The 60,948-nt window shown below is 40.1% G+C and overlaps 2 long non-coding RNA genes across 3 annotated transcripts; both read left to right on the top strand.

Annotated features, from left to right (window-relative positions):
• The first annotated feature begins 356 nt into the window (after positions 1-356).
• On the top strand, positions 357-23,618 carry LOC138116658 (uncharacterized). Of its 2 annotated transcripts, XR_011154281.1 has the most exons (4): positions 357-1,082; positions 2,118-2,875; positions 3,771-3,801; positions 23,212-23,618. It is a non-coding gene; the product is annotated as an uncharacterized lncRNA (long non-coding RNA). The 2 variants fall into 2 exon arrangements; XR_011154280.1 differs by having other exon boundaries at positions 357-2,875.
• A 21,243-nt stretch (positions 23,619-44,861) lies between these two features.
• On the top strand, positions 44,862-53,799 carry LOC138116667 (uncharacterized). Its single transcript, XR_011154287.1, has 3 exons — positions 44,862-44,945; positions 51,982-52,143; positions 53,266-53,799. It is a non-coding gene; the product is annotated as an uncharacterized lncRNA (long non-coding RNA).
• The last annotated feature ends 7,149 nt before the right edge of the window (positions 53,800-60,948 follow it).

Raw genomic sequence — 60,948 nt, 5'->3', positions numbered from 1 at the left:
TTAAAATTTTCACTTAAAAATGTTTTAACTTGCTTTGGCAGATATGGATTTATAGAAAGACTGTTCACCCTACACTTACAGCACTTACTGTGATTGCTGGGTGAGTTTTGTCAGAATTTATGAGCAGTGATGTTAATTAGCTGAGTTATACATTTTATTAGATACAATTTTCCAGCCATATAATTCTTGGAATCCGAAAGACAAAAATTGACCTGCTTGGAGTTTATTTCACTGTCAAGGCTAGAGATTTTTAGTCTTTCTCTGTAGGCATGTTTTTAAGTAAGGATGTGATTGTTTTTATCCATTTCCATGCCATGTTGTAATATTTTCTTAATGTTATTTTGTCTTCAGACATCTCTGAGGTGAGAATCCAGCTGATTTAGTGCTGCTTGTTTAGGGAGAAGAGGGATGCACAGCTGAGTTTTCCCCTGATGATTGGTATATAAAGACTAGATAGGAAAATCTTTCCCTTAAAGAAGGCTTGGACTTTCAGATGTTAAACATAAAACTCTCTCAAGATATTTGAACATTGCTGCAATTGATGTTAAGGAGATATTTCAGAGACAGCTGGTATTTGTGTTCAAACTTAGGTCCTGACTACTCTGCAGGATACAGGACTATTCTGCATGGACTCCTAACCTCAAAGGAACAATCTTACTGCTAATCTTTCCTTACTGAGATGGATGGAAAGCAAAACAAAAACATTGCTTCTTTCCAACCTCTGAATGGCAAGAGATGATGGGAACTGAGCTGCACTTGCACCTGATGGGGACAGGAATTGCCACACTTCACAGAAAATGTCACCATTTTTCAAAGTATCAAATCCAGATCTGACTGACAAAACTGAACATGCTAAATGGTTGTTGGGTGTGGGGGAGAGGGTGCTTCAATAAAACACAGAGGGAAGAGGAACCAAATGGCATTTGCAAGATGCAGGCTATAGCTTGGACCCACAGGTGCCTGGTGAGCCTGAAATCCCTCACATCCTGAGACCTCCAGGAGGCTCAGGAAAGGACCCAGATGCTCCAACCTCTCTCAGGCAGGCATCTCCCCAGGTGCCATCTCATGCCCATGATTACACTGTAAGTTTGTATTTGTTTATGTATCTTAGCTGTGTAATTTGAACTGAAGATAATGAGGGTTATGCCCACTTGCACAAGAAATGTATTTGGCCCAGCATCTTAGTAAGCATTAGGTCTGAAAAGTAGAGTAAAATTATCCTAATTACATTCTTTATTGCTTGCTTTATGAGGTTCTAAATCAGGAATTATGCTAAGTCTTCCCTGTTTTCCCTCAGGTCGTCTTAGTGGCTGATTTTGTTTTTCCTAGGATAAAATTGTTGTTGTTTTTATTGTTTTTTGTTAAAGCAAGAAAAACTTTTCAATATCTCACCTTTAAGACAGCTTGGAGAAATTTTCCTTTTGATCTTCATTCATTTTTTTGCCCTTATGTAAACTTGAATTTACATTCTATCTCTTACTGGCAATCTGCCACATCCTTCTGAGTTCTCATTTATTTGTCTCTCTTTCCCTGCTATCTTCTGGTTCCTTTCTCAGTAAAATTAACAAGCTCTTGCTTATAACACAACTGAATTTGGTCCACTGACGGATCCGAATACGCTGCTTGTTTCTGCATGTTCTTTGTGTCTGGAGTGAATTCTGCTTTAGCATTGCAATTACCATTACAGCTGATTGGAAAATCAAATTTTTTCATTTGCAGCATTTCACAAAAAAGAAGTTTCTAAAAATGCTTCTGCTGAATGTTGTAGAAATGTTCCTATTTTCTCTGTGAAAGACTGCAAGCAAATGTTGGGAGTTTCTTTAACATTTTGTTGAGACCGGCACAAAAAAATAAACTACATTAATTGAATTATTTTTAATTACAGAAGCCATATGAATGTAGTCTCATATACTAAAATACCTTGTTTGTATATGTATTTTTATGGTGCTGAAGGAAATTACTGCAATTTAGAAGTTAATATTATATTATATGCTATCACAGTGGAAGAGAGTAATGGGTCTTGCTTACCACAGACTGATTTTTGTTTTGCTAAAGAAATATGTCACAGAAAAACTCATGTAAATAATGTCCTGCTCCTGTATTTCTGCTTTTTACAGTGACTCCTTGGCCCTGTCAGACCTTACATTGCACACCCCAAATCAAGAGCAATCTTTGAAAATATTGCATTTAAAATCTGTTGTGAAGTTTGAAATGAGAATGCATTTTGCTTGTCTCAGTCCCTGCAGTGGTATCAATGAAATAATGGAAATCATCTGGTGATCTGGCAGAGAGAGATCCTCTCTGAAGAGGAATTTGATGTCAAACCCTGCTGGTGGTGCCAGGGCAGAGTCGGGAGGGGCAGGTGTCTCATCTTTCCTGTCCACACCACACATTGCTCCAGTGCACAGTGACAAAAATAGCAATGCTGCTATTCCTGAGTCACTGCAGCCTGTTTGCTCCCTGCAGAAGACAATGAAGTGTTATTATTTCCTCAGCTGATAAAAAGGGAGCGTTCCTGTGGCCTGTGTTTGCTGAGTGATCTGGCTGTGAGGACACCACTGCAGGCTGTGCAGAGAGATCTAAGCCAGAGCACATTGCACCTGAGCTTTATCTAAGCCTGGGGGATGAAAGCCCTGATTTGATCATGAACCCAAGCACTGGCACAGAGATACAGTCTGAAGAGAAAATCCCAAACCCAGCAAGCTTGTACACTCTTCCTTTCTGTCTGTGATTCAAGCACTGAATCAGGCACATTTATTTACATACTCTGCAAACTGTCTGTGCTGCCTCACTGGTGCTGTTACTGAAGCTGCTGTTTGCTGTTTCTGTAAAATTTAATCCACGTGGGAGTCATCGTAACACAAACCCTGGCAAGGTCAGCCTTCAGATGATGTTTTATCTCTTCCTGGTCTTTGTTGCATTCAGAAAGCTGTGCAAATATCCACTGGTTCTCACAGCACCGCTGCTGGAAACCAGAGGGAGGAATTTCTGGTCTCTTCCACAGATGGGAAAATGAGGCAGGGTGGGAAAGGACTTGATGAAGGTCATGTGCCCAGCAGTGTCAGAAACTGCATCAGAACTCATGGCTCTTAAATGCCAGCTGGGTTTTGCGGGTTGTTTCTGTTTTGTTCTGTTTTTCTCCTTCAAAATCAGAGTGGTTTTGGACGAGGTAGGTTGAAGTGGCTGAGTTATCTTCAAAATAAATAACTGGGTGATCTGCTGTGCACTACTCAATACCAATTCCTACTGGGTCATCCTGCTGCTCATACTTTTCCAGTAGCCTAATATTGTATAGTTAGCCTTCATACTGTACTAGGAAGTGGAAACTCATTGCATTGGACTCTGTCCAACATTTCAGTGAGTTTTCCATGTCCTAGAACAGTGCAGCTCCATTTGTAGTGACTGTTCCAAAAAGATCCCCTGATAATTCCTGACATTCCAGTTTGGATCTGGAAAGCACTGGGTGCTGCCCTCAGCTTTCCCCCAGAATGTCCTGTGTGACCTCAGGGAAGTAATTTATTGCCTCTTGTCTTGTTTCTCCATATCTAAAAAAGGGCAGTAATGATTCTCTCCCTTTCAGGGCCTCTGATCAAGAGATGAATAACTTGAAAAATTAATTTAGAGTTCTTCAAGGAAAATAATCCAGGAAATGAGGAATGTACTGCACAATATAATGCCAACACCTATCTGTGTCTGCTATTTTTTCCTCACTTTTATGTCACCCCACAGAGAATTTTGAAGACTTACCTCTACTTTATCTCCCCATCCAGGATGTTCTGGACCTCTGCTTGCATCCTGCTGGTATGTGACTCTCTAATGTGGAAGTTTTGAACTAAATATCATCTTTTTTGTTTGTTTGTTTTGGTTTTTTTTTCTTTTTTTTAATGCAATTCACACTGGTGAAATCTGCTTCTGTAGTTCAGCAACAAAATCAAGATCTGCCAAATTATTCAGAAATAATTAGAACAGATGGCAAAATATGGCATCTCAAACCTCCCAGAAACATTTAACATCCTGATTACAATTCACAGAATAAATGTTGACTGAGATAAGTGCAGTAAGGCACTTTTTATAAGTGTATTGACAGGTTTTGTTTCCCTCAGACAGAATTATGGTTTAGTTACATTAGTAGAGACATTGTGATGTAAATTTAAGGCAATTTCACAAACTAGGATAATACAGATGGTAGCACCTATGTTCTTTATTTTCCAATTGTTTGCAGGACCACCAAGAGAGAAGTAATCTGCCACAAGTGATTTTTTTCTTTTATGTGGGTTTTTTTTTTCACTGAGAGAATTGTTAGTTCTTCCAGCCCAAAAACCTGATGGAAATGTCTGGCCAAGTGAGTTTAACTGTAATGAGAAAACTTGCGAGGAAGTGAATCTTACTCTGCAATCTGAAGGACCTCTTTGGTCCCTTTTCAGATCTTTCCAACCTCCTGCTGTGAGGTGAAAGTCGATCAGCACCTGTGAAGAGGCTCTCCATCTCTGCATGGCCAGAAATGGCCTTCTTCATCTCACTTTGGAGGGCATTTCAGCTTACCAGGAGCTTAAAACTATAAAATAGTAGGAGGAAAGGAAGAAAAAGGCCTTTTTTTCTGTCATTTTAATGGCTTTAAAGCTCACTTCTGCAACATTTTCAGGTTTCCAGGGTGAGGTAGTGGTAGGAATTCCCAAGGTGAGTGGTAAGTGAAAATGAGAAAGAGGAAAATGAGGTTTTTACTTCATTGCTAACTTTTAAGAACTGCAATTCTAGGGAAAGTAAATGACACAAGATCCACCACAAAGAGTGTTGGTGCTGTCAGCAACAGATAGATTCCATTCGTTTCACTACACTTTCAATCAGGTAGTGCAGAATAAACCCAGTTTTATTTGTAGGATAGATGTAGGTGAAAAGATAAATTGTGCTTAGTGCTGACTCCTTTTTGTTGAGTTGAGGAAATCAGGCCATCACCAGCATTTAAACCTCAGAGACAGATTCTGGTGATGAAGTCCCAGAGGCAAAGAAGGAAAAAAAAAAAAGAGTCAGAAATCAGCAGTTCAAAAATGATTAAGAAATCTCTGGTGTTTTGAAGAGCTGGGATGTAGGAAGCTGACACCATGGATGGAGTCAACAACTACTTCTTTCTCCTGATGGGAACACTGAAAGTGGAGATTATAGAAATTTTATTTTTTTAAGGTTTCAGGATCTATAAAAGTTGTTGATAAGTTGAATTTTGTAAGCTTAGTAAATAGTTTAATTTATCTTTCTTGATGTAAATAGATAACACGAGCCAAAGGGCTCAGGTGAACATTATCAACCTATAGCTCAGAATTTTAGAGATGAAAGAGGTGGCAGTGATCAATTTTATGCAGGGGCCTTGGAGGGGAGGAGAAAAAAAATTTAACTAAGTTCTTCTCTTATTCTGGTGGCACTTTGGCTAATTTTGCCTGACTCCTGAGGTGGTGTGCTGCTCCAGAGCTACCTGTCCCTGGAGAAAGGCCATTTGGAAATGAAAAGTTGCCCAAAGGAAGGTTGTTGCAGGAATGTGTCACTTTGGGTGATATGTTCGGCCAGAAAACATAGGCCTTGAAGTGAACATGGAGTGAAATGGGAACAAGGGAGAGTTAAATTTTCTGTAGGGGAGTTTCAAGGAAACTCTGCTGCTTTGAACTCCATGGAACACCCAGGAGTTGCAGAGTGTGCACGGGGTAGATAAGTGCTAAATAGAGAGGAGCTGTTTACAGAAATGGAGCAGCGAGGCTGACTTTGGCAGGGCAGCCAGAGCCCATTTCCCAGGGATGTCAGAGACCCCTGTGCTCCCAGTTTGCTCTGAGCCCAGAACAGCTGGAAGCATAACCCAGATCTTCCACATCACATGCAGGTGCTTTATCACCAGAAACTCAAAAGCTGCTCTGTCTGTATGAGATGACCCCTCAGTCAAATGTCAAAACTTTGAAATCTTTTCTTAAGATGACATCTTTATTTTGTGATATTCTGGAAGATGTAGAGGCAGAAATGAGTTGCTTGAGGCTGATTGTTTCATTGATTGACTGTCTGTGAAGGCACCTTTGGTGTTCACCTGTACAACCACACACCTGGGAGGCAGCACAGGAGCTTTCAAAGCTCTCTGCTCCCCGGCAGCTAAAAGAGAGGTGTAAAGAGAGGTGGAGGCTTGGTATCAAGCTAGAATACGCTGAGAAACTCAAGTACTGAACTGATCTCAGAAGAAAATACTTTAGTGGAGAGGATATAATAACACCTGAGCCTAATTTCTGAACTCCATATCTAAAAAAAAGAGATTAGGAAATCTCTTCTGTTTTGAAGAACTGGATTGTAGGAAGCTGACGCCATGAGTGGAGCCAACAGCTACTTCCTTCTCATGATGGGAACACTGAAAGTGGAGATTATGGCAATATTAATTTTTTAACGTTTCAGGAGCCTTAAATGATGTTGCTAGGTTGAATTCTGTAAGCTTAATAAATAGTCAGTACAAAATCTAGGGCTGGTTCTCTGAGGGAGTGAGAGACACAAAGGTAGAAACTGCACACTCTCAGAGCTGGAGCAGGATGAACCTGACTGCACTTCATTTCTTTATTATTTAACTCTAGGTGAGTAAATTGATGCTGAAATCATACAATATCTGTGGCAGGAAAGCTGACACCACTAACTGCACTTTAGGGTTTCAGTGTAACAGCTTGGTTATGCTGAGCTTGGTCCCAGTGGTGAGTTTCAGACTCTGGAGACACCCTGTGAAATGGTTTGCTTTATACACAGAGAATGCTCTGAGGTTGGGTTATTATTGTTTCATGGTGTTTAATTATTGTTTTTATTAATTATTTATCATGAAAACTGCTCAAATTGTTTCCTAGAGTGAGTCAAGACAGCTGCCAAAGTAGTATCACCTTTACATTTCACCACATCACCATGATAAAACTGCCTCGCCCTTAATGCCTTACAAGAGTAGTGAACTGAAACGTCACTTTCAGAGAGGAGAATAAGTGCAGGTTCCAAACAGGACAGGATTTTGTGCTGCTAAGTGGATTATACCTCTGTTAGGGTACTCCAGATTTTAGAGACTCAAATCTGAATTTAACATATGGCCTCAGCCCTAGGCCAGGGTCCTATTTGAATTATTCCAGACTTGTACATAGAAAGCTGTGCTCCAAACATGAATCCAATTACCAGCTGCAGTCAGGCGATTGAATGGCTACAGAAGAAATAATCTGAGACACTGGGGGAGGGGTGGGAGGGAAGGGAAGCAGGGGGAGGAGTGGGGAGAGGACTGTGATTTGTGCAGTAATCAAGAGGAGAAGGTCAATTGTAATAGAACAGGCTGGTTTAGAAGACAAAGCTAATGCAGGATGCCTTCCACTCTGTTGAGGGATGCTATCAATACATCTGCTGCTTTCATTACCAAAAATGTCACTAACTGACAAGATGAATATAGGCAGGGGAAGAAGGGCTTTTGATGGATCAGGTGATTAAAACCTAGACTGCAGACTGGCAATTAGCAAACGCCAGGCTGAGACCTGTACAGGAACTCGAGTACATGGAGAGAGGAATGGAGAAGGTGCAGCAGTGCACACACACAGGCAGCTGGCTCTGATTGGTGACACTGAATGGCCTTATCTGCCTGTTTTCTACTACTGTGAGCCCCTGAATAGGAACCCCAAAATGCCTATTGTCCCCAGAAAGCACATGGGTTTGTTGACAGTTTGATTGCAGTTTAAGTAGCCTGCTCTCTGCTTGTCCACAGGCAGCAGGATTAGAAATGAATATCTATTGATCAGCCCTTGTATGGTGGTTGTGGCTGCTCAGAGCCTGGTTTGAAGTGTCTGCTGTGTCAGTGCACCCGTGCACCCATTAAACATTTCAGCTTCTCATTTACTGAGCAGCCTGGGCAGCTGACACCCACATTCCTCGAAAATTGCTTACTTTTTTATCCCTTCTTCATCTCACAAGATGAGGGCTTTTGAAAAATCTGAGAGTATGTTTTCTGCTAGGATTGCAAAATAGCAGTTAAGCCTTCAAGTGCATTCCCCCAGTCTACAGGTCAGCCTATAAATCAGGAAGAGAAAGGGTTTGGATACTTACATTTGTTTTACTGCTGTTTGCATAATGTTATATGCTGTTCTCCAGATATGGCAAATGAGCTAATGCTTTCATCAGTTTAAAATACTGGCACTTATCAGTTACAAGAATTGATTGTCACAAAGCTTCTAGAATACTGAATTTATGGTTGAGAGAAATGCTGTGGATTTCTTCAACTGTTTCTGAGATTTTAATCGTGTCTTTCATAATATAAGGTGCTGAGCTGCAGCTTTTAAGGAGAACTTACAAAAACCTACAGGCTTTGTTGGAAACATCTATGATTTCGTTAAAAAAAAGCCCAACCAAACCCAGATTTTGAAAAATTGGGGCATCAGAAGTTATGACGAGATGTCAGAAGCTATTTATTCCATAAAAGCGTATGGTGTTAATGTATCCATCAGTGCTGATAAATCCATCATGGCTTAATCTGTTGTGCTCAGTGTGGTAACAGGACAAGGAGCAGCCATCTGCTTACTGTATTTGATTGCTGTTTCTTTGCACAAATACAGTCCTGCTTCCAGCACTTAGGAGTGATTAGCTGTAACTTATGGAGCTCACTGTGACATTCCCACTGAGTAATTACTGGAGAAAGCAATCACAGGAGCATCTGAACACGGGGGCAAATGGTTGGCAACTACATTTGCGACAAGTTTAAGGTCTAACAAATCTCCCCCCACACGTGTGCCATAAGGGAAAGGAAAAAGGGCAGAGCACAATCTGTAAAGGACGGGGATGTCTGTTACAGATATTTTCCAAAGCCTACTCTGCAGAAGCTTGAAAAGCCTGATTTCCTATCCCTCCAAGCCCCCGAGGCAAAACAGTCCTTGATTAAAAAAGGGGGGAAAAAATTAATTGCTCTTTCTCTCACATTCCTAGCTCGGTAATTTATTTTTCCAGTAGTTGCACAGGGTCAGGGATGGGGGCTTTGTGCTGTGACTCCCCTCATCAGGAGGTGGTGCGGGCTGAGGCACAGGCATGGCAAAAGCTTCTGTCCCCCTGCCTTAATGGGTTATTTTATTTAGTGTGTTAAAAGGGGCTAGCTCTCCAAAGCCTGTCTTGAAGTTACTGGTTTGGAGAGACTGGCTCCCAAAACTGAACCTTCCTGCATCCCTACCCTGTCCTTGAACTTTCCTCACCCAAATGTTTGTTTAGAGAGGGGCAGATTAAATGTGCAATGAAAGAGAGTTGATTTAGCAGCACAGACTAAGATTCAGAACAACTCCAAGCCCCAGTTTTGTCCTATTTTAAGTTCTTAAGAGGCATTTGAGGTTTTCTTGGAACTACTTATGGTATTTTGAGCAATTTTCTTTTTGATGAGCTGCAGCTATTACCCTTCTCCTTTCGTAGCATTTATTACCTTCCCTCCCTCTGACCAAAGACCCCAACTCCCCTCTTTTCCCCACCTCCTCTCACTCTAAGGGGGAATTAAAATGAAACTTTATATTGCCTGCACTGGGCTTTCCACCAAAAAGAAAAGGCTTAACTGTGACTTTAGATTTACATTGGCCTGACACAGAAATTAATTTATCTGAAATTATGTAGCTTTTTTAAGCACTTTGGGACATGTGAGAGATTCTGCATGTCCTACAACTAACGTGAGTGTATTTTACCTGCTCTGATAATGGCCAGCTGTACCTCAGGATTGTGCTCTCAGTGGTCACTTACAGCGACTTCTCTTCCTGGGGCAGGAGTAACATCAGCCAAACTTCAGAGCTCTTAGAGCTGCAGCTGTTTTCAAGGGGCTTTTTGGCTTTTGGAGAAGTAAAATCATTCATTGTACACTTCTGCCCATGTAAAGTGAACTTGAACATGTTGGTGAAGATTTTCCCTGGTGCTCTTGGGCTGTGTGCCAGAGCACCCCTTGCCAAATCTGTGTGACTGACCGAGAAAAGAAAGATGTTTTTATGTAGCTGTGGACCAAGATTTTGAATTTTTTTTGTAAACAGGTGAAAATGCAAATCTTTCCTCTGAAAATTCCAGAGCATACCCTGCATAAGGTCCTTCTTAACAATAGAAAATAATGTCCAAAGCACCTGACCACACACTGAACCCTGAGCAGCCCTAATCCAAGCTGCCCCTGAGGCTTTGCCCTGAGCAGGACTGAGGGGTTTGGGGGCCAGGCAGCAGATCCCAGAATGGCAGGAGAAGGGTTGCACAGGCTGAGACTGGGAAAAAAAATCCATGAAGTGTTGCAGTGAGTTTTACCATGAGCAAATGGATGGAGCTTTTCAAAATAGAAGAAACACCTGTGATTTCCAGTTTGGAGGAATTTTCTCTGGTTGCTCATATGTAGCCAGATAAGATGTTGTCTGTGTGGGGATGTGTCTCTGCCTGGGGCTGGCCTGCCCTGGTGTCCTCCTCTCTTCCTTTAAAAAAGCAAGAACCAGTGCCTTTCAAAATGATGAGGTAAAACCACGCAGGAAAAAAGACAGAAAAATGAGAGAAGCTAAAGAAATCTTCCCTTCCTTACTTTGTCTTCTCCTGGAAGGGTTTGTGATCTTAGTTGTCATTCTGCCTTCTGGTCAGCTCTTCTCATTCCCAGTCGAATTGTGATGGGACAATTTTCTTTCCATGCCATAACTTGTTGCAACACTAATTACATCTTTTCTTTAAGAGATGGAGTCACCAGTAGAGAGTGATTGGGTTGTTCTTTACCTTGAATGAGAAGTGGTGACTTTTGTTTGCTGCTGCTGCCGACTGGATATGTGCCAGAGTCATACAGCAAATTAAATATTAGATGTCTCCCACATAACCCTGGCTAATTTAGATCCAAAGTAATTGCTTCTGGAGTAATTGATTTATATCTATAGCCAATATTTCTGCATGTCTTTTGTTGTTTTAATTATCTAATGATCTGACTGTGCAAGCGATGCAGGATAAAGGCCCCATGTTTATTTCATTTTGCATCGCAGAGAGTCAACAATTTGAAAAGCAGAGGTTTGCAGTCTAAATTGCTCAGGACCTTTTAACCTGGACATCTGTTTGACCTGCAAAACTCAACAACTGTGATATTTTTATGTACAATTTTTATTACATGTAAAAAAATTCCTGTATTGTGTTGCAAGTAAATTCTTAATTCCCCCATTTTGTATGTGATCATAGGGTTTGCTTTTGTCAAAGAATAAATTTTTAGCTTGTTTTATTAACCGAGATTGAGAAAAGACTGCCTGGGGTTTTTGGTTGGGTTATTTTATTTGAGTTTTTTTTTTCTATTCCCTAGGAATACTGTGATTTGATGTTGTTTGACTGTGCCCACTTTTGAAGGCTGATTACAGCATTTGAGGACATAGGATGCAATCAGTCCTTAGCTAATTACTTTAGCTAGTTCATTATTAATTTGCAATGCAACCTCTTCCAATCTAGCAAGTCACTGTCTATGCCACGTCAATGACAGTGAAAAATGAAGCAGAAAGGGCTTAGAAGCTCTGGAAGGATGGGAAATGATGTTAAAGTTTTATTCCATCATTGCTGGTTGAGGATCTGTATGGGGAAAGTTTCCTGCTTGTCATTAGAGAGGGATTGGAGGATGGGAATCCAGCTGCAGGTAACTTACCAGAAATTGTGTCAATCTGAAGATGAGAGGAAAAAAATATTGGTAATGCCTTTGTAGAAACCAATCAGAATGGAGACCAGAAATCCAGGGCATGGAGGAGTGGAAGATGTGAAAGAGGAGAGTTGGGATGAGAGAAGGGGAGTGCTGATAACAAAAAACTTCTATGAAATATATGAACAGAAAGCAAGCTGCTGTGCTACCAGAAGGTTTGAAGAGGGTATGTGCCCCAAACGCCTCATCAATAACCTTATCTGAAACAATCTAAATTCTCACTGTGTCAGGATTCATTGGAGTCAAGCATTTCTGGAAGGAGTTGGAAGGCGTTTGCTCCCACCAATATCCTAAATAATCCCTCTTCTGTTGCTGCAAGGGGAGAATCAGAATAAATGCTGAGAATTCTGCACCATTTGAGGGTGTTTGCAGGAAAAATTAAGCACGAGGCTATCATGGGACATGTGAGAGTCTCTGAATTTCATCAGATTCTTTCAGATCATGTTTTTGTTAAATCAGAGAGTTGATATTATCTCCCCACTTTGTGCCCTTCTCCCTCTCTCTCACTTGCTGCAGGATTTTGTTTACACCAATCTTGGATCTTTCAAAATGGCCCAGTGCAAGTTTCCCAGAGATGCTCCAAAACCTTGCTGCTATTTAATTTATCTGGCTTTTAAGTAGTTGCTTTAAAGTTACTTTACTACCACCAGAACTTCCTTCTTTATCCAATATGGTGCCCCTGCCTAATGATTACAACCATATTGTCATCTATTTTATTGATGTTGAATTAACCACAGTTTTTAGCGATCATTAATATTATTATTTTGGCAAACACTACGTTTTTGTGCCCTTTTCCATTGTTCTATATTGTACACATTTTCTATAACCTTTACTAACTGCTTCTGTGGCTGTAAAATCCATGAAATGTGGAGTTTGAAATAGAGTCATATAGCGGTTTAAAAAAAGGTTATTCTCATTTTATAGCCATTTGTTAGGTAATCAATTTAAAGGTCACCTATAGTGCCCTTTAAATGTGTAGGTTTAATTCCTATAAGCATTAATAGGATTTACATTTCCTGTTCACTGGAGACCATATTCTTTAATTTGCTTCTCTTTCTTTCAGTACACAGGTAAAAGGAATCTGGTGTTGAGTAAAATACTACAGCATATTTGCAAGTGTTTTCAATATTTGATTTTAAAAACTTTGTCTTCAAATTTATTCTGGTCAGAGAAGCAAAAAACACAATAGCACTGTTTTTATTGCACCTCTTTCCTGATAGTATAGCAACAATTATTTCATAACTAATACATTTAGAGGGACACAAATCTGACTCTCAGTATTGATGACCCACCCCAAGGAAAAAGACTCAGTGGATTAAAACCCTGAAGTGGGAACTCAGGGTCATCCCTGCTGGAAGTGCTGACAGAGCAACCATCCAGGTAAAATAGAAGGTGGCAAATTAAGAGGAAAGATGAGGCAGATGCCAGAGAACAGTGGGCAAGCAAAGAACTGCAAACAAAACTGAAACACCTGTGGGCATACTGGAAACAAAACTTCACAAGTTTCAAGGAGAAAAATTTGGGGAACACGTTCTTAAAAATCCTGGATTAAAGAGAATTGTTTTCTCCCTCCAGCAAGTGGGCATGTTGTACATGTCTCTGCTGTCTTGCATTTGTGCTGAAATCGGCCCTGACATCTGGAGGCTACTGCAGGATCTAGATACTAGAATTTTAAAAAAAAGGGCAAACTCATGTTTTAGTCATGTTTTTCTGCAGTGGGAAAAATCTTTTTGTGTTGCAGCTGCATAGGCAGGGGTTTCCTGAGGCAGATTGAACTTTAGAAGATATTTGGGATAGTGTGTGTGGGAGTCAACAACACAGTGAGCTTTGGTGCTGTTAAAATGGTACAGAGACCATGTTCAGACTTCAGCAACTCCATCACAAATGAAGTGCTAACAGCTGAGATTTCTACTGCCTCTATTTAGTAAAACACACTTGCAATGTTCATCAGAACCTAGAACATAAGTTCACTGAAAGCCAGAACATTTTTTTAGTATTTTCAACTGTCATTTTCAGGTCCTTTTACTTGGTATCATAAATGATTATTTAAAAGTAACTTTTCTTTTGGTGTACAGCAAAAAAAAAAAAAAAGAATGCCTTTTCTAGCCGGCTTTCCATCCTTGCCTCAGAGCTTGACTGATCATTTCTTTCATCAGAGGTCATCTGTGCTTCTAAAAATGAAACCTGTGTGGCCACTGTTTGTTCAGTTGTTGCATATTAGCTCCTCAGTGGTTAAAAAGATCTGAACAAATAAGAGGGCTTACCCTACATTATATTACCCTTTATTAGTAGGAAATTGAAGTCTCGAGATTATTATTAAGCCTCAGCCACTGAAGGCTACCCATACTCGGGTAAAGACCCCTCAAGCTGACCCTTGATCAAGCTGCATTAGGAGGGTTTTACCTTCGTTACTAATTAAATAAACAGTGCTGATGGTATTATTCTTCCTCAGAGGCATTCCATGACATCAGCTCTCTGTGGCACCCAGGGACAAAGGGAATCAGGTTCCTTTTGGAGGCTCAGTGGTGTGTTCAGGGTCTGACTTGGGCCATCCTGCCCTAGTGGGTTTAACACACAGGTGGATCGTGTGTCACAGGGCTTCTCATTGAAGCTGGGGCAGAAAAGGGACAAGGTTTCTATTAAAATAGAAACTTTGTGGATTTTTGCTTTCCAAGTGGAAGAGAGGCAATTTAATTTCTGCCTTGGTATGCCAGGAAATATAGAAGGAAACAGCTTGATGAGTCTGAGAAGCACAGATATCTAAAGAGAGGCTCTTTGGGAAACTTTGGTGCCTTTCCAATACTTAGCTCAGATTTTTACTAAGAATGTGTCTTTACAGACACATTTCTTCACTTCAAGGTAGGAATAAGGTTAAGGTAAAGAACTCTTTAATTTTTCCAGTGTTTCATATGGAAATTTCAATTGAAGGGCAAAATCTCTCTGCCAATATCACCTAAAAGTAAATAAATTCCAAGCAGAATATTTATTATTTTCTGGGAAAACATTCATCTCTACTTTAAACAGATAGAGTTCACTGGAAACAAAATAGAGATGGATCTGGGGTTTATTTTGTTTTTCTGATTTTGTCTGTGTGAAGGAAGTCCTGAGGTTTACACAGAGCTGTGGTGAGATCAAAAGGTCCAACCTGGATAACAGAAATTCTTGTCACTCAGGATGACATAAAGGATCACCTCATCACTGTACTATGGAGTGCACTGCCTTCCAGTCCTGAGTGTGGAGAACATGTGAGCAGCAGCCAGAAAAATCAAAATAAATACTCAGCTTTTCTTCCCAGCATTATTGAATTTGGGTTTTTTTTTATCTATGGTGCAGTGTGCGCTTGGGGAAAACACATGGGCCAGGGCCTGGGTTCTCCAATGAATAAAGGCCTTCAGAACTTCAGCTTTAAGACTAAATAAGGAGAAAGTAAAAGGAAAAAAATTGCGAATTTAGCTAATTAAGAAGGTGCCATTGCTTATTTTTTGTTTCATAAATCAAATATCTTATAACTTAGATGAATCTTGTTTGAATTAGAATATTTTCAAATTAAGAAATTATCTAGTTCAAATAGGAAAATTTCTAGCAATGAAAAAAAACCTGCTCTGGTTTTGGCAATTTGTTCCAGGTGCTAATTATATCACCATAAAAGAATTTGTTGTACTTTTTCTTTCCCTATCCATTATTCTTCTTTTCCCTTTCCATTACTATTTTTGCAATAGGTTTCACTAATTATTTTTCTTCTACTTTTAAACTAATTAGTTAGTGAACACCCTGATCAGCAGGGCACCAACCTGCACCGGACTCACAGGGAAATGCCACCATGTGCCTTCAGGTTGTCACTCAAGGATTTTGACCCAACACTGTCACAATTACTTGTCTTTCCTGTCTTTTCCTCTTTCCCACTTCTGTGAGACCCATCCCAACACGTTTTTTGCAATCCATGCTAAGAGAGAGGGCAGAAGCTCCCTTCCTGCTCTCCCTCTCCCAGAATCTGTATTTTATTAGCCTTTAAATTTAAAGGATCTCAAAATGTATTTTTCAAAGCAGCTGGCAGTGCTTAGAAGTTGTAACATTTCAAACTTCTCTATGAAAGATGGATTTGTTGGAAAATTGCTAACAATCTGTAAATCTTTATAAAACCAAGATCAATTCTGAAGTAACACTGTTTATTTTATTGCTCATCTGTGTCACGGTAGCTCTTGATGACACAGAAACCTGAAGCACAAGACAAATACTGTTTGTCAAACCCTATAAATTCCAAGCAGTTCTTGGAAATTTTTTATTTGAAATGCCTTCTACTAGGAAATGAAATCTTGTGAAAAGCAAAACATTTTGAAGAAAATTTAACTAAGATAGAGTCTTTTTTTTGGCAGGAGAATGGCTAAAACCAGTAAGCTTGAAGATTTTATTTTTTAAATTTCTCTAGTGCTTTTTTCCCCCCTCAATTTGTTTTCTTACTATTTTTATAATATGGAGGTTCATTAAGGCTTAACAATTTAATAAGGAAGTTTTAATTTCTTAACAGCTAAATTTTTATTTCTTTTGTTCCGTTTTGCAACAGAAATTTCTAAAACCAGCATAAAATGCTGTTTCTTGAAGCCTTTATTCATTTGTGCTGCTGACACCTACATTTCCTTGGAGGCAAAATTAATTCCTTTCAATTTTCATTTGATCATTCATCTTTTTGTTTTCTCCTTGTTCTTCTAGGGCAAAGATTTCCACAGAAGAATCAGCATTCATTCTTTGGTAATGACCAAAACCTGGTATCTGAGATACCACTGCAATGATTTTTCTGAATGCAAGTTGCCCTTTGAACAGCAACTGTCATAATTAGTGATAAAAGTGATCCAAGGCAGGAAAATACCTTCTCCAGAGGTATCCCATTCAAAGAAGGATCAGCAGTGTATATTTTTCTGAGCTTCAAACCAAGCCCATAGATTATGTCAGACGAGGACATAAATTCTTGCTGCGTGCCACAGTGTGTCACAGAATAATGTCACGCAGTTTATACTGACATCACATAAATGTCAGACTCTGGCACACTGGAGAAAACAAGTGGCCTTGTCCCAGAGCAGCCTGGATTTTTAATTTTTTCCCTCTTTGTTAAGAGAAGGAAGCCCCCTGCTCCAGCTTGACCTTGCAGCCCAAGTGGAATGTGCATGTAGGGCACATCCTGCATTCTGGTGCTGAGAAATTTGGTGCCCTCTATGTAAATCTCTTCTTGAAATACAGCTGCACCCTGAGCTGATATGACTTATGAAATGTTGGGAAGCCAGAATGAATCATAACAAGGCAGTTATAAGGGATGGGAGAGCGTAAATAAATCAAAGCAGAGGTATTAAAGTGATCTTTTAACAGTAGCATTTCAGAGAAAGTGGGAAAGGTGGGAAACACTGCTGGAACGGTATTTCTGAGTTTTCTGTGTGTCAGTTGTTAAGTTGTACTCCAGGAAATCCTGAGGTGTTAGCATGTGCTCTTTGAAAGAGCTCAGCAGTGCCATGTTCACACATTCAGTACAAAGCAACATGTGCTGTACATCTTAGGAGTGGGAGAAATCTCTTTTACTAAGATTTTTCTCATAGGAGTGGCACCTAAAGGAAAGAGGAATTAAACAGGTTTGTATAATTGCAGGGATTTTTATTTAGTGTTAATAGGTTGTTTGGGTTTGGATCTGGATCCTTAAATTTGAAGATATCTCTGATTCAGGAGAAAGTTCGCTGCAAATCTTCAGGAGTCTTTGATTTACAGTTTCGTGGTACTTCAGGTTAAGAACTTGTCCTGTTTAAGTGCTGTACTTGAGAAAGCACAGGGTGTGGAAAAATGGGTAAACACAAAACACATTTATAGCAGTTGCCTGAACACATTTTTTTACTTGATTGCATATCTCAAAAGCAACAACAATTCTCACAATATCCTGTATCCTCATGCTCTGTTAGATCAAGAAATGTCTTACATTTCCTTTTCCTTTTTAGTTGGTTTGAGAACCTATATTCAGATGTGACAGACAGACTTTAAAGTATGGGACTTTGCTATAAAATCAGGTGTTTGTTGATTTATATATAAAATACACATGCATATATTTCTCCAGGCTGCATGCAGTAGGTGGTTGGCAGGGGCATTTCAATACCTTCACTATCTTCATTTATGTTTTCTCCTTATCCTTCACATACTTCTGCTTTTATCTGTTTTGTCCTGTAATGAGATTGGCTTTTGCCATCTGTTAATTTGAGTCTGTTCCCAGCTAAATCATTTGGGGAAAGAATTTGGATTTCCTCATCTTAGATGATAGGAGAAATTCAAAGAGAGAAGTTGCATTAGTTGTAATACTGTTTATTTCTCTGCAGGGCTGTCCTTACAATTTCTTCTCGTTGGAAATTTTCAGTGATTCCATTACAACTTTTGGCTCTTTGGAGCAATGATGGAAATAAAAAAATTGTAAATACAAGTGAAAGACTTTCCAGAGAAGATGATTTAGATTTCTTTTCCAAGATCAAATGTTGACTTTAGCCCAAGGGGCTTAAAAAGGCCTGTGGATTTTATGTGGCATTTTCAGGTGGGATGATTACCAAGATACTCAAATAACAGGAGAGAGGAAAGGCCTTAATGTATGTACACTACAGAAAAACCAAGAGTGACTTTATGATCATGAGGAAACCCATATGTTTTGAGTTACTTTAGTTGCCTGTAACAGTTTGTACATTATTGGCTTCATTTATTTATTGTGTTGGCCTCGGTGCATTAATACTTCATAGACCTGTAGAGTAAGTGATGATTGACAGATGTTTTAAGGCCCTGATTCAAGAACGTTTTTTGGCTCATGTTGATGCCTATTCAGGTGAAAATCAAGTGAGTTAAAGCCCTGCCTTGGATGGAGTGAGCAATGTGCTTAAATGCCTTCATGAATCATGATCTGCACAATACTCCCTCAAGGTAAACCAAACACATTCCTTATTTTTTTTTTTTTTTTTAGTGAAAAATTTAGATCTCCAGACTTTGTCAGTCTGTTTCTGAGTGACTTCTTTGACTTGCACCAAAAAAAGCTTTCCTGCAAATTACCACCTCTGGAAAGAGGACTGAGCAGGAATCTGTGAACAAAACAAGCAGGAGAATTAAAATGAATGACTTCCTAATGAAGTTGCTATGGAAATGTCAATAAGCAGGGATGCAAATTAAATGATCTTGCTGGCACTTTTTATTTCTGTTGTTCTTTCCTCCCTGGGTGTGGGAAAGAATATATTCAGGATGTCTTAATGTTGCATCAGTGACTGTCACTTGGCTGTCTTATGAATGGCAATCAGATCAGTAGGTCTGCCACGGAAATGGCAATTTTCTCCCATTCTTAAAATGAGATCTGGAAACACAGTGGTTTCCATTCAGAAGATAAACCACAGGAGGAGCCTCTGTTCCTGCAAACACACAGTGCCCTGGAATGCTTGGTGGCACTTTCCAGGCCTGGCCACACCACGGTGGCAGCCAGCCTTTGTTTTGGTCTGCCAGGCAGGCCCAGCCTGGGGTGCTTTAATTGCTGGCGGTGGCTGCCCTTTTGTTTTTGTGTGTTCCCTCTCTCAGCGTGCCTCCCATTATGGGTTATTGGCAGCTCTGAGGAAACTGGGGGTTCCAGCAGGGGTTGCTTTCATGAGAGTCATGAGAGAGTGCACCTTTAATATCATCTGCTCTGAGGCTAGAAAGCAGGAGTTATCCTTGGCAGAGAGCCAGGGAACACAACGTGACATTTTTAATGGGCACTACTGGTGCAGCTGGAATTAAAGGGAGGCTGGGACAGCTCATGAAAGGCTGGGGTGGGAAAAGCCCAGCTCGAGTTTGTTGTTTACAGCCAAACACACCTGGTGGGATGAGGACAGAGCTGATTGCAGGTCACAGTGGGAGTGAGGAGCTGCTGCATGATAAATGCAGCTCTCCCAGGGGGGCATCAGTCAGTCCTTGCCTGTGGAGATGCACAGGCTGAGCAACAGCTTCTGAAGTGCCACCAGCAGTGGCTGGGGATTCTTTAGCCAGGAAAGACATTTCTGCTGCTTCATGTGGGGAAAACAGCAGCTCATTTCCAGATGTTAGCAAAACCACAGGAAAAATGTGCAAATGCACAGAGAGCGGAGTTGAAAGGCAGATAAAATCAATCTGGCATCACTGAAAAGGCAAAACTAAAAAACATATATATAAAAAATCCGTCTTAAAATTCTAGTTAATTGCATTTACACAACTGATAGCACTTGCTGCTGAATGCTAAAAGGAAAAAATATTTGTATAAAAAGGTTAAGGGATCACATGGACATTTTAACAATGTCTGTGTGCTGAGTTCTAGTCCCTGTAAAGTGAGTGGGGTTTTAAGTGTTGGCCTCTGTGTGACCATGAATTGGATCAAATTGAGTCTTCAGTGAAATAGGTCTGCATTCAGCAATATCTTGGCTAGCGCAGTCAGTTTTTAACACAGCTATTTTTACAGACATTCAATAAGATTTGATTTTGAGAAAGGTAATGCAATTTCAATTTTTTTTTTTTTTTGTTATGGCCCTTCTGCATTTATTTTTCAGAATTCTCCAATGATTTTTTTTTAATGCTTGCATTTACATACAATCAGAAGTCAGTGTTAAAATAGCAGGAACTACAGGCAGGATTTTCAAAAATTTCAATCCAAAGCTTCCAACACCCAGATCCAAGCTGGAACAGCAAAGGTATTTCCCAAATATGAGGAATGAAAATTAGGTGTGTTCTGGCATTTTTGAATGCTAAAGCAAATACCACCATGCTCTTCTCCAGTTTTCTGAAACCTTTTAGGAAGTTGTGAGTTAAAAATTGACCTGCCTGTGAATATTTTGGTGAGTGAAATGTACATGAAATGTATTGAGGATCTCCTGTTCACACTAAGAAAATAGTTTTAGGTGCACAGCTCTGCTGTTTCTTGGTGGAGTGGATTAAGCCAGGTACCTGATTCAGCAGTGATGTTTTTGTTGGCATAAGGTTGGCACTTCCTTTGTGGAGCTGCAGGGCCAGCAGATGTTGAGCTGTTGGGGTTCTGTGAGCTCCGAAAAAAAATTACTTAGAGAAAACCCATTCCTGTGACATCCCAGGAATCCTGCATGGTTGTATTCACCATTGTTTTATGTTTTGAATTTTAACCAATGGCAACTTCAGGAAGCCACAAACAAAAAGAGAAAATAAAGTTAAAGGCTGATGAAATACAGCTATTGCTAATAGTTGTAATGGTTTTGAGACAAGGTGAGGGAGAAATTGCAGGTATGTTCTTATTTTCAAGCAGCTTCATTCTTGTTAGTGAATTATTCAGGATCCCATTGTTTGTGCTGATTGAAAAGAGTTCAAATTTGGAAACCAGGTGGCCAACAAAAAATGAGAAACTGGGGCTTCAGGATAAATGTGGACTTGAGACTGTGATGGATTCTTATCCTGTCTCTTCCCTTTGCTTGTGAAACTCAGGGGAAGGCTGGCACTCAGGGAAGGCGCTGCTAAGAGTGATTATTTAGAGTTTTTTGACCTTATGGCTGGCTCCTTTTGGAAAGGGCAGATGCTGAGACTGGGAGTCCCTGTCTGATGTTTATCTGGGAGAGAAAATCCCTTCTTGATTTCTTTCTTCCCTGCAGAAGCACAGGAACTCAATTCAGATTGGTCCCAGAGGGGAACAGGGAACAATGCCAAATTCCAGCCTAATTTCTGAGCCAACTCCCTGCCAACAGCAAAGAAATGGCAAAGGGTTCTATCCTGGGGGTGCTGCAAAGGGGAAAGGGATCCCTGCCTTTTGGGTAGGGAAGGCTGTAAGAGAAGATTTAGGGATTCATTTGTGGGGGAAGCACAGATGGGATGGAGGACCTCATTCCCTGTTGGTGTCTGGGGCAAGATGAGTCAGCAAAGGCAAAAATTCATCCCTGGGTTGTCACCATATCTTAAGAACTATGACTAACAAAGCTTAAAAGGCATCCTTAATAAGGACAAGCTTCCTTTGCAGGGGCTGGACTAAGATTCACACAATCCAGCTCTAGGATGTGTTTGAGGCTCTGGGTTCCAGTCACAATGGAGAGCAAAGCTCCGTGGTACAAACTTTTGCCTCTGCCACACCCAAACTGTTGAATTATTTTCAAATGCAGATTGATTCCAGGGACTACTTTCTAATTACTTGACATTTTTAAGAGTGAACTGAAATATTTAGCTCTAGCTTAAGGCAAACATGATTCTTCTTGGGAATTGGGAGCTCTGTAGGGCGATGAGATACTACTAATCCACAGTATTTCAGGAAATACAGAGGCTGAAAATGTGAATGCAGATATTTTCACTGGTACAAAAATGGACTTGCACTTACTGAAAAATGACAATTTGCACTGGAAATTGCCAAAGGTAGGCACATGTACCCACTCTCTCTGCAGCAGCATAGCTATTCAAAATGAAATTTGTAATGGATTAGTTAAATTTCTTAAGGATACAGAGATTCAGAGGCAATGAAAACGCTGTGAAAAGTTGGCAGATTGAAACCTCTTAGGAGACAGATTGTTCCAATTGAGCTCTATGTAACTCACAGCACCAAAAGCACAAATGGCAAGCAGAAGACAGAAATTTGTTTTCAGACAAACCAGGTAGAAGTTGCCTTCCTTGGTAAAGAAAGCAGAGATCCTTTCTTAGCATACATAACAAATTGAAGGTTTGCATGCTTATTTACAGGCTGAAAAGCCTTCTGTTTCTATTCTGTGAAGTGCTTGATGTTGAAGCTGCAGTTAACAAATGTCTGTGAGTAGAAGGGGAGCAAGAGAATAACTACCTGGGAAAAGTAACTTGAACCACCTACTCAGAGCACTTGAATTGCATTTCCTGTATTTTCCAGATGTGTGTCTTTCCTTGTGTGTGTTCACTTCTTCCTAAATCACAAGTAATTTAATTCAGTGAGAATGTGGGGTTTTTTTGATGACCAAACCCCTATTTAAAACAAGAAGAAAAAACCACAAACCGCCCTCTCTGAAAACAAAACTTTAAGTAATTCCAACTCATAAGCGAGTGGAAATATTATCTGGATTAAATCAGGGCAGCACATTAAGCTGAACTCATGGCTTCCTAGCAACATCTAGGAGCCTCAGAAACAGAGACAATAGGAACATTCAGTCTAGGAAAAGCAGCTCATGATTCCAAAAGCTGGGAAGGACCCCAAGGCAGCCAAACCTGTTCATATTTGTAGGACAGGGAAGGTCTGAGGACTTTTTCTGTGTGCTCCATGTGCCACAGCTTCCACATTCAACCTCTGTCCATCTACAGAGCAGATCCATGTTTCAGAACAAGATTGTGAGGAGGGAGGAGGAGCAGGGATCTGCTGATTTGGGAAATGACACCACAGAGAGCTGATAGCTCCCAAGGAGACCTTTGAGCTCCTGTGGGTGTCTGATTCTCTGCAAAGAGAGTGGCAAAGTCTAAGCAGGCCTGTGGCAAGGGGTGACCTGCTAGTATAAAATGATCAGTGCAAAATTAGCTGTTATAGAACAAATGTCAGTGAAAATCACCAAACAAATTTCTTCTCATTTGAGATTCCTCGGTGTCTCGGATTCACGTGGAGTTTCTCTGGAAGGAGACCCAAGGAGAATGTCAGTCACAGCCTGATTAGCATGAACTCCTTAAACCAAGGCTTCATCTTTGACAACTGTGATATAAACTTATTCTTCCAAGAGTAACCAGAGGACAGGTACCTACAGATGTCATCCATCACCTTCAGATCTACTGACTTCCTTGCAACCTGCCTTCATAGACTCACTTTGTATTCCTTGACCTTGGCTAGAAATGTTTTTTTTAGAGCTTGAACTCTGCTGGACAAGTTCTGGCCTGAATATGAATTTTCTTCTCTTCACAGGAAGCTGTGGAGACCCTATAATTGAGATGAAAGCTTCAGCCAGATGTGTAGTTTGTGTACATTAAAAAAAGGCAATAAAAATATAGTGCTGATAATTTTTTCCATGCTTTGACTAAGGTAGCAGCTTTTCAGAGCTAAATTGAGGATATAAGAAGGAAAACGATTCTGAAAGCAAGGAGCTTTGTGAAATAGCATCTCACAATGTCACTCCCTTTCCCCTTGGAACCACTCATTTCATAAAATTTTGAAGTCAGTCACCTTCATCCACAGTCTGAGAAAATATCTGATGATAATCTTATCTTGGGACAGGATTTTGCTGTCATTTTTGCAGATGGGAAACATCCAGACAGTGTTGTAAAAGCCTGGTTTGTGGGGTTTGTTTGCCTGGTGTTCAGCCACTTGGGTTTTGTTTTGGACTGCCTTTAGTTAAGTCTTTAGTTTTAAGAGCACCAGGAACTTCTGAAGTTCTGGCAAACCTCACATGATCTAATCCATTAAAATTCAGGGCACCCCAGAACAGTGAGGTTGTGGAAATTTGAGCTTGCATGATTAATCTAAACCTCCAGATTGGGTAGAACCCAGAAACAAATTGCAGTTCTGGGATTTCACGTTTTCTCTGTTCAGGGCCTTGTTCTAACCAAAGTGATGAGTGGAAAAATTCATGCCTCTTTTGTGGAGGGCTGAGACAAGTTGTTACAATGTGTAGAACACAACACAGCTCTCAGCACCCTGCTCTCCAAAATTGCCTTCTAGCATAAGTTGTCTGGCATTAAATCCATTGTAACATTATTCATTCTTTCAGCATTTCCACAAGTTATCATGTGACACAGAGTTGTGACAGGGGGATGCTGCCAGGGCGTGGATTTTGGCTGCTTCCTGCTCCAGACCCATCCAGTATTTGGTGTGACTGGTTCTCTGTCCAGCTGTACATGCTCATCTGAATTTCACAAATTGTTTATCCCATCGACAAAATAAATGTGCAGTCAAAATTAAAATTATTTATTAACAGGGGGAGCTGAAGTGCCCTGCACTAGGATGTGGTGAAATCCAAGCTCTGTCAGCTGCTCAGGTGCCTGAATCATACAGACTCTCCCTGGGTGTGTAAATAGGACTGGGCAGTTTGATTTTCTTTTTGAACAGCAAATTGCTGCCTTTGCAAATGTTTATTCTGCATACACTCCACGTAATTCTTCCAAAGACCCCACCCTTTTTAGTTTCCTTCACCTCTCACCCCCTCTTCTACTTTAAACACTGCCAAAAGAAGGCTGGATAGGGAAGAAAAAATTAGTTGGAAAAGGAAAACAAGCATCTGTACACAATCATATTCTCCATCAGTGCAAATACAAGGCACTCGAGCCTTATACAAAGCTGTGAACATTATGTGCCAAATTTGTTGCAGATGTAGGCAGAAGCTAGAAAATATTGAAAAATAGAGAAAAGACAGTTAAAAGAGGCATACCAACTTTTATGAAGAAAATACTTATTGTGAACATGGTCCTTAGTATTAAATTCTACACAGCTCTTTTTTTTTTTCTGTCTGCTTATGAAATATTGTGCAGCCAATATTTAGGGGAAAAGTAACGCAACAAGAGGTGGATCAGGTGCCTCCAGTGGTATGGTTTTATCCAGATGTAATTTTAAAAAATGCATCTTTGCAGGTGTCAAAACTCCTGTGGGCTCATTTTTAGAGAAGTGAGTTTCTCAACATATTCCAGCTTGTTGTGAGCAGTGAGAGTGGTGAGCTTGATTTTCTTTCTGTGGTTAACATGAGCCTGTTGTGTTATTTTATCACACAACCTATGCTAGATATAATTTCTGTACATTAGAATAATTCCTTAGAGGATCTGCTGACTTTAACAAAGAGAAGATTTAATATTTGTGTCTGCAGACTTCCTAAATTACTCTTTTTTTTTTTAACCTAATTTTATTTGAAAATTACTTTTACGTGCACCTTAACCCAATGAAAACAAAACAGAAAACCAAGAGGCTTCTCTCTACTTTTTTTTTTTTTTTTTTTTTTTTTTTTTAATTAGAGATTTCTTATTTTAATGAAGACTTTATTAAGGAGAGTTGAGCAGCAGGGTTTAGCCATAAGGTCCAGCTCCTCTGGTTGACTTTTTGTAACAGATTTGGACATGTAATCTGAAGGGTGCAAACTCTGGAACAGCTTAAAATGAAACACCATCCATATGTACAAATGGCAAAAAGTGGCTTCAATTGTTTTTATCTTTAACAGAGATATTGGCTAACACTTCCTTTTTTAAAACAAACAAAACAAAACAGTTTGGGGAGAGAAGAGAGAGCTGCTTTTGCCATGGGAAAAGTGAAATATTTTGCCTAACATGGTATGGCTTATGTCCAAAAGCATGTTAATTTTTTAGTGCATGATGGGATTTTTATTTTGGTACTTCATGAATTCATCCTCCTCGCTGCATAAGGCTTCTTGTGTCTTCACCTAGCTCAGCAAGAAGGGATGTGATCTTGGTGCAGCCTGGGGAATGCTGTCTGACTCAGAATTCTAATATTTAAGGGAAAATGAAAACTCTTCAGACCCTGAATTGCACAAATTTCCATGCCAGTGTTCACGAAACCAACTTTGAGAACTGATCGGTTCTGTCAAAATGCCAACATTGGAACTTGGCATCTTAATTTTAGACATTTAGGTGGAATTTTTTGGATTATATAGCTATAAAATAGATGGAAGCAATTATGGGGTGGCAAGAATAGAGTGTCCTGGCAAATAGACTTTGCCCTTCAGTTTTGAGCTTGTAAAAATTACCAGAATGAGTTCCAGGACGATCCATAAATATATTTAGGGCTGCAACCTGTGTCACTTGAGCCAGGTGTAGTTTTTCTGTTGACAAAATTCCAGTGGGCTGCAACCTGAGTTAAATCTGTGAAAGGGATATCTACAGACTCATGGAATTCTCTGTGATCTAGAAAGTGAAAATGGGAAAGGGTGGGATTGGCTGGTCTATCCTCTATATACTTAGTGCAAAGTCCACCTAAAAATACAGAGCATGTTAGCAAAATATTTCATGTGGTTGCTGTGGCTTTGGAAGAGCAGGTATTTCGTATTTCCTCCTGTGTATCAAACTCACCAAAGTTGGAGTCACTCTAAGTTCTGGAACCTCCAAACAGTCATTCAAACCATCATGGGAAAAAATTCATTAGTGCTGGGGTTTTGGTGCTTAGAACTTTAGGTGGGCCGCACATCACGTGCTGCAAAAGCAGCTCCCACTCTGTCCAGTGGAAGTTCAGTAATTCAGAGTCTTTTCACATTAAATTTCAGAAATTCAGTACATGAAGAGGACAGAACAATCATCATTTGTGCAAGGTGAAGCAAGGATTTCAGTAGGTGCACTTGATTCCCCTCCAACACCCATTATCACCTTCCCATTTAATTCACTTAAAATTAATGGCCTTGAGTCCATTAGAAATGACAAAATTTACTAATTTACAATTTTCTTCACTGTCAGTAGGTTTGAACTTGCATCTTTAATTAATTTTTAAATTTTTTTTGCAAATCTTACTTCCAAGGTTTTCTAATACTTCTGTTCCCATGTGGGCTGCTAAGGGAGTGGTTGGGACCTTCTGTGTCACCCAGTACTAGAGGAGAGAGGCTGTGGTCTCTTTTTAGGGATTTCACTTGAGTTCCTTGACAGGAACACCACTCAGAATCAAGTTGAGACCCAGCACAAACCTCAGGATTTTGGAGCTGCAGCTGGCAGCTCCATGTGAAAATAATTCAGTGTATTTGTCTGCATATGCAGAACACATGTAGGTATATACATACAAACACTTATATATCCTCATTCATATGCATAATTTTTTTTTTTCAAGAACTCTTTCCTGTTCTGTATTTCAGTGTTTCCACACTCAAGAGTGACATAGTATGGCAAAAAAATTGTGATTCTCAAAGCTTTGCTGCGTAACAGTTTTGTAAGAACCACCTTAATAGAAACATCAGGCCTCTGTGTTCCAAATAATTTTATTGCAGTTAACAGCTCAGCCAGTTGTCAAGTGTGTTGTCACCACAGCCCTCTCTCTCCCTGCCAATAATGACACCAGTGAGTGTTGGATTTCTGTAGCATCTTAAACATTTAGGCACTGTCTTACAGCTGCACAGAAGCTTTTCTCTACCACTTTGGGAGGCGTGGTAGCTAAAAAGCCCTCTGCTATTTTGTGCAAAAGCTAAATAGGGATCCTATTTAGGGATAAGGTCTCACAGGCATCAAATTAGTTTACCTGCATCAATTTGCATGAAAAATATGCCAAAACCACTTCCTGGATATTGTCTGGATGGGGTTTTATTTTTCTAAACTAAATATGGGATTTTTGATAGTTGTGAGTTCCCTTCAAGAATCATTTGTGGCCTTGACCTCTCCAATGCCTCCTCCATTCCTTGTGTTTGCATGGGTGTCTTACCTCCTTGACGTTAATACTTCCTAAATATAAGGAGAATTTATAGGTACTTTCATTTGCCTCATGTATAATCCTTAAATTTATAAACTGTGTTCATGTGAGGTTTGTAGTGTTTCAGTTATTTCTTTTTTTCTTTTAAATGTTGATTGCAATTTATCCACTTGTAAATCTCTGCTTGAACTGTACTGCATTTTTATTGCCTTTTTTTTTTATGAATATGCCACAGAAACATTCTCTGTGTTTCAGCTGAATGTGGAAAGGGTATTATCTCAGTCAGCCTTCAGTAATATGCCTAAATTGTCCTCTACTTTTATTAAAAAACAGCACTTCAGGAAAAAGTTCTACATCTAAAAAATGTAGAACTGGTAATTGTGACTTATGAGTGATATGGAGAACTTTGTAACAAACTGATCCCCCAATTTTATCCTCCTTTTTATGATGTTAAATAATATCTTGGTTCTGTGTAAATTTACCTTTAGGAAACACAACTGGGTGTGATTCATTGTGGGAAGCAGGGAATAGAAATGTTGAGTTTTTGGAAAATTTAGTCTCACTGATAAATTTTTTTTCCTTTATTTTCCCTCTGTTTTCCAAGACATGTTCAGCATGGTAATGTATATTTTTTCAGAGAACAGATGTGATAATTAAGAACTGGAATAAATGTCAAAAATCCACGAAAAATAGATGTTGAGTTGACCATGAATTGTCTACCTAGACCCTTATTCTTTTCAACCCATGATATAATATTGCTTTTTTATAAACATGTATATATAGACACATATCGACACATTTCACCCATACAGCTCTAGTATTGCTTTCTACACTAACTGATCAAATATTATGAGCTGGAAGATTATTTTGTTGATGAATAAAGGTGCAAATCAAGTATAATAATTTTTTGTGGAGGTTTTCATTGCCTGCACATAGGTAGTGCTTTAGTTGAGGACAATTAGAGCTTGAAACTCAATTTCTTAGGTGAGGAGTGATTTATGATTGCAAACATACATTCAAAATAATAAATATTTGGTAATTTTGCACATTCCTCCCTTTGCTGTATATAATTATTTCCTGTGTGTAGCATTAGTGTCTCATGAGTAAAAAGCTTCTCATAACCTGTCCTCCTGCAGCGTTGCTAAGCTCAGCTATTGAATGCAATTTTTTGTGTGATATTAGGTAAAAAGAAAGAAAAAGTTCTTTATCTAAAAGTCTCTACAGTCTTTCTACTATGGGCAGGGGAGTTTAAAAGTTGCCATTGTTTTTCAGTGCAGTAAAAATATATTGAGAATTACCAGTGTACATACAATGCATTTAACATAGATCCACAAAAAACAGTTCCCCAGCTTGCTCTTGGTGAATTAAAAATTACTTGAATATACAGTTATGCTGCTTTTTAGCTTTTTTCAGATCTAGGAAGATGATGCTGAACCCTCAGGCACAGAGTCCTTCACAGGAGTGTCTTTGTGGTGATGATCAAGTTCTCTGTAGCTGATGTAAAGTAGTTGTAGTAACTCACAGTACAAGACAGCATTAATGATGTGCTTTGTTTCTAAATCTAAAATATATATATCTGTATATATATTTATATAGATATTTATAAAGTGACTCCACTCCTGCAGAGCTCACACCTAGCACTTTGAAAAGACACTAGAAAAGAAAAACAGATCCTGGTCTGATGCTTTGATGCTCTAAGAAGACTCCCAAAATCTTTATTCCCAATATTGGTGCCTTAATAAGAGCAAAAGACAGGGAGATGTACAGGAAAACTTGACAAGCATTAGGAATTTCAGTTTCTGGTGGTTTAACATTCACAGATTGTCATGAAAACAGTCACCAAGTAAGAGAAGAGATATCCTAAGAACATATATAAAGAATACAAATATACATATACAAGGAATAAAAGTAAATCATTGTTTTACAAGATGGCAAAGTTTGACAGGGCACCACAGTGCTCTGCTCTAAGAAATTGTTCTTTATATTAGTGTGAGGTTTGGAAAACAGGATAAAAACTGAAGTGTCCAAATTTTCAGTTATGAGAACAATTACTTTCATATATTGGGATTAAATAAAATTCTCTACTGGGAAGTGCAAAATAAAGCATCTGGGAGAAGAATCTCCTGAACTAGGTGACCCATACGTATCCAGAGAACCACTGGTCACTTTAGCATAGGAACTTTTCCCTTCTCCAAATGCTCTTAGAGGGAAAAAAGAACATGGGATGGTAGAATGGACAGGAGTTGGAAGAAAATATCATGAAAAAGTGAATGCAAACCTGAAGTTTCTGATTCAGGCTGTGGATAAAGGGTGGATTATGACTTTAAATGAGAAATCACTAAGTTCCAGTGCTGGTATTCCAGCTGTTCACCTCCTGATCCTCCAGATCAGGAGTTCCTTGGGGTTTCCCAGACTTTGCCTGTCCTCAGAAGTACCCCAAACCCACAGTGTCTCTCCATTCTGTTATGAGACTGCTTTGTACTCATGGAGTGAACCTGGTCCCCTGCTGCATCTTCCTCAGACCACCTGCAACTCCTTTAGATTCTAATTCAACACCACCTCAGTTTCTTTTGCCAGCAAAAATACTGAGTTCAGCTGCAGCTGCATCAATTAGCTCCTCAAGCCTGCAAAGAGTGACACCAGTGACACTTTTTTGGGTGAGTGAGGGACCCACTGGTGAGTGCATAAATGTAATGATCAATCCTCCCTTTTATGTTGCTGTGTTTAAACATTCTTTTACCACCAAGTGCTTTGCAGGTGACAATCCCCTGCTCTTTGCTCATAAAACACACAAAAAATATTGTGCATCTGTCACAACCGAGCTTCACAGGTGTGCAGCAGCACAGATGCTGGTTAAAAATGATCTCTATAAATATAGATATACTTTTATATATATTTATATATTCTTGTTGCTCAGAGATAATTCGATTTTTGGCCCTTCATGACAAGACAGACATTGAGGTGCTGGAATGAGTCTTATGAGGAGCAGCTGAGTGAGTTGGGGGTGTTTAAGCTGGAGAAAAAGAGGTTCAGAGGAGACCTTATCACCCTCTCCTTGGAGAGGAGGATGTGGTGAGGTGGGGATCAGTCTCTTTTTTCAGGTAAGATGAGAGGAAACATCCTCAAGCTGCACTAGTGGAGGTTAGGATGGGATATTAGGTTAAAATTCCCCCACCAAAAAGGTTTTCAGGCATTGGAACAGGCTGTCTTGTTGGGAAAACATCACTGGAGGTATTCAAAAAGCAGGAGATGCAGTGCTTGCAGACATGGCATAGTGGTGAACTTGCAATTATTAAGTTTAGGGCTGGACTTGATGATCTCGAAGGTCCATTCCAACCTAAAATATTCTCTGAGCTTACATAACTGGTGTCTTGTGGTCACTGAATTTCACTGTGTTAGTGTTTTCCTGTGCTTGTTCCAGATAATGTCTCTCATCCCATGTCAAGTATGTGAGCTCCCCTAGGGGGGCTGTCTTCATCCTCCCAGGATATGGACAGGACCTGCTTTTATTTGGAGTAGTTTGCTGAGGCACTATTACTTCATAAAATATCAAAACCTGCTCACATGGCTCTTTGGCTGTAATCAGCCTGTGTTATCCTGAAAGTGGAGGTGAATTTTTGATTTCAGGGTCTAAGACTCCTGCTAATTTGCAATTTACCCAGACCAGGCTTGTCTTTCCACAGAGATTCAAGAGTTTTAACCCTCAATGTATGTTTAGAACGATGAACCCCTCTGCCTATGTTGTTGTGGTTTTTTTCTGGTTTTGTTTTTGGGTTTTTTAACTACTAGGATATGTTTGGCAAAAGATTTTTGAATTAAGAGTGTCTTTTGAACAAACTATTGAAGCTACTTGAACTCTTCCAGCAAGAATTAGGGTTTCATTCAGATGCTCCAATGAGCAGTTGAGGACACTTAACTGTGCTGAGAGGGACTCAAGGACTGTAGGGGATTATTGGGATGATGGGGAGCACACCCATCAGTGAGATGATGAAAAATGGACCTCTGGAGCCCAGAGAAGTGGGAGTCATTTCAAGGGCTGAGCAGATGGATTAGGGCTGCAGCAGCAGCAAGCACCAGAGGTTTATTACTGACCTCATGGGCCACTCACTGGGGCAGGGCTGACAAGTGGAAAGAACCTGTTTTCAGTGGTTTCCAGGGGTTTGATATTTTTTTTTTCAGGCTGACAACAAAATGAAGCAAAATTTTTCATTGTTTTTCTCCAGCTCTGGGAGATGGAAGAGTGCACATCAGGTATCTACTTTATCTTGCTGATTTCAGGCAATAATTTGTGATGGAAGAAGTGCAGACGTTAAGTCCTGCTCAGCTTGACTCAGAAAAGAGGTTTTTAGTTCAGATCACTTTTGGGCAGAGCTGGTACTTGACATTCTCATTAAAAGTAACCACATGCAGTACTACTTGTTGCAGGAGCTGCAAACTCCTTTGCTCATTTTATTTTAGTTTCAGTGGGAGGAACATCTCTTTGGCCCTCAGAGTGCCTAAATGCAAAGGAATGCTGCCTGCCAGTGTAGCCACATGCCTCTCCTTACATTTAGAAATCATAATGGGGGATATACCTTGAAGTGGAAACACCAGAGGACTTATTTGTGACCCTGTAGTGATACAACTCTATCAGTGTCACAGAAATGGTGCTGATTTATACCACTGTGGGGTCAGAGAGCAGACACTTGGCACCCAGAACAACAGGGATGGTAAAAAGCCAACCTGAGGCTTTTCTCCTTTGCTGCTTTGCTGCTTCAGGTCTCTGCCATGGATTACTTCTACTTCTCCCTCTTCTTCCAGCAGGATGTGGATGTGGCAGCCACTGAGGCTTTGCATAACTGGAAAAGGTGAGCAGCTCTGTGGAGGGCCCGTGCTGACAGCAAACACATCCAATAAAACACAAGTCAGGATGGATCCCTTCCCATAATCTCCTTTCTCTCATGCAACTTGACAGAAAAGCACAGCAGAGGCAGCTGGGTTTGCTGCTGATCTCTTGCCTTTCACCTGGGTTTTTGTTTCCACTGTCCTAATGTCTCCTGTCAGCTTTTGCTGTGTCCATCCTTCCTTTTTGCTGAGCAGCAGCAGGCAGAAGAGAGGGGATCTAATTTAGGGGACAGCCACCAACAAACACACTGTAAATTTGGCAGCATGTCATGAGCAGATGTCAATATGCTGTGTCATTTATAAGGCAATGTGTCCATTTTTGAGGCCACCCCTGAATCTCAGTATATCAAAAAGCAGAAGAATAGACTGCTGCTGCCACTTACAATAACATGTCCAGAAATACATTGTGTGAAGGGTCTTGTATCTATCAATGAAAGTGTTTTAATTCTCCTTTTAGTGGCTATGTGTTTAGTAGAAGTTATGGCTAGGATGACTTCATTGGTAAAGCTCCACTTTATGCAGCAGGAAGGGAGAACAAAAGATTTAATAATCTCTGGTGTGTCATGTGGATTCTCATTGTGTGGCATCGACTTCAGGGGACTGAAAATTCTCCAATTAGGTTTTTTTATCTGCTCCAGAGTTCCTGGCTAAATAAGAGTTCAAAACTCAAGATTACAGCCTGATGTTTGTTGAACATGTTTGACAAAATTGAAGGGATAGAGAAATTCTGGAGGCAGCTTTAAAATGCACCCATTGCTTTCATTGCTATTTTATAGAGGAGATTCTTCACTCTGGGCAGAGCAAACCCACCCTGTGGCCCTGCTTGTGCATCCCAACCCACATCCCACAGGGATAAGCTCATCCTTTCCTCTGTGAGGGAGGTGGACAGGGATTTTTTCTCTGGCCATGGGGAGGGGAAGGAGGGTGATCTGTGCATCTCCATTCCTTTCCTGTTCTAGTCTGATGGCAAGTGCTGAAGGGCAGGGCATGACATGAATTCTACTGCTATAAAACCTTGGCTTTGTTAATTTATTTATTGTTTCTCTAATTATTTATTTGCCCAGGAAGTCCAGACTATCCAGAGGATACAGAGGATATTCTGAACTGAGGAACTACCAGGACTGAATTGGCTGATGGGCCTAATCTTGAAGCCAGGCATAATTTGGTCTGGCTATTCACCTGAGTGGAGGAAAAAACATTTTAAGACAAAGCATACCTTGTGGAGACTCACAAACCCCCTAAGAATGTGAGGTACAGACCAAAATAATTGAACTCATAAGACAGAAGATGGCTCCTCTCTCTCTGTGCCTCACTGCCTGCAGAGGAATGTCAGTGCAGAAGCCAATACCAACATGAAAAGTGCCATAGTGCAGCAGAGATTAAACACCAAATCAGTGCTGAGGGGCATCTGAGCCATCTCATTCACTGCAAAGCTGGTGGCAGAAAGAAGCCATGTCCAGAATCCAGAGGAAGGGTTTTCAGGGCAAGAGCTAAACATGCCTTGGTATCAGACCTGGGACTTGCACGCCAGGCTAGAGGACCAGTGTCAAGGTCAGCTCAAAGCTGCTGCACTGGTGGGCTAGCACTGGAGCCTTGGTACCAGTAAACTGCATTGAAACCAGAAAAATCTCCAGATATTCTGGCAGTTATTGTCTAGGAGCTTTACCCTGAACTGGTCCTGCTTACTCAGACAAGGTCAGGGAAGATTTTCCACAAGGAAGGGTTTCATGAACTCCAGGGTCCTATCAGCCTCCTCAGGACCAGCACACAGATGAAAGCCCTGATTCAAAGCTGTGAAGAAGGACCACTTGAGGTGCATTCATGCTCTTTTCCAACAGCTCTTATGGACTTCTGGGAATCCAGGGGTCTGTCTCCAGGGGGAGAACAAGTCAGGTACCAAGTCTGTGGCTATTGACTTCCTCGCTTTCAGCAGGACGCTGCTGTGTTTTCCATATGACATTGCTGCAGAGGCAGACAGTCCAGGGCCAGTGAGGGATGGAGAAGTATCTGGTGGACAATGATTCCATCGGGATTGTACTGTCTAGAAGATGGAAGAGGGCCAGGAAAGATCAAAGGCATAGCCTCTGCTAAAAAATAGTGATTGCAGCTGTGTGCATGTATGGTTGTGGGGGGCATTCTGTTTTCTGTTTTGATTTAATTATTAAGCTGTTAGGAAATATAATTTCAGTTCAATTTCAAAGCAGATTTTTTTTTTTTTATGAATTAAAAAAATGTTGCAGGTTTTTTGTTTTTGCTCAGAAGTCAATGTGTGCATGTATGTAGTTGCAGCTTCACAAGCTGTCGTTGTGGCATTGTAAAGGTAAGCTCAGTTTCTTATGCAGTAGCATTATAAAACTGTGTGTAAAACTGAAATGGTTCACTGAAAAGGAAACCATAAAACTGTATAAAGATTCATGATCCCTTACTGGTCTTATTTTAACAAGAAACTATAAAAGGAAACATTTTTTTTCCATGCTAAAAGTAAAGGTCACTCAGTAGCTTTCAGTTTTCTTTCCTTCTTTCCCCCTTCTTGGCACTCATGTCAGTTTCTGAAAATATTTCATTCTTTTTTCTTTCATTTCTCCCCTTTCAAGCTTACCATCTTTCACTCTAACAGCTTCTTTCTTCTCTGTCGTTATTTCCCAGCAAACCAATATCCTTAGGGGTTCTCCTGCCTTTTATTACAAAGACTTCATCTCATCTGGCCCTGTGAACTGCAGGGCAGATAAGGAACTATTTTCAGCACTGTAATGTTCTAGAGGTAGTCTGCAAACCACTTCAAAAAGACTCATTCTTTAGTCATTCCTAAACTTTCTTTTCCACAGAGCCTCTGTAGCATCTCAGAACAATGGTAGAGAACCAGTGGTCATATGTAAAAAATGGCAAGGAAACACTGAAAATTGTGTGCTAGACTCCAAACACAGAAGTTACTGACATTTCCCTCTTGTGAGGAGATACAGGGTCAGTCAATTCTTATTTTTAAGAAGTCAGATACTCTTGATTATTAAATATTCAGAGATTTTATGGACTAGAACTGTCATTTCTCTAATCCCTGGGTTCTCTCCTGGGTCTTAACACTCCAGAAGTATAACATGAATGTTGGCATTCCAAGAGTGGCTTCTGCCTCTCTGGCCAAATTCTGTGCAGCCAGGTCCTGGATTTACCAAATAATTTTACCTTTTCAGGTACCAAATTTCTGATGAATGTAGGTCATCCTTTAATGGAGTTTATTGCGGATGCCTGTCCAAAGCCCTGTATATTTTTAACAGGTTCTGTGCCATTCAGTAGCATAGATGTTCTCATGGGGTTTTCACCACTAAGATGTTTACTTTTCCATGGGCTTAAGAAGTCAGTGAATTACTGATTAATTAGGCATTACAAAAATCTTGAAAAGCTACCATTAGCATGAGATTTTTGTTTCCTTTCTCTCTCAAGGTATGCTTGCTTTTAGCTGGCTTTCTATTTATCTTTCTATTTGTTGTTCCTACATAACCTCTTTAAATAAAAAAGTCTTTCTAATGTTTCCCAGTCCAGTGATTATTTTTTTCCTGTTTATTTTTTTAGCAAGAAATCTTTATTTTAAGGCAACAGCATATTGACTTTTCTAATTTTCCTTCCCTGCTCTAGTAACTCTAGTTGAGTTTTAGTGGCAGCTACTTCAGAAACCAGAGTCTTGTGACAGCTTCATAGATTTTACTCAGTAATTTGTGTTGTGCTTTGTAAAGCTGCAGACCACTGGAGCTACTGCAGGTGCATGTTCTTTTCTTCTTTCTCCATTTGGAATTGAAAAGCTCTTCCTTATTTTTAGTTTATTTTTGTTAATTTTATTCAAGCTCCTTCTGGTTAATATTCTCATCATCTCTTTCTGTTTGCAAGTACCCAAGAATAAAAATAATCTTCAATTTATTCCACTATTTGCTTTTCTTTAAACACTTACTTCTATAAGAGAAATGTTTGGCTGGTAATATAGCAAAAAAGAAAGCCTTTTTTTTTCCCCTGAAAGGACTACCACAAAACTCAGGGTTATTTTAAAATCAGATATTTCAACCATCTCTAGAAAACCTTAAAATAGTGTAATTTTTTCCTTTAATTAGCCTAAATGTTATGTTTAAAAATGTGACATGAGATAGAAATGAATCTCTAGCAGAATTCTATCTAGGGCAAAGTGGCAGCTGATAAATCTGAATTTCCAGGCAGATTTTCTCCTGAGTGCTTGCAAAGCAGTTCTTGGATGTTCTTCAGTGAGAGGGGTGTCAACAGCGTAAGACTGGGACACTTTAAAATGTGTTTACCTGTGGAAGGTGATCTGAAGGGTTTGGCAGGGCACAGAGCACTCCCCTGGCACTGCCCTCTTGTCTTGCCCAGCCTGTTTACCCTCTCCCAGACACACTCCCAGAGGATGCTTTGGGAAGGAGTAACCTTGGCTGTGGCACTGCTGAGGCCCTGGCAGGGGGCTGGGGTTGCCCTTTTGAGTACAAAAGAGGAATGTCACTGCTGGTACATGCTGCTGCTGGGGGATGTCCATGGATTGGACCTGGCTCCTGTTCTGAATAGAAAATTGCATCTGCTCTCAGAGCTCATTAGGTGTTCAGGGTAACTGTGTGCATACTGAAGGAGACTCCACTAAATTATTAGTCTTGATTAATAGAATTATTATAAAAGAAAAGTTATTTCAGTGAAATTAGCCCATCATTTTTTGATAAGAAAGCCTGTTCTATGCACATAACTTTAAATATTGCAGAGCTAGATGTGAATCTTCCAGGCTAACTTTGCATGAAAGGTTGAACACCTGCATGGCAATGGATGAGACTTCTCCAGATGGGAAGTGTGGGGTGGTCCAAGAGGAGGGCCAGGTTCACATGCTCTTTTCATGCTGCACTTTATGCTTCTCCTGTGTTGGATGGGGCATTGATGGTATCTGTTACATGTAAGCCACTCCTCAAAGGGTCTAGTCTTAAGTTCAAGACTAGTTAAACATTTGAAAAAGTTTTGAAGGACTGGACTTACTATAACACAGCTTAGTGCAGAGTACAAAATATAGTGCTTTTTATAGCTCAAACCTTTATAATTCTTCCAAAGAGGCCCAGTAGAAATCTATGAGCAATAGTAACACAAGGAATATGCTCCTTAGTACTCGTATGGAGTAAATCCAGGAGAACTGCAGCTCCAAACACTTGAGGAAATTGGGTAGCTGTGCTGAAGCAGAAAGCAACAACAATTTTGGCAACTCCTAAAATGCCACTGAGTTCAGCAGAAGAGAGCAGAGCTGTTTTCTTTTCAGCCAGCATGTCTTCTGTCTCTCTTTCTTTCTCACAGCTGCCTTTGTCTACTGTCTATGCAAATACCTACACTACAAGCCTTGTGAGTTTTTTGGCCTTCTGTGTTTTTCCCAGATACGTCATTATTCCAGGGAGGTTGTGGAAGTGTTTGTGCCTGTTTGTGTGCACAGTGAACAATGCCATGGACTGTTCACTGGAGTGATAAATTGTGCTCACTCCGATGTCAGGTACCTCTCATTGACTTCAGTTTCTTCCCTATTGGATGTGTTTTAGATTAAGCAGGCATTAGGCATTAATCAAGGAGGTATCTACAAATAAATTTTTCATCATAATGAGCTGTGCAGCTGAATTAATAGTATTTGCACTCTCATTATTTGTCATGATGTATGGGTGGGGTAGCAGTGCAGTGCACCCAGCTTGGCTGTTGGTGTTGCTGTGATCTCAACATTTAACTCAGCAACAAATAAAATGCTCATGTAATGATAGGTCAGGACATCTTTTTCTGCCTGCAGAATGTATTTCTAATGCTTTAGACACTGCATTAGAGTTTTCTCATAGCAGATACATATTTTTAGCTATTTTCATGTCTGGTATTGATAACAAAGTGGTAGGTCAAGGTACCAATGGGACAAAACCAGGATTTTGGAGCTGGTTATGATATAGATTTTGCAAAATATCTCAGCAATAAGTGCAGGTGTTGTATTACACACATGCAGATTTAAAATTTCACTGTACTCTGACTCTGCAAACTCTATTTGTAACAAGGAATTAAAAAAAACCTTTTTGTAGGAGCTAAGTTTTTAAAACTTAGAGTGGCTTTCACTTTGAACCAGTAACTGGTTCAAGGCATTTTCATTTGTATTTTTTCTGACTAAGAACAGGTAAGAGAACTGATGTTCTTCCTGAGATGACAACTAGTGTCTTTTGAAAGAGAATGTAATTTCCCTAATGACTGATGGAATTCTGGAAAAGAAGGATGCGTGTAAAGAACTGGTGAATACAGACCATAAAATAATTTTTTTTTGTGGATAGAAGTATTTTTTGCATGTTTAATATTAATTTTAATAATGTATACCCTTCCAATCAAAACAAAATTACTGTGAGAATTAATTCAAACATTTAAATCTGTTTGGTCTCAGAGTGCCCTCATAGATGTACAAGAAATTTTTATTATTTTTTCACACTACTTTCATTATAGATGGTAAAAAGTAACCTCTGAAAAGGGATGTTTGTTGAATCCTGGAATGGTTTGGATTGGAAGGGACCTTTAAAAGTAATCTAGTTTCAAACCCTCTGCAATGAGCAGGGACACCTTCCACTAGACCAGGTTGCTCAAATAAATCCTGGGGTGGAATATGTCTGGCAAAGTTTATTCTTCCAGCAGGAAGAGTGGAGACATTTGGAAAAGTGAATCCTGATTTCAGAGGTGCAGAGCATAAACTGCTCTGCTCCTATGGAGTTGTGTGGCCTCATGACCCATTTCAGAGTTTAAACATTTGCAGCAGCCAGACAACAGTGACCATCTTCATCCTCCTCAAAAACGACATTTATCCCAGCACAGTCAGCACAGCTGTCTTTGTGGATATATAAAAGAACGATGTGATTGAGGAGAGCTTGTCCCAGGGCACATTTATGGCAGGATTTCAGTCCTATTGTGGCAGTGAAAGATCACTGGGCTGTTGCGGATGAGTCAGGAATTCCTAGCATGAGGCATGACTGTTTGAGGTGTTCTTTGAAAAATAACCAGGCTCTGGATGCATTCAGCAGAAACTGATGCTGACCTGGGGCACAGGATGAGATTAGTTTGCATGTCTGATGCATATCCTGAAGCAGCTGGGCTTCCCAGAGCAATGTATGGACTTTACAGGATATCACCAACTTTTCTTTGAAAGGCAAGTTCTCTCTATGGGTGTATAAAGATTTAATGCACAGAAAAGTGCTGAGTGATCAAGTTAGCTCAGCAAACACAGCTAGATGCTTTGGGATGGAAATTAATCTCAACTTTCAGAGAGAGTAATATGGCCCCTTAAAATTCAGTGAACTAATTATCTGACAAATCTTTAACTAAACACACAGAATGTACTATGCAGATCAGAGATCCCTCCTTCTCCTTGATTACAGCCCAAAGTGGGAATGCCCTGTATGTGATGTCTGTGATCTTCTGCAGTCATTCTCTGAGTCCCACAGCTGGTAATTTTTTTGCAGCACTTGGCAATTGATGGCTCTGGTGGTGTTGAAGCCTTACTGCTCATGGTCTGTTTTCATTCTGTATGTGCTTGGGCTCTTTTCCTTGTGCACTGCAGCTCCTGTGCTCTCCTGCAGCAGAAGTCCCAAATTTGCTGTGCTAGATCTGCTTGGTGTGGAACGTGGAGCTCTGGAACAGCAGGTATGTTCCTGGAATTCTGCTTACAGGAGTAAAAACCACAGTTTAGCAGAAGGAGTAATAGCCCCTATTGTCACTGAAGTGTTTTGACACGTGTTCGTAAAGCTCCTTCAGAGGGTACACAGAATGGATCATTTATTTTAATGAAATTCTGTCTAACCCAGGCTATTACTCACTCACCCTCCTCTGATTTCTGTGAAGTGCCAGCTCAGAGGATGCTCTTAATGATGAGCCTGAAGAGGCTTCCTGGGATTTGCAGCTATGAGCTTCTCCCAGCATGTTTGTGTTTTGAGAGAGAGATATTACTGAAGTGGCAGAAAATTCAGAGTATGGAAGTTCACCATAGAAGAGTGAGAACCCCCAAGGGTATCCTTGTAGTTTGGGTTTGTTTGTTTTTTTTTTTTCAGGGAAAAACTGAAAAAGAGAGGTTTATCTAATATGTACATCAAGTTTGGGTGGGAGAAAGAATGTGGAGAAGTCATTCTGCATCCTTTGAATCCCCTTGGCTTTGGGACAGAGCCTGTATCTCTGTTTTGCTCTGAGCTGCAGTGTGCAGGCAAGTCAAAGTATGATAAATACTTTTATGGCTCAGTCACCACAGCAGCCTGCAGACTTCTATCCACACAAGAACTCCTGCCCTAACAAAAGCTGTGCGCTGTGGTCATGCATGCCAAGCAATTCCTCTGTCTGGTACCATGGATAATAAATATTTGGCTGTGCTGGAAAAACCCCGAGCTCAAAAAGCGTGTCCTCCCTCTTTTGCCAGGGCATCTGGTCCCCGAAAAAAAAAGTCACCTGCTGAACAGGGTTTAAATTGAAGTGAAGTTGGGATTCCAGCTCTGATTCAGATATTTATAAACCTGTCATCTGCATTTCTGTGGAAGGAATGGGTTGACTAATAGCCAAATTACTCCAGGAAATGCAGAAGAAGACCATTTGGAGGTCAGATAATATTTAATCAGGAAACTTTTCAGCACATCTTTGATGTCCCTATTAATTTTATCTTTTCTCCAATTCATAAATAATATCCATCTGGAGAAACTTAGATGCATTTAGTTATGTTTTATTAAGCAGGAAGTAATCCACTGGTCACACATTTTTAGGAAACCACACTTGGCTTTATCTTCTCTTTCCGTGGAGAGTAGAATACACACATGGTGAAACCCCCTCCCAGCAATGTCTCTGCTACTACCACAGATTTTTCCTGCATTTCTCTCTTGTTGGATCACCCGAGAATAAACCCAAGCACCAACAAAATTTTCTGTTTACCCTGGATGTCTTGAAATACCACGGCTCTCAGGAATTACTTTGTTGTTTTATTTAAAGGGTATGTACTACAATTGATTCCAGCGCATCGTGACATTTACAAAAGTGCTTTTTGCAAGAAGGCCACTAATCTAGGTGAGAAAAGAAAGCATTCAGAATTTAAGGTGATTCTTGCTGTTCTGCAGGAAATTTGTGTGTGTCAAAGGAGGGAGATCTGGAAAGCACAGGGGAGAGGCAGAGCAAAGGAACCACGGTCAAGCTCATGACCTCCCCTTTGGGACAGAGGGACACACAGGTCCCAGAGGTGACCCCATGCCACCCATCCTTGGGGGTGACTTAGGTCAATGCTGTTGCTGACCTCTGTTCCCCCTGTGAGCTCATGCCTGCCATATGCACAGAGGGAGGACTCTGAACATCCTCCAGAGTGTTGCTTTGTGTGGGCAGTGGCATGGGGTGACTTTGAAGAATTCTGCTATGGGATGTGAAGGAACCAACATTTTGCTTCCCTCACCAAAGTTCCTGTGGGAAATGATGCTGTGATGTCCCATCATAGCTGAATTTTTAAATTATTCTGGCCTCTGTAGTTGTTCATCACTTACTTTGCTAAGATATTCAAACCAAAAAAGGTAGGAAGTAAATGAAGAGAAGCTGTGGTAATTCTCAAAATAAATCTGAATCGGGGTTTTGTGCTTTGGTCTGACATCTTATGCAAGGCCTTTTCCTCTTTCTGGTTGGTAGCAAAGGGAAGAAAGAAGAGAGCTTTTAAGCTTTTACATAAATGCCACTCAGAGATCCAGAGCGTGAGGCTGAACTGAGCTACTTTTGAAACAAGAATGATCCACTGGATCAAATAACCTGAATTTTTCTTTTTATGACTTTCCAGTTTAACTATTGTAAAATAAAGGTAAATTTCATATAGGTTCCTAAAGTATTTTGCAACCCACAGTCATAATTTTTACTTTGTACAATTACAAATTCTGTTGCAATTTCAAAGCAGTAGGCCCTTAAAAATTCCTATCTTGTAAAAATCTTGTGCAGGTTATACTGGGAAACTTACATGCATGATTTTTAAAAATAACTTTCACAGAGTACAGATCAGGACCTGTACAGTAATCCCCTGCTAAAGACTTGTAAAAATACCTGCCCTTTTTTAGATTGCTCTGTTAAAGCAGCAGGATTTATTGGCTTTTAATTTGTGATTCTCTTCTTCCTTCCACCCTCTTCTTCCTAAAAGCTGCAACACCTTTGGACTGGTTTTGGTCTGATATTACAAGAGATATGTCCAGGATATTATGTTTATTTCTGGGAGAAATAGCTGAACAAAGGGAGAGATCCTATTAATGTCCCAGGAAGCAGCATGAGCTCAACCTCTACAGACACCAGAAAGTCCACACAAGAGTTCACAGTGAGAACTGTAGGTACTGTAAAATCACAGACAAACATAATCATTTAGACAATCTGCTATTATGTTGGAATGCTGCATCTGTAAAAATTTAAACATAAGTGATTTGTGGCGTTAGAGTTGTGAGTGCACAGCGTGCTTTAAATTTACTGATGAACAGCCAACAGTTTTCTGTGGGAAAATTGCTCTATAAAATTGAAATTTAAGCAGTGAGGTTTTTTCTGACCTCATCCACTGAGGCACATTTTCCTTTTTTTTTTTTTTATTTTTTTTTTTTATTGGTAGGTGGTTTGCCTGTATTCCCTTTCAGCTTTTCCAGATAATAATTCCCTGCTTCCACCTGGCTCTAGGAGTCATTAGTGGGTGACAGCTCTCTGAGGCATCCATAGAGCTCCTCTGCCCTGCCTGTTTGAACTGCCATGTTTCAGATGTGTTATCAAGACATTGCTATTGTGCAGATACAGATTAGTTCTTGAGACTGATTTTTCTGCTTCACCAGTTCTTTTGTAGCTGCCAGAACTAATTGCTTACATTACATTACCAGTCTGGGCATCTATCACTCCCTGGATGATGGCATCCGTTGGAATACAGCTGCATACTTAAATGCACTTTTTAACTATATTTTACCGTTTCTGCCCGTGTTTACAATTGACACAATTGTCCCTGATTTTTTTCCTCTGACCTCCACTACGTGCCAGAAATTGTATAACAGCTGAACTGATTCACTTGTCTTTTCTACCTCTAAAATTTCCAGATCTTTCTGGTTTAATGGGCGTTAAACAGCGCTATGTATAAACTCTTTGTACAACTAACATTTCCTTGCTGAGACTGGGTGAAGAAGCTACTCAGAAGCAACATTCTAGAGACCACTGATACTTAGAAGACCTAAGGTTCAGAAAGGCAGAATGAAAATCTGGAAATGCATCAAAGCCTATCCTGCCTACATAATAAAAGGGGGCCCAGCTCTATTGCATCTTCATTCCAAAACGTAAGACCCTATATCCACTCACTGTGCTATGCTGCGACGCCAACACTGGCTGTCATTATAAACTCCTGGATGATGCCTGAACACATTCAACTAATCATTTTAATTTTAGTTAAAAGTTTTCTTATAACTCAAGAGACATATTTTGTACAATACTTACCATTCCTTTCTAATGTGCATTTAGAAGGAAAGTTGTAGTCATGCTGAGCAGAAGTAAGTAAATGTGAATGTGTGTGTGTGTGTGTATGTGTATTTGCATTTAGGAAAAAAACAATCCAATATTTTCATTTACCTTTTTAGATCTACAGTGTTTTTCAGGAATATGAAGACATTAATTTTAATCTGTTCTTTATATCACAGTTGCTCAAATGTTGAAGATTAGCTATTATTAATATTAATAATAATAGTTATGATGCACTTAGACACAATGTGAATAAACTAAAGGTTTATAAATGGCATAAAAGTAAGATCATGCTATGTCTGGTGACTGGAGTTTTAAACCCTGCATACTCAAATCCAAAGTACAAAGGTGTAAGTGGTGTGAAGATTCTCTCTAGCAACTGTTTGAATATCATTCATTTTTTGAGGGATAACATTTTTGACACCAAGCAGAACAACACTTTTTCATAAAAACTGAAAAAGAATAGCTTTTAAATGTTAGGTATGAAATTTCTTAATAATCACAGTTTTCATCACTGCAGGTTATGTGGACACCAGCTGACCTTTTATTTTGAAGAGAGAATGGCACTGTCCTACATGCTACCCAATACTTGTTAAACAACGTTAAAAGGCCCTCGAGGTAATTTGTTCTAGCACTGGTTTCCTTTGGACACATGATGCAGACCAATCAGTGACTGGGGAGACACAGCTGGAGGCATTTCACTGGTTTATTTGCTCTCTGTCTGAATTATCAAACTTTCAAGCAGGTATCTGCCACAGGGAACTGAATTTGTACTTAAGTAAGGACTGAGTCCTAAGTGACAATTTTGGGTAACCCACTTTTGTTCTTGATATGTTCAGTTCCAAAGACTTTCAACTTGCTTCATCACTCCTTCAGCTTCTTCCCACCTATCCCTTTCCTTATTCTGGTTTATTAGTTGCTAATGTGTGAAACCTGATGCTTTTCCTAAATAGCATCGCTCTTCTCCAAGCTGAACAATTTTTACAGATCTGTGAGTTGAGGCACAACCTAAACATTTCAGAATGTTTTGTTGCCTGGTTCTATATCTCACCTTGTATGAGGAGTGTTCCCAAACCTGCATGCAGGGAAGTACAACTTCCAGCGTGGGATGTTGGAAACAGGGTCCCACACAAAAAGGGAAATTGGCAGTTTTATCCCTGCTACAGAGAATATGGGACAAAGGCAGAGGAGGAGAGAGGCTGAGCAGAAGGGAATCTGCTGAAGTTATAAACCCAAATAAGCATCACAAACAAGTTGTACTGTCATTTCCTACAGAATACATCTGCCCTCAGATCATTGCAGCTATTTCCTTGTGGGAGGGGGGCAGTAGAATTCATTTCAGTGGTTTCAGAATTACATTTCTCAAAGGGAGAGAGGAGTGGCGAGAAACACAAACCACTGTGGCTGTATCAGATGCTGATTTAATTTACATTTGTGGTGATTGGATTGCAGTAATTTCCCTGGGGAGCAGCTTCTGAGATAATAATTTCCAAAGAGAGGCTTAGCCATGGTGAGCTGAGGACTTCCTGAAACAGGATGGCCTACTGAGAAAAATGTCTTTTTAAACTGGTGTGGGTTCAACCAAATTTAATAGGAATTCAAAGGATAAGAGAGCATGGAGAGAACTGTCTTGCAGGAACAGCAAGTTCTTTTGTGGAAAAATTCTGTGTTGGTAAAATTGTCTGCTATAAAATGATATTTCAGGGAATTGCATTCAATATTCTTAAAAAAGAACTGTGGGGAATTTGGGAGAGATTAATAAAGGGCTTTGTATGTTTTCAGTTATCCATGCCAAGTATTCAAAAATCTGCACACCCATAAAGTCCTTAGAGCATGAGAGTGGACAGGGTTTATCCATAATCACATGGTGTCACAGGAGAAAAATCTCAAGTTCTGATACTGGTTTTGGTTTCTCTCCCACTTTTGTGTGAATGTTGTCACCTGTCACCCTACAGACAGGGAGTTTCAGTCCTCTTCTTTACATGGAGGGTTTCAGTCCAGTCCACCATGGTCCATCTCAGCAGTTATTAGTCATTTTTTATGAGTGAAAAGAGGGAAAGAGTACAAACAATGAGTTCTGATTATATGCTAGGATAAACAAGGAGTAAAACCAAACAAATCAAGAAAACCTTTTATTTTCTGTCTCAGATCAGGGTAAGAGCCAGAGCCAGGTAAGGGCCAGGGTATGGATCAGATTTGGGGGATATTTGGGCTGCTTTTTCTGGTTGCTTAACACAAGAGAGCTGCAGAATCTGCCTGATCTGAAGGCCCAGCATAGTGGGAATTCTGGCTCTGTTGCAAAATCACCTTTGGTGTCTCTCTTAATTAGACAGCAGGGCTGTCATGCTTCCTTAGCTATGATCCATTTGTTAAACTCACTTTGATGCTAAAAATAGTCTCTTCTTGTTAGCTCTGTCTTCCATAGGACACCTCTTGTTTTATTTGTGGTGCTGTATGAATAGGCAGAAAGGAGCTACTGGACAGGCTGGTAAAAAATCAAGCCAGAAGTACTTGTAGCTAGGAAGGTGGGGGAAATTTGTGTCACACAAGAGAAAACCCTCAGGGAGACCTTGCTTCTCCTCTCCTAAGCTGTTTGCTTCTCTTCCATCCACTGCAGAATGATTGCTATCAGCAAACATCAACACTTTTCATACCCTTATCCATCAAAAGATGCCTCCAATTCACTCTGTACAAAAAGCATTTTCGTTGCTGTACACAAATAAACAGCTTCATTTCAAGGATGTCCACTTTAAAATTACCCACTTAAAATGAAAAACATCATACAAAATCCCTTCTTTTTGCCTTCTTCCAGAACTTTTTTAAAACAAATGATTAATTTTTAAAAAATGAAGCTATAAAATATTTCTGTGCTGCTGAATCCATTCTTTTCAAACTCATACCCAAAAGCAAAACAAATGCAACTCTTCATATATAAAATTTCACATAACGCTGTGGGTGAGACCTCATGAGTTCACAGGGTCCTGGTGCAGAAAAGTGAGCATCCAGAAAAGATTGTCTGATGGGCCATCATCCAGAACTGGGCTTTCTTGGGATCTTTGCATCTTGTAAGTGCTGAAAACCCAAGCTGATTTTGCCTTTATGAAAATGAGGAAGAATTGGTGTGAAAATTCTTGAAAGATTGGAAGAGGGCTATTTGACTAGGGAAAATAGTTCCAAGGTTTTAAATGTCTCAACAATACATTTGAATCCTTTGGTAACTCAGATAAAACAAGGACAAACATTGTCCTTCATCCCAGCCTGGACTAGGACAGAGCTTCTCAGTGGGACAGACCCTCAGCCTTCCCCAGACATGACCCAGTGGTACCAGAAAACCATCAGCCCTTTGCTCTATTTTTGCTCCTGCAGTTTAGAGTTTGAGTCAGGCTGATTTTTAAGGCAACTGATTTCAAGCACAGACTGCACTGGTATGGGGTGAGGAGTGGCCTTTACAGCATTTCCAGATTGTTTTGCCCAGGAGACCACAGCCATGTGCAGTCCCCAAAAACCTGTAAGAAAAAATAATAGTTTGGTTCCCAGTGAAGTCAGATTCTTTGTTAAGGGCTGACAATTTTACCTTGTTTTGCTGTCACAAAGGCAAAGCCAAGACCAACTGGTAGCTCTCCTGAAGGAATCTCCTGATAGTGCCAAACAAATGACAGTGGGATCTCCAACAAAACCAAGAGCACCGGCCATGAGAGCAGAGTTTGAACAGATTTATCCTCCAGGGCAGCTCTTTGGAGGATCAGGCCATGTAAAAGGCCATGAACTGATTTAAGTGTTGCAACAGATGTAACTGAACCCCAGAGAACAGATTCTTCCCTTTGGTTTTGCTTGCAGGATCCATGAGCAAATCAGTTTGGAGAGATCACAGTAATGACATTTTCTGTGTTGCATTTCTGATGGCTGGGGAAAGTACTGACACTGGGACGAGAGAGAAGAAAGGCAGAAAAAGGGAGGTGTTAGAATTAAAAAGTGGCACAATGCACTGCTCTATTTTGGAGTAGATTTCTCAGAATTGTTTCCTAACCCTAATCCTAACCTTTGGAAAGAGTCCCCTCAATTTCATCTGGCTGCCCTAAGGAATTTTTACCAGGAAAAACACAACTTTGCTTTAACTAACCTCTGTTTTGTCAACGCATTTGTCATGAGGTGTTTCCTGGCCTTAGCATGGAAATGATATATTTAATTTAAAGGATTTATTTCATCAAAGCTTTATTTTTCTTATTGATGTAGGTGCACCCAGACAGCCTGATCTGTCTAGGTTGTTGGAGAGCGATGCTTAACAATTTAAAAAACCTGGTTATAAAGAAGAAAAAACCACATGCAATCAATCTCTCTGTGCCATCCTGCTGTCTTTTATGCTCTTGCTGTCACTTAAATATCTTAAGATGGAGGTGTGACCCTTACTAATACATTCCCATACGTGTCTAACACTTCTTCTTAACAGCCCCAGACTTCCTCATGCACAGCCGTCCCTGGAAGTGTGGATTTATTCTTTTATGAAATCTTAGAAAAAGGTGCAAACTGAAGTGTAAATAACATTCATCTCACCAAATCGGTTGGAATGAGACTGCTGCTTTTAAGGTGGATTAGAGCTTAGGGGAAAGTTGAAATTTTCTCACTAATGTTATGTAAGGGAATACTAAAGTACATGGGCCCCATGTTGGCAGAGACTGATTTGTCTCAGCTTTTTCTGTTGTGTGGTGAATATTATTTGAAGCACTTGGCTGTGTGCAAGAATATTTCGTATTATAGATGCAAAGTGTGCTACTTTTATGACCCTGTTGCTTTTTGTTACTAATCAATTGTCATACACACAAAAGGAAAGCCATTTGGTGAGAGATGAGCGAGAAACACAAACACTAAAATGAGAAACCCACTCTGACAGCTCAGAGATAATTTCCTGACATGGCAGGGAATGAAGCAATGGTATCTCTTTGCCACAGTGGCCTATCAGACTTTGAATTTATTTTCAGATGGTTTCAGAGCATCTCTCTAGCTGTCAACACATCAGGCCTGTTCCAGAGCCCATTGATGTCAATATGAGCCTTTCCATTCACTCCTCTCAGCTTTGATCATACCCTTGAAAAGTTCAAACCTCCTAAGTGCATTTGGGAGCTTTTTATGTGTGGGGCTGGATCCCTTCTATTTCCATGTTTATTAGTGCTGCGCCATAGCGATCCATCTAGAAATATATATCTTATCATGGGGTGGGGGTTAAATACAAAAATATTTGGTATCCATTGGAGCTTAGGCTCAGCCCACCCAGAGTTGCTGAAGTTTTTGCCAGAATTTATGACATAGTCCTAAATATCTCCCTGTAATTTGTCACTGCAGAATGATGTGCCACTGACTAAAAATGAACTGGGTGTGAAAATCTGTTGATTGGCAATTTCCAATAGGAAATCTGAAACCCCAGTGACACTGTCTGAGTGATCTGCTGTGGAGAGATGCATCCCACGCTGCAGGCATGTTCAGCTGAATGGGAAATAGGCCAGTATTTATAGAAATGAAACCTTCCTTTATGGCACTGAAAGTCTGCCTTTTCTTCCGCATGAAGACGCTTTGCCATTTCGTTTTTGAAAATGGAGTTTCCAAGCTGTTGAATAGCAGAGACCCAGGAAATTACAAGTAAATCTGGGGGAAATTCAGAAGTCCGAAGCAATTTCAGATAAAAGTTAGAACACGATAATTAGACTTCAGATGGTTCTAAAAATGGAGGGAAAAAAAATCATCTGCACAGCAAATCAGGTTATCTTCACAAGCAAGATGCATTCTTTAATGTTATTACTGAGCTGTGGGACACATTTCTGCTGGACTTTCTGCCCTCCTGACCTTTATTTTACAGATATAGACACCTGAACCGCATGCACACACTGTTTCAGCCTTGTAACACTTTTTGCTGACTACTCCAACCTGGAGTCATAACCTCACCCTGTTAATGAGGCTGATAATTGAAATCCTTGTCAGCAACTTAGTTTTAAGTCACTTAATTATTCTACTCTGAACAGAGCCCTTTTCACTAAAAAATCCAAATCCTCTCATTCACTGCTTAATGAGGATAATTTGGAGATAGGTCCCCATATATACATACACATAAATTATTGGCATTATCTTGTTCTAATAAATTAACATTTCAGATTAAAAAACAGGTTAAGGAGTTTGTTTAGAAAGATACAACATATTTAGTGTGTTTGGCTTTTCTTATAGGCCAAACCCACCTAAATATATGATATTTTCCAAACAAACTCTTCGGGCACTTAGAGCTGAAACATCTTTGACTGTGGACAGCATAAATGTATTATTTAAAGTTATAAGAGTAGCAAAACCAGGTCATACTAAGATTAGAGAGCATAGTAAAAAGCCTCTGTGTGGACTTAAATCAAGGTTCAATTAGAATTCATTAGCTGGAGGTGACAGGAAGGGAAAGAGACTAAAAGTGTGTTGACTGATCTGATCATTTGGAGAATGACAGAGCTGCAGAATGGAGCTGCAAAATTTCAAGGACAAATCATGTCTTCACATGTTTTCACACTGTTCAAGATACATAAGTGCAATTGTATAATATCTAGGAAGATATAGAAAGAAATACAAACACAAATAATTCTGGTCATGGTTTCTGAAGAAGAAAAAATGAAAGGAAAACTGATACAGAACAAAACTTCCTGGAATGATGAAATGAATGGATTATCTCTCTTATGAAAGGAGAACTTGGTTCTGAAAACAGCCAGAAGAAAGCTGAGTGAACAGATGTTGGTAAATGCATCTAAGGCTGAGGGATAATTATCACTGAAGAGGAAGAGACAGTTTAAACATAACTATCAAGGAGTAATGAATAAATTTAGACCCAAAATTAGAAGGTTACTAATCATCAGAAGAAGGAAGTTTCTGTTTAGAAGAATATGAGCCATTTGAAGATGGAGTTCTTGAGACTGGGAGAAAAAATTCTGTTGTTAGAAGGGTTTGAAACTGTTGGGCTTGCTCTTTGCATGCTGTTTGTTTGGTAATATCCCATCTTCCAAGGTTTCCAGTATTTTTGTCCCTCATTGCTTCTCCCTCCCTTACATCCTTGGAACATTTGTCTCCCTATTCTCCTCTGAGCCCCTGGAAGAGGCCACAGAGAGATGAAAAAAGGATGGAGCTTCCCAGTAGTCCCAAAACTTTAACATTTTATGCACTGACTGTTATTTTTTACCCAGTTCACACCATGGAACTCTCAAATTTGGGGCTGGAGAAGAGTTTTTCCTTCAGACTGGTAGGCTTTTGATTCTGCTCATTTTTGGCTTCTTTCTGTGGGATGGACACAGCAGCCTGCTTAGATTTAGCTGGGGCTTTTATTGATTTTTTTTCCTTCTATGTCAGGAAAGTGGCATATTGGTTCCTTGGCAATAATTCTAGTTTTGGAGATTTCATTGTAGTTTTTAAGTTTGTTAAGGAAGTTAGGAAAGTTTTATGGCTTCTGTCAAGTGAAATAGATGTTGTAACGTGTTCTGCAACTAAACATCTATGGCTTAGTAGCCAAAGACAGAAACAAGACCAGATTTTTTCTGCTTAAATAAATTGAATTGGAGGATTTTAGAGAAATAAAAAAACCCTTTTGTTTTCAGCCAGACCACCTAATATCCCCCTCTTTCACTATTCCTTTTATTTGCAGAGCTTTGAGCTGGACCGCTTTCAGATTTCTTTGCATTATTCTGTCTGATACAAAGGTTTTCTACGTGGCTCCATTCCAATCTCCTGTATGTGTCTGACAAACTGGCTGGAAGTTCTACATTTGGCCATAGAGGTCGTGAAACAAAAAAAAAATTAGTGAGAGGTAAGAATTTTTCAGTTTTGTTTTGTTATGACAAAGCTTTGTTTCCTATTCTCTGTGGCACTTGTGACACTTGTTAAGGACAGGGTGAAATTTCTTGTTGCCAAAGGTACTTTTTTACTAATAGGTGCAAGGAATCTAAAAGGAGAAAGCAGGGAAAAAGGCCAAAGTGTGAAGATTTTAGTGGTTAACAATTATCTCAATATTTCCTGTGGATAGGATGTGAGATTTTCCATCGGTTCTTAAAATGGGAAGGCAGGTGCAAGACTCAAATTTGGGTGGAAGCAGTGGAGGTCTCAGGGCAGGAGATTCACACATTTGTGCTGCCTAGAAAGCTGCCTATAAAACTTGTGAACAGGGTTGGTGGAATGTTAACAATTTTCTTTTGGAAAATACTAAAATTTTTAACCTGTCACATCCACAGTGGGATTTTTCTCTGCTTAGCTGAAGGACAAGGAAGCAGAATGTCTTTAATTGGAAAGATCACTTGTCATTTCAGAATGCAGGACACAGATTGGGGCTACCAGGAATAACAAAACAGCCTCTTCCTTTAATGTTCTTCTTGTTAGACTTTTATGGGAAAGTAGCTGGAGAGTTTGGTACTGATGTCAAGCAAAATAAATGAATTTTCTACCCAAAGCCAATGAAAGTGGAAGGCCTTGCAGTAGATCCTACAGCATACCCTTAAATTCTTTTTTAGGGAAACAAGCTGTGTTCTTTGGTATGTGCTAGCTCAGAGTAGAAATGCAGTAAAAAATGGAAAGCACTTCTCAAACACAGGTGTTACATTAGGACAGTACAGCCAGAAGGTAACAGGCCCATGAATTACCAAGGTGAGATCAACACCCTGGCTATTTGAGCATGTTAGAAAGCACCACCATGAGGTGTCTTTCTTGAAAGCTTTGATGAGAAAGAGTCCAAAAGACCCTAAAGCTGAGCTGACCAACAGTGAATTTCACAAACACTGCCTCTATTCTGGCTGAATTCAGCTGCCAGCTCCTCCTCACCCAAGGACTTGGTCTGTATTTGTGGTTATATTTGTTGGGTGTATTGATATTTTCTGACTAGATACCACACCTAGGTGGCTCAAGGAAATAAAATAGATCTTTTCTTCTTCCACATCAGTAGTGAAGTGTGGGAAGCTGCATCTTTTGAGGAGGAAACTACATTTGTCTCCGTTCTGTAAGACAGCAGCAAATTGCATTCAACAGAGCTGAGTGTTGGAGAGGTCCAGGAGAAGGGGAAAGCACAGATCTTTCCTTCATTATCACAAAGAATATTTCTTTTTCAATTCCTCATCCTGCTCTAAATCCAGATTGTGCCTAAACCAGAAGGTTACCAATTAGCTATATTTTTCTAAATTTTCTGCGGGTTTCCTTCAGGAAAGAGAATTTGGATGTTGAGGCACTGTTTGGCTGGGGCTGCTGCCTCCCAGCCAGGCTTTCAGATCCAGCCAGAGCAGCCTGTACTTAGAAGATGAAAGGAAGAATCCTTCTGCCAATACAGATCTGGCACTTACCATTTGTCCTTTTTTACAACCAAGAGAGACTTTCACAAGTCTAATAGTAAGACTCCACTAAAATAACTGAAACTCCTTGCTGAGTGAATGTACCAAATTTTTGAATGCAGGAATTAATCTTGACCTAATTAATTTATTCATTTTCTTGACCATTTGTTTTTCTCTTTAATTTTGAAATTTCTATTTTGGAAATATTTAGCTGCTGCTTTTAATAAAAATACAATTTTAATGGCATTTATTTGAGCACTTGTATTTATTTCTGCTTGAGGATATCTGCTTTTATTCAAAACCAAACTTTTGGTATACGCTGCATACTTTAAGGAAAAAAAGGTATACATAAAAAGTTGCTTGGAAAATTATTGATAATTCAAAAAAATAATTGATCTTTTAACATTTTGGGAAAATTCATGGCATTGGTTTCCAGGTTTTTATTCTTTTAAAAGCTTTAAGGGAATTGTTTTTCTAACCTTCAGCTAGATCTTGTTCACTTCAGCTAGATCTTGTGGTTGCTAACAGGGAAACTGAAATAATATAATGTTACTAGAGAGGTTAAAGGATCTTATTGCTTAAAAGATCAGCTAGTTAAAAGCACTGTGTCATTAATATCAGAGAAAGGTGTCTCCCTAAGATATTTTGCAGACAGTAAGTGTATAATCAGCTTTGATTTAGGTTTTTTTTAGATTAAAAAGGCACTACATAAACAGTAATGATCAAATCAACAGCTTGATGTCCTGGACAACTTTTACTTTGATCCATGACAGTGGTGTTGCATTGTTCATTTGCACTGTGGTTACATCTTCATTTTGCAATGCAGAAATTAATTGAGCTGAAATCAGCCGTTAACTGCTCAGCCCTCAATTCCTGTGATAAAACTGTAAAATCTCAACAGAGGGATTCATTTTCTTAGACAGGAGACCACAGATTCATTTCAGCCAAACCTCTAAATTGCTGAGGAAACAGATTCCCACCCCCATGGCCTGGATAGCGTGTTAAGAGCCCAAATTGATGAGCAGCCTACGTAACACTTCTGTGTCTCTTCCTTGCTGCACTCACAAACTGCCTTAAAACATGGTTTTTAAAGAAGAAAAGAGGTGCAAAGAAGACAAAACAGTTGTGTCTCCACAAAATGAACCCCGACTGTCCACCTCAGGAATAATCAGGCTTTTTACTCAGGCTGGTGTTTTATTTTTTTTTTTCCTAGCTGGAGATATGATTTTATTGTATTAATCTGTGTAAACAAGTATTAATCTCACAGAACATGGCTGGAACAAAGGCTGAGACAGAGACAACACCCAGCCAGGATAGGTTTCCTTTAGAGAAGCTCTAATTAATAGTCTCATTACTTTTCGGTCTGGGCTTCTCTGCCTCTCGGAGGGGGAGCAGTGAAGAAGGGAAGGTCTCAGCCTGTACAAAGACAAAAACATGCTGAAAAGGAGAGGTTTGGCTGTCGTGTGTGTTAGTGATGCATCAGTGTGCCTCAAAATTGATGTTGATGTAGCTAGGAACAGAACCAAAGGCTGGTGCCAGAGGTGGCATATTTATAATGAGACTAAATGAAGGGGCTCATTAGTCTCACAAATGGTGAAGAGCTGCCTGTTCCCTCTCTGATTATCTCTCCTCCATCTCCATTAGGAGGGTGTGCATGCAAAGGGGCGGGGAAGAAAAGCAAATGTTCTCAGGTTTAGGCTGTGAACTGATCTGCATAGCCCTGCTGGGAAATTAATGAACATCCTGGTGACTCCTTCTCCAGGTTCCCCTCTCAGCTAAACACCCAATTCCATTCCAAACCTAATGGAAACAAAATATTATGAATTAAGCCTTTATATGAGTCTTCGATTGGGAAGAAAAAAAAGGGTGAAAACCAACGAAATATGCAAGAGCTCTGCAGGAAAAAAGAAAAATAAATAAAAGTCTCTATGGAGTTTGTGCTATTTAATTCAGATGTTTGATGATCTGGGTATGTGGGGCAGGTCATAACATGCAACAAAGCCATCCTGGATGCGATTTACCAAAGCAGAAATGAGTTTTGACCCAGAGTGACTGGAAGACTGTGCAAATGACCCTTGGATATGTCAGGATGGCACTCAATAAGCAATTGCAAACCTTTTTTTTTTTTTTTCTTTTACAGTTTTTATTCAGAGACAAGTCAGGCAAATACTCCATCCTAATCCCAACACTGAACAAATAGTAAGAGCAGCCTTTGCTGCTGGTGCTGGGAGAAAACATTCAATTAAGTTGCTGCAGTGGCTTAGTGACAACAGCCTTTCACCTTTGGAAACCCAGCCTCTGGTTATCTGTCTCGGGTCACTAAAGAAAATGAGTTGATGTTCTCAGGCTAAGCCCCAGGGCACATTTTGCTCAGAATCACCAAACCACAGGATAATTTGGAGCTTTTGTCCGTGTGTACTTAGGAAAGGTCTAGGCCTGAAAAAAAAAGCTGAAATTCAAGATTAGAATGTGTTGAGAAGCAAGCAGCTTCCCAGGAAATTAAAATGCTGACATTCCCAGCAGTTTAATTGACATTAGATTCACTAACATGTCAAAACCTAAAGAAAACTACAGGCAACACAATGATGTATGAGTTTGAAACCCAGATGCTGGTAACAGAGGGAGGGTTCATAAATGGAGAAAAAATTGTGTGGACAAGTATTTTAAGCAGCTGGAGAAGCAAAGTCTGACTGCCTTCAGGGCCAGAGTGGTGATGTTTGCAGCACCTGCATTGGGTCTGGAATCTTTACATCAGTCTGTATGATACAGGGACAGTCCCTAACCATCCAATTATTCCTGCCTGAGTGGAGAAAAGTGTCAAATTCAGGACTGGGAGGGAAGGAAGAGTTATATCCATCCCCATGCCTCAAGCCCTTCCAGACTGAGACAAGGGTTGGATGGGCTGCAGGGATGGCACCCTCCGCCTGCCACTGCTCACAGGGAGCAGCTGGGACTGCTGATACAAACACCCAGCATAGTTTGAGAAGTGTTTATGATCCCCTGAAGTCCTGGTGGGAGTCTTTTCTTCAAAGTGAGCTCATCAAGAGTGATCAGCAGCTTTCCAGCTTTAAAGTCATATTTAGAGCAAACAAAATGCCAAATGAGAACAAGGAAACCTTGTTCAAAGGGCAGGAGCTCAGAGTTGCTGGGGTGAGGTAGAGCCAGCTGGAGAGAAAATATTCCCAAATTCCTGGGTGTTTCTTTCCTCTGTGCTCACTTTTTGCCTCAGCAGCTTTCAGCATCTTTCTGACTTCCACAAACACAGGCACAAATCCTGTGGGTGTCTGCAAAACCCACCTTGCTTTGTCACCTCTGACACTTGGCTCTCTGCCTGCTCCCTGCAGCTGGCCCCAGCACCCTGCACCTGCCAGAAACTTCATCAGGTGTTACCTTTAAAGGGAGGGGAAGAGAAAAATCCTCTTTTCCTCCACAGGGTTGCACCTAATCCAATCAGCAGCCAGACCTTTTCTAGCTTGGAGCCTCTGTTTCTCCTATTTCTTCATACACCAGTAAGTGCTCAGTGGGCAGGGGGAGTGGCCGACCATGGCTTTGGCTGCATCCAAAGCTGACCGAGGTTCCTCTAACTCATCCTGGGCCCTGCTCTGTGTTTAATTGTTTCTCCTGTCATTTTAGATGCAGAATGTTCTCATTTTCTCTGCTGATAAGCCACAGAGAGGCAGCCAGGTAGAGCCAGAAGACTCTTAAAATGACAGGACTGTGTCCCGTGTCTCAATTTACTCGTAGAATTGAAGTTTAGCAATCTTTTCTCACTGTAGAATGTCCTTTGAGTGTCTCTGTTTCGTTTATTTGATTTTTCAATAGTAGAAGAAAAATCACTTTATATGTTGGTATATTACAGTGTGCAGATATAAGCTGGAAAGCAATATAAAACAATCTTGGGATTGCTTTTTATGACATTAAGATTCCCAAATCTTTGTAATTCAATTTTTTCCCCCATGATGTCTGAAAATGTTCTGGTGTTTCCCTTTCCTAGGGGAGCCCAGCCCTCCCTCCCCATGCTATATACTGCTTTTATGGAAATTAAAGGCCACAGCAGCTTATTACTCTTAGGGGTGAATTTGAGTGGAATTTTGAAATGAGACACCAGTGTTTTCCAGCCACTTTAATGGTTGAATTCACCCTTTCCTCTCAATGTAAGGTGTGGGAGAAACAGGCTATTAATGCAGTTCCTCATTAAGCAATTGTAATGGCAAGCTTTTAAAACTTGCCAGCTACACTCACATCACACCCCGCCTTCCAAAGATCTGATTTTGATGTACAGTAATTTGTGCAAGAAACACTTTGGCAGAAACTGGCCCTGTAGGAAGGAGGGGACCTGACTTGAGCATCATTGTCATCTTCCCTTATGTTTTGACCACAGGTTGTCAGCAAACAGCCCTTAGAGTTTAATTGTAGGATGGAGTTTGCTGAGAAGTATGAAAGACAAAAGAACAAATAAGTGATGGAAAGCAATTCTTCCCCCCTCTGCTTTACTCTGGGGCTGCCATAATTAAAGTGCTGCTGCTTTGCTGGAAACGAAGTTAGGGAGATGAATTGTAATTGCAAACGCTGTTTGCTCAGTCACTCCTGGCAACAGCACCACGTTAACTCCGCCTTTCTGTCTCCAGTGAATCCTCCACATTGACAAAAACATCTCTTCTTATCCAATTTGTTATCACTGACTTCAGAAAGTCATTAAAGAATATCAGTGGAGCAGATTGGGATCTGGATTAAGAAATCAATTATTGCCAGGAAGTACCTTTGCAGACACTAATTATGCCTTGACTGACATTTACGGGATACCTTTAATGGGATGTGTGGTCAGTTTTTAAAGGCACAGGGCAGACATCAGTTCTGTGTGTGACACCCCCTTGATTCCTCCTGTCTGTGTGCCCCTCCATGCTAGAACAGATGTGTGCTGCCATAACCACAAAGTATGAAATATCTACAAATTGTGCATTTTCATACATGTAAAAATAGTCATTGTCTTGTTGGTTTATCCAGGAATTAAATGTTACCCTGGCCCCAGATAGCCAGGACAAGCCACATTTAGCAGGATGGCTCCTGCCTCTCATGGCTGTTGTGCAGATTGCCAGTGACAGATAGATTAGGTCTCCCCAGGAAGGAGCTGATAGAAATCTGACAGATGTATATGGGTGTAGACATCTGTGAAAGAGAGAAAGGCCACAGGACAAGTAATCTTGCTCTGAAAGATGGGAGCTGCTCCAGAGATCTGTGACAAGAAGTAGCCTAGACAAGTATAATTTAATAGGGGGAGCACAGAAATGGGGCAGTGTCAGGGGACTGTCTCAGGTAGGTGGGGACAGGGCTTGTTGGCACTTTTTGCTTTGTCTGATTGTAAAGCTCTGTCAGTGTGATCCTCCATGGGGACAAGCACTGGGTCTTTCTGCTTTACGTGGGCTCCACTAGGAACTTTATTAAAGCTTAAGTTAAACTGCATCCCATTCCCAACCTCCTCTCTGTCAAATCCTACTCAGGTAAATATTGATGGGTGTATTCCTGTTTCATGTGCCCTTCACACCCTTAAAATGCATAATGACTTAATAACTGCCCTTACTGTAGGCAAAAGCTCTTTGAAGAAAATGCTCAGCAGCTCCCCTGCCCCATGCAACCCTTCCCCCCCCCAAAAAAACCACCAAAACCCCCAAAATGACAAAAAAAATCCCAAACCAACAAAACACCCAAAGCAAAGATTGTGAAATAATGGTACAAAGTGTAAGTAACTAGAGAGGAGAGCTCAGTAAAGAAAGAAAGAAAGAAAGAAAGGAATTGTGGATTATGTCAGAGTAGATGCAATCAGTACAATTTGTGTAAGAACCAAGGAATTTCAGCATTCTTTATGTGGCCAACATTGTAATGACCTACAGTACTTGTTTGGGAGACTTGGATAGAAAAATTGAATAATTTTTAGCTCTTTAGGACTCAAACCTTGAGGGTTTGCATCTGCTTTAGTTGCATTGCTGGTAGCTAACTCTAAAAGCATTTATGACATAAATTTTTATATTCATATTTCTTATGGTGCATGTAAACCGTCCTGAAAAGTCATTTCATACATCTTATTTATTTGGAACCAGTTTCTAACACTGTGCATCAAAGTGCACATTTAGTAGTCTATGACTGAAAATCAGGCTCTCAAGTAATCAACATAGAGACAGAAATGCTGCTTAGAGCAATTTGGAATATTGAATTTAAGGTCTGTCTCTATTAATAAGATATGGACCTGAAATTTAGCTGTCTGAAGATAGACTATCCTTCATTTAAACACCAAATAAAGAGAAAGAGGCCTCATTTTATTTCTGTAAAATTCTGATGAAATGAATAGAACACATGTGAATAGTTTCCTCTGTGTAGAGGCTCCCCTAACCAGGCATGGTGAGTGCTGCTTAATGAAAATTCCCAGCTTTCTCAGCCTGTCTTTGTAGGGAAGTTCTATGTCCATACTTTCCCAGCAATGATTGAAGATTTAACTGTGGAGGGGCTCTTCAAACCTCTTTATCTCCAGTGAGTTATGATCAGTTTTACATATCCTTCAATAGTGAAAGATATGTAAAACCCTCCTGGATTTGTAAGTGGAAATTATACTCAAGCTCTGAATCTAATCAAATTAACCCTCACATGTGTCTAATCTTAGTCTATCAGCATAAGTTATGTTTTTCCCCAAAGCCACAAGTACAATCAGGGATGCAGGACCATTCCTCATCCTCAAGAAATCCAGCATCTTGCCTTTGGGATAAATTTTTAATTCAGTGCCTGCCCTTCATTGCGTGATTCTGAGACCTGTAATATATGGATAGAACACGTAACCTCAGTGATGTGCTGCAAAGCTCACGGTGCCAACCCATGTAGGTATAAATGTACCTTTACAAAGATACAAGTGAGAAAGAATTGTACAATCAAAAGGAGAAAATAAGTCCCAGCCTGTGTGTCCAACGCAGAGCAGTAGCAAAAGCTGAAATTGCCAGAGTTATAAGATACAAGATTAATGCAGGGTTTGTTTCTCAGGTTTTAATGATCTCATTGCAAAGGAGTCACGTGGATGAACAGTAAGTTAAAAATCCGAAAAAAAGTGAGAATTTGGATAGTTTTTTCTCTCCAGGGTGTTTTAGACTATCTTGTCCCATCTTGCAGGTGCTTGGTGGTGCAAAGGCACAGCTTTGCCAGGCACCAGCACCTCAGATATTTCAAGAGAGCAAGCAGAAAATAAATATTTGAGACCTCCAGCAGCAAATCCCACGTTATTGCCACATCTCAAATTCCGTGGAAGGAGAGCACAAATATCC

The sequence above is a fragment of the Aphelocoma coerulescens genome, chromosome 1, assembly GCF_041296385.1.
Source record: "Aphelocoma coerulescens isolate FSJ_1873_10779 chromosome 1, UR_Acoe_1.0, whole genome shotgun sequence".
NCBI classification, from domain to species: Eukaryota; Metazoa; Chordata; class Aves; order Passeriformes; family Corvidae; genus Aphelocoma; species Aphelocoma coerulescens.
This window is presented reverse-complemented; position numbering and strand designations above follow the sequence as displayed.